Source organism: Benincasa hispida, chromosome 10, assembly GCF_027475165.1.
Source record: "Benincasa hispida cultivar pf3 chromosome 10, pf3_genome.v1.1, whole genome shotgun sequence".
Lineage (NCBI taxonomy): Eukaryota > Viridiplantae > Streptophyta > Magnoliopsida > Cucurbitales > Cucurbitaceae > Benincasa > Benincasa hispida.
In genome coordinates this window covers 10,729,208-10,801,296 of record NC_143487.1, presented here as the reverse complement: position 1 = coordinate 10,801,296, position 72,089 = coordinate 10,729,208, and the positions used below count along the sequence as shown (strand labels likewise).

At 33.3% G+C, this 72,089-nt stretch overlaps 2 protein-coding genes, 1 long non-coding RNA gene and 1 pseudogene across 4 annotated transcripts; 2 read left to right on the top strand and 2 right to left on the bottom strand.

Moving 5' to 3' along the window:
• Positions 1 to 39,383: 39,383 nt before the first annotated feature.
• Positions 39,384 to 40,151, bottom strand: LOC120089464 (kiwellin-like). The gene has a single exon (XM_039046945.2). It carries the CDS (start codon positions 40,128 to 40,130, stop codon positions 39,477 to 39,479), a length of 654 nt encoding a protein of 217 aa, XP_038902873.1. The 5' UTR covers positions 40,131 to 40,151; the 3' UTR covers positions 39,384 to 39,476.
• A 13,391-nt stretch (positions 40,152 to 53,542) lies between these two features.
• LOC120089348 (kiwellin pseudogene) lies at positions 53,543 to 54,480 on the bottom strand (annotated as a pseudogene).
• A 3,555-nt stretch (positions 54,481 to 58,035) lies between these two features.
• LOC120087592 (uncharacterized) lies at positions 58,036 to 60,220 on the top strand. 2 transcript variants are annotated; one of them, XR_005484626.2, is made up of 3 exons: positions 58,036 to 58,194; positions 59,135 to 59,285; positions 59,974 to 60,220. It is a non-coding gene; the product is annotated as an uncharacterized LOC120087592 (long non-coding RNA). The 2 variants fall into 2 exon arrangements; XR_005484627.2 differs by having other exon boundaries at positions 59,124 to 59,285.
• Positions 60,221 to 67,184: 6,964 nt separating this feature from the next.
• Positions 67,185 to 67,583, top strand: LOC120088924 (uncharacterized). Its single transcript, XM_039046362.1, has one exon. The coding sequence runs from the start codon at positions 67,185 to 67,187 to the stop codon at positions 67,581 to 67,583; it is 399 nt and encodes a 132-aa protein (XP_038902290.1).
• Positions 67,584 to 72,089: the final 4,506 nt, after the last annotated feature.

Genomic DNA, 72,089 nt, shown 5'->3' with positions numbered 1-72,089 from the left:
AACCTTTGTCTTTATTTCATGAAGCATGCTGTAATTTATGATTTAATGCATATTCTGTTAAGTATGACTGTGAATGTATGAGTTCTTTCACAATGAAGTTTGGACGATCCGCTTCCGCTCATAGGCCATATTTACTTAAAGTTCCTTCATTGACATCACGTTTTCCCATGCAGTGCACACTTGACAACATTTTCTTCATAAAATCTGCACACTTTTTTTGACCACCATGTCACATTCCAAATCATAGGACTTTTCCATGACATCTTCATGTCATTCTCTTATTGACTCATCGAACTAACATTATGTAAAATTTGGCCTCAAAGTTATTTGTCAATTCTTGTGAATTTGCTAGGTTTTGAAGATATAGTATGAATGCCTCTTGAATCTTCTTTGTCTTGCTTCTTGTAATTGATCGTTTAGGTACATGCAATGGTTCAGTGGTTGAATTCATATAATTGATATGTTGTTGACTATGTTGAGTTGCATGTATTGGGGAGATGGGCCCTGTTCTGGATGGGTTACATTGTTCGACAAGTGTTTCGTGAACTAATCATGGATATTGGGTCAAGTGTGAGGTAAGTAATATGTAAATTATTTTCATTTCATATATCCATTAACTAATTTTTTGAAATTATGGTACTAAAAAAAATGTTGATCGAGATTGTAGGTACTCGGAACCATACAACAATTTCTATGTAGGAAGTTTAGATCGCGACCCAGAGATATGTATACATAGATTCACCGTTTTCCCATTTGCATACACCATATGTATAATTTGGCTACTGCACGACATGTCCTTATATGAATACTATTTTTATATTATTTTATCATGCACATATTATCACTTAAACTTCTACACCAGTTTTGTTCAAGTCTATATTTCGGTGGAGTTTGGTGGATGCAGAAAAGGTATGGGAACGCGAGGAATCGCTGATCGATATGGTGTTGGGTAAAAATGAAGCATCACCTGCATGGGGCAGATATTAGCTTTGTATACACGTCGTACAATTTTTGTGAACATTGGATACTGGTTGTGAAAGATGTGAATATCGGCTAATACTGTACGACTCATTACCATCGTACATTTCACATATTGATCTTCAACTCATTTTTACATCACTGACCCACACATTGCCATCCCTATGAAATTACTACGGTCATATTGATAAGAAACCTAGTCTACAACTTGGTCCATAGATGATGTACCATGCAGACACTGGTAAAATCCAAGGCAAAAATACGTTAGACTGTGACATCTTCTATATGATATTCTTCGAGTATTTAGTCACGGGGACCTCGACCAAATATTCACTCGTATAATTGAAGATCATAGATTTTTGGCTCAAATATATGCTAGTTGTGGGCTGATAGATTCTCTTCTTAGTCCATTGTATAATTTAATGTTCATAAATGTAATTGTGAAATAGTAAATGTTCTCCAATGCATGGAATTAGAGTGGATTTAGAGATGAACGTGAGTGATAATCAGTATTGATGCAAATTATTAACGACATAATTACTAAAATGCAAGAATTAATGAAGGGATACAATTACAAGAGAAGCCAATACTTTAACGTCTAAAAAATTTATAAAAACAAGTTTAGGATCAGGATTGAGCACCATCATCGAGGATCGGCATCAAGCTTCATCATCAAGGATTGAGAACGAGCACCATCATCAAGAATTGTGATCCTTGATTGAGAATGTTACTGAAATAAAATTACTTCGCAATTCACATAACTCGCAGATTTATTTTCTAAACTAAATAACAATTCATTGAGTATTTTCTTGTCCCACTACTATATTGCAATTCGTGATAATTAATTGTTCATTAAAAGTTTTTTTTGTTATGCCTCGTGCCACTAGAACATTGGCATTTCTTGGCTCTATGGTGTTCTTTAATGGATGGAATTCGTTGCACCTGATAGCGGCTCACTCTAACAAACCTTATTGGTGAAAGAATCTTAATCTCGAAATAATCTGCCAGTTTCTTCCATTCACAAACATGGTCGAGTGGAGTTACTGATTCTGCGTATACAAGTACAAGAGACTCAACGCTATAAAGTCGGCTACAAAGAGTGAATGAGTTGGTCTTTCGCTCTCCGTCTGTTGCAATAACATGCGACCACAGAATTTTTAGATAATCAAACTGTCTACAACTACATTCCAATGTGTTGAGATTAACAACACCATCCAACCCGCCGTTCTTCACATGGAACTGATCAAAATAAATTCTTTTGACCTTGTACCGTCTCACTTTTGCACATTAAATTAACATTATCGTCTCTACATAATTTGATTATGTCGATGAACTAGCTGACCAATGGTTCCGCCATCGTAGAACCAATCTCAGATAAATTCTCTAATGAATTCAAGAAAAGAAACAATCGGCAACTTCCTTCCTTTGACAGCAAGTGAATTGAAACATTCAGCGACATTGCTAGTCATGGTATCATATCAACTCCCATCTTGATAACATCAACACCATCGTTCAATGCCAACTTCTTCCAGATATCATCCAAGGATATCATCTTTATAGTCCATTATTTGGTCCCAATATATTTTGAATTCTGACTCCCATAATGCTTTGGCCTCTTTATCAAACAAGTTACTCACCCCCGCGTCTTTGAAATTTGTATCGACATCAACAACATGGGTTAAAGTACACAACCCGAGAAATGCGTTTTAAAATACAACATTAACAACATGGGTTAAAGTATGGTGACGATCTGAAACGAATACCGAATTGGGACAATCTCCAAGTTAATTTTTGAAATACATCATAAGCCACTTCCACGATTAGTTAGTCTCATTATCTATAACAACATAAGCCATAGGGTAAATTGATTATTGTCGTCCATAGCAATACCGACCAACATCGTATCTTTATACTTACCGTTCAAATGCGTGCCATCTACAACTATCACTTGATGAAAATTCTTATATCCTCGCAACCAGCATGTACTTGAAGTATTTGTCATCTTCAAGCTTCATGCGAAAATGGTCTCGAGATTTTCTATCTTTAACACTTCCCTATAAACATGCAATAAAGCGTACGATTCTTCAAATGTCTCCTTCGTAAGACGAAAAGAAGTTTCCCTTGCACACCATGCCTTATCGTAGCTTATATTCACCTCATACTCTTGTCGTATGTCTTTAATTATATTGCGTGATTTCTCGGCACGAACAACCCTAAACTTGTCCTTAATTAATTGACCTACAAAAAAGGCACTAGCCTGCCAGTGGTCATGATACAGAACTTCAATGGAAAACATGTTCATAGCCATAACTTTTATAATCTTGGATATGTCACATCTCTCCATCTTCACTGCACAGATTTTCACTTACATGTATTGTGGATACATCGCACAAAATATAGTTTTTTATTTGATTTTCGAACACACATCTCAAAATTCTCCTGAACTGTTGACAACCATATATTTACATCATTCTTGGAGAAGAATATTTGCCCTAGATCTACATTCATACTAGATGAAGATTGTGACTACATGACCAATTCACTACTAACGTTGCTCTCAGGTGTTTACCTCTTGAAAAGCCACACTCAGCTTCTATATCAAGCTTTCGTGGCATATTGCCAAGAAAATGACTAAAATTATTACGAAGGACTTGAGTTTCTTGTGGTGTATCCAAATTAGTAGGTTGGCTTGGAGTTCAATGTGGTTCACTTGCCGAATTATTCTCACACTAATTAACAAAATTTTCGGTTCCAATTTCATTTCCAAAATCCTCGTCGGTGTCTTGACAATCATTCTCCACAACTACTTCAAACACATGATTATGAACCCGCTTTTGGCCAACATACTGGTGTGTCATTTGTGAATCCCATGGGTTGAAGTCGTCATTTTTCGTAGATATAACATACGAAAATATTACGGGCCCAACACCATCTATGTCAAACAAAGGTTAGTGTTTTGTCTCAATGTCATACACGTTTCTATCTTCGTATATCTTCTTAACACTAACAAATGTTTGAGGTCATTACAATTTAGCTCAAGAAATAGACACTTAACATCGTCGTTGTCCATTAAACATATCACTGGACCATGTGAGTCTAGCTTATATTGAACCCTCATTATAATGTTGAACTCGGTGTTTTTATGTGTATGTGTACATACATGTGTGTGCGTGTGCTTGTGCATGTAGGCTTGTGCATTTATGTATGTGTGTACGCGCTATATTATAGTAGAAGTAGCTTGATTTTTAGAAAGAGCGAAACTTTACGTTAATAAATATGAAAAAACAAGTATCTTAATCTTATAGTCAATAGATATATCATGGAGATCTAGTTGACTTATCTGGGGGATTAAAATACCATACATCCCACTCGACACAAGAAGATAAATCTAACTAGGTAGGAACTCTAATATATTGTCATATATTTATGAAACTAAATTTCTTTATATATTGGCTATTCTGAATTTAAGTTAACTATTGATTCTTCTTTTTGAATTTGTGATTAGTGATGTCGTGTTGATGGTAGAGTTGGAATAGTTAAGGAGTAGTTTCAAAGTTTATGTTTTAACTAGGTTGTTATTATTCATTTATTTGTAGATGGTGGATAAGGTAAAAGTAAACTTAAGATAGTTTTGATTGCTTTCATTATTTTTAGTTGTAACGTTCTTTGAGTTGAATTATTATATTGAGTTTGAGATTAAAGTTTTGAGGGGAGGTGAAGGATAGTTTGATTGTAGGGAGTAGTTTCTAAGTTTAGTTGAATCTATTAATGTTTTCACGTTGAAGTTGAAGATCTATGTTGAATTAGAGATTGATGTAAGGGTAAAATTGTAATTATGCCTAAGTTTGAATTGAATTTTAAGTTTTGATGTTGAATTGACGTATTTGTAGACGTTGTTCTAACTATAGAAGGGAAATGAGAAAAATAGGAAGTGTGTTTATTTCATTTTAGAAAACTCCATATAAATACATATCTTAAGTCTAAAAATAGATTCCATAATGTTAACAACCAATCCCATAACTCCACAAGAATAGGAACTTAGACTTGACTACAACTAAAAATAACTTCAACTATTTCCTAGAAACTAGGAATTGACTAGACCAACTCAAAAACTAATTTGCAGTTTTGAGTTACTAACATTCTCATCCTAACTCAAATATTGCAAACACCTAACTTGATCCTAAGAGCTTGAAAACGACTCATAAAAAACCCAGTTTCAACAAGTGATCATCCATCTTGCTATACCATGCCCTAGGAGCTTGCTTCAACCCATAGAGAGCCTTTTTCAACAAATAAACCTTATGCTTTTGTCCTCGTATTATGAATTCGTCTGGTTGCTCAACATAGATCTCTTCTTCTAACACTCTATTTAGGAATGCTGACTTCACATCTAGTTGATACACCTTCCATCCATGCTAGGCTGACATAGCCAGTAACAACCTGATTTTGTCCATTCTTGCAATTGATGCAAAAGTCTCAGAAAATCAATTCCCCATACGTGTACATACCCTTTTTAATGAAAATGCCCCAACCTTTTGTGCCATAACTCAGTGTCATTTACTTGACACTTGAAAGCTACCTGCTCCTTCTCGAGTGGATCCAACTAGAAGCTCTAATGCTGCATCTTTATTTTGAACAACTCATTCCCATTGGAATCAGAAATAAGGCATTTTCCTTCTTCAAACAACACTTTGAATCCCTTCTCTACTAATTGACCAACGCTTAACAAGTTTTGATTAATTTCAGGGACAAACAACATTTCAGTAATCAACTTGGTTCCAACACAACTCTTTATTGACACTGTGCACTTCCCCTTTACTTCTAGATACTCACCGTTTCGTATCTTCACCCTTGAATTGAATGACTTATTAAGATCCTTGAACAACTCTTTGTCACTTGTCATGTGATTAGTACACTCACTATCAACCAACCAACCACCACATTGAGTGACTGATGAGAAACAAGTAGCCACAAAGAGTTGATCTTCTTCTTGCTGTACTACAACATGTGCTTCTCCTTGCTATTGAGTTTTTGTTTCCTTACAGAATCCTTCAATGTGCCCCAATAAATGACATCTTCTATACTTCATATATGGCCTTCTCTAGCATCTGAAATGTGGATGATTCTGCTTCCCACATTGCTTGCATGTACTACCAGTGTCCTTTGCCGCAGACTCTGAGCTACTGCTGCCACTTCTCTTCTTCTCTCTTCCACCTTCTCCCTGTTACACTCTAGCTTTAAATGCCCCCTCAATGCTTCCTTCTTGTCTCATCAACCTCCTCTGCTCTTGTGCTTTCAAGCACTAACCACTTCTATCACCTTAAGTTTGGAGAGGTCTTTAGTATTTTCTAAGGATGCAATGGTTGCTTCATATCTCTCAGGTACTGAAACTAGAATGTTCTGAATCAATCTATTGTCAGAAAAATTGGTTTCTAATGCTTTTGCCTTGTTAGAAATCCCAATTAACTTATCTGAGTACTCTTTAATGGACTCAGAATCCTTCATTTGCATTCTCTCGAATTTTCGAACTAAGTTCAACACTTTCATGCCTTTAATCATCTCATCACCTTCATACTCACTTTTGAGGAACTCCCAAATCTCCTTTGTCGACTTCAAGGGCATAATTCTGTTGAATATGGCGGGAGACACAGCTGCATATAGGAAAGCTCGAGCTTTTGCCTTCCTGGTGACCCTCTCCTTGTGAGTCTCAATCTGATGTATTGTTGGGTTATCAGGAAGTGGAACAATCTGACAGTCTTGCTCAATTGCTTCCCTATAATCACAACCCTCCACGTGGGCTTGCATTCTAATAGCCCATGCCTGATAGTTTTCACCATCAAACACAGGTGGAGCCAATGAAGAAAGATTGTTTGATCCTAATTCCATTTCTAACAACTCTCACGGGTATATCACTCGGTTTCTCTCCGAGATATTTAACTGATTCTCACTCACAGATCCCTTAAGAATTGAGGGCTTTGATACTGCTGTTGTGCTAACTAATGAGAGGGAAATGAGAAAAATGGGAAGTGTGTTTATTTCATTCTAGAAAACTCCTTATAAATACATATCTTAAGTCTAAAAATAGATTCCATAATGTTAACAACCAATCCCATAACTCCACAAGAATAGGAACTTAGACTTGACTACAACTAAAAATAACTTCAACTATTTCCTAGAAACTAGGAATTGACTAGACCAACTCAAAAACTAATTTGCAGTTTTGAGTTACTAACATTCTCATCCTAACTCAAATATTGCAAACACCTAACTTGATCCTAAGAGCTTGAAAACGACTCATAAAAAACCTAGTTTCAACAAGTGATCATCCATCTTGCTGTACCATGCCCTAGGAGCTTGCTTCAACCCATAGAGAGCCTTTTTCAACAAATAAACCTTATGCTCTTTTCCTCGTATGATGAATTCGTCTGGTTGCTCAACATAGATCTCTTCTTCTAACACTCTATTTAGGAATGCTGACTTCACATCTAGTTGATACACCTTCCATCCATGCTAGGCTGACATAGCCAGTAACAACCTGATTTTATCCATTCTTGCAATTGATGCAAAAGTCTCAGAAAATCAATTCCCCATACGTGTACATACCCTTTTTAATGAAAATGCCCCAACCTTTTGTGCCATAACTCAGTGTCATTTACTTGACACTTGAAAGCTACCTGCTCCTTCTCGAGTGGATCCAACTAGAAGCTCTAATGCTGCATCTTTATTTTGAACAACTCATTCCCATTGGAATCAGAAATAAGGCATTTTCCTTCTTCAAACAACACTTTGAATCCCTTCTCTACTAATTGACCAACGCTTAACAAGTTTTGATTAATTTCAGGGACAAACAACATTTCAGTAATCAACTTGGTTCCAACACAACTCTTTATTGACACTGTGCACTTCCCCTTTACTTCTAGATACTCACCGTTTCGTATCTTCACCCTTGAATTGAATGACTTATTAAGATCCTTGAACAACTCTTTGTCACTTGTCATGTGATTAGTACACTCACTATCAACCAACCAACCACCACATTGAGTGACTGATGAGAAACAAGTAGCCACAAAGAGTTGATCTTCTTCTTGCTGTACTACAACATGTGCTTCTCCTTGCTATTGAGTTTTTGTTTCCTTACAGAATCCTTCAATGTGCCCCAATAAATGACATCTTCTATACTTCATATATGGCCTTCTCTAGCATCTGAAATGTGGATGATTCTGCTTCCCACATTGCTTGCATGTACTACCAGTGTCCTTTGCCGCAGACTCTGAGCTACTGCTGCCACTTCTCTTCTTCTCTCTTCCACCTTCTCCCTGTTACACTCTAGCTTTAAATGCCCCCTCAATGCTTCCTTCTTGTCTCATCAACCTCCTCTGCTCTTGTGCTTTCAAGCACTAACCACTTCTATCACCTTAAGTTTGGAGAGGTCTTTAGTATTTTCTAAGGATGCAATGGTTGCTTCATATCTCTCAGGTACTGAAACTAGAATGTTCTGAATCAATCTATTGTCAGAAAAATTGGTTTCTAATGCTTTTGCCTTGTTAGAAATCCCAATTAACTTATCTGAGTACTCTTTAATGGACTCAGAATCCTTCATTTGCATTCTCTCGAATTTTCGAACTAAGTTCAACACTTTCATGCCTTTAATCATCTCATCACCTTCATACTCACTTTTGAGGAACTCCCAAATCTCCTTTGTCGACTTCAAGGGCATAATTCTGTTGAATATGGCGGGAGACACAGCTGCATATAGGAAAGCTCGAGCTTTTGCCTTCCTGGTGACCCTCTCCTTGTGAGTCTCAATCTGATGTATTGTTGGGTTATCAGGAAGTGGAACAATCTGACAGTCTTGCTCAATTGCTTCCCTATAATCACAACCCTCCACGTGGGCTTGCATTCTAATAGCCCATGCCTGATAGTTTTCACCATCAAACACAGGTGGAGCCAATGAAGAAAGATTGTTTGATCCTAATTCCATTTCTAACAACTCTCACGGGTATATCACTCGGTTTCTCTCCGAGATATTTAACTGATTCTCACTCACAGATCCCTTAAGAATTGAGGGCTTTGATACTGCTGTTGTGCTAACTAATGAGAGGGAAATGAGAAAAATGGGAAGTGTGTTTATTTCATTCTAGAAAACTCCTTATAAATACATATCTTAAGTCTAAAAATAGATTCCATAATGTTAGCAACTAATCCCACTAACTCCACAAGAATAGGAACTTAGACTTGACTACAACTAAAAATAACTTCAACTATTTACTAAAAACTAGGAATTGACTAGACCAACTCAAAAATCAATTTGCAGTTTTGAGTTACTAACAGTAGAATATAGTTTCTAAGTTCAAGCTGTATTTAAGTGGTATAAGTGAGACAATAGTTAAACTGATTCGTTTATAAGCTTTCCTATTTTTTTAATATTTTGAAAAGTTTTATACATTTAGTTGTAATAATGATATAAGTTACTTTAATTTTGATAATAATTATTTGTTTATACTTTTAAATTATTTAATAGAATTGAAACTATTTCAATTTTTTTAAAATTTTATTCCAAAGTTTGTGTTCAAGCAAAGAAGTAGAGATGAGTCTAGATGCATCTTTTTACTGACCAAGTTTTGTTACTTTTGGTTGTTATGTAATTTTAAGTGAACTTTCTAAAAAGATTTGATGCTACTTTTAATTTTGTTACTTTAAGTTGTTGATTGTAGTTTGTTCACAGGATAAATATAGGGTAGTTTGTAGAAATATTTGCAAAAAAACAAGTAAGCTGAAAATTATTTGCATAAATAGGACAGTTTTTTGTCCTTACTTATTTAAAGCTTTTGGAAAGACCGAATTTCCCATGCACATATCACGTGGACAGCCTTAATTCACTTACTCTTTTTTTTAACCCATCTCAACGTTTTTTCTTTTTTAATCTCTCCCTTAATATACAATTACCTTGTTAAGGTTCCATTTCGAATTACGTTTGCAACGTAAAATTTTGTAAAAAAAACTTAACGATAAATTAAATTATTAATTAATATATGAGAATCACCTTTTGAATTCTAACTAATGTGTAAAACCTCACAACATTAGCTTTAGATTCATTTTTTTTCTAAAAATCTTCTTCTTTCTTAACCTAATGCATTATATTAATATTCTTCCATATTAATATATTTTTTACATATATTTTTAAATTAATTGATTCAATTTTTATATAACAATTATTTTTCTTACATTTTTATCAAAAAATTTAAATTAAATAAATTTAGTTGAAATTCAAATATAAATTTTTAAATAATATATAGTATAATAAATTATAATCTAATTATCGTAAAAATAATTAAAATAATAAGCCTACTTTAGTTCATATAATTAAATTACACCAATGTTGTATTCGTTTATGTAACACTATAACTTGTTTTTTTTACTAATTTAAAATTAAAAATTTATGAAACACTATTACACTTCCTTTCATAGCTTATTTTTAAGAAACTAGAGCTAACAACAATTATTTAAAAGCTATAGCAATTCTAAATTAAGTCTAACTCTTCCAACACTAATTTTTTTTTAACTCTCATCTCAAACTATCGTTGTCAGTTTTTTTTTTTTTTTTTTTTTTTAGTTTTTTTTAGATTTATTTAAGAATATAATTTCTTGGCAAAAACATATTGGACATTGTGTATAATCTTAGAAATGTTTTAAAATGTGTTTTGAATAATCTTATTAGATTTTTGATTTAGTGCATGTATAATTGTTTTTAATTTATATTTAGAGCTTAGATTTTGAAACTCAATATGGTTAAATTAAAGGAAATTTTAAGAAAAAGATCCTTTGAACGGAAGCAAAGATCGTCCAAAATTCAATTTTGATTGAATATAAAGTTTTATAATAAAACAACAACAAAATTTGTATTTATATGATTACAACATGCTTTAAATCAAATACTTAGGGATCTCTATCTCCACACGGATCTCCTTCAAACAAGAATGGACAGAGAATCCACTATATTTTCTTGAGATAAAGGATTCAAGCAAGAGTTGTGAGCTTTACTTGAATTCTTGGAAGAGGGAAAGGAGATGGAGAGGAGGAGAAAGAAGTTTCTACATTGAACTTTTCTCTTGGAGAGAACTTTCTCACAGAGCCAATCCAAGAAGTAGAATCATTTACAACCAACTTAATCCCATGTACAGTAATTGAGAGAATGAGGGAAAGAAGTTGTAACTGCTTCCCTTTAATTAATTTCAATTAAATTAATAAAATAAAACAATATATATATATATATATATAATAACGACTTTATTATATATATATACACTATATGTTATAAAAAATATAACATGTAGTCTATAGTTTTATATTGCATCAAATACAACATAAACTATAAACTTTATTTTCTCTCAACAATACATGATAATTTTAATATAAATCACATTTATATTAAATTTACTTCTATGAATCTCATCCATATAATTGATATTTGGATCATGTCCAAATATTTAATTCCTCTCAATATAAATCATATTTATATTTAATTACATGAATCTCATTCATATAATTGGTATTTGAATCTATGAAGCACAAACACAGATATGGCTACACGATACGGATACGATCGGATACGGCGATTCGTCAATTTCTAAAAAACTAAGATATGGATACGTCTAAAGATGCGTAATTTTTTTTTATATATTTTTAATATATATATTTCTAAAAACGAGAATACTGATACATTGAAGATACATTTTCTTTTTCTTTAAAAAAATCTAGGATATAGATAAATTTAGCATACAAGTTAATAACAATAGCACAAAATAGAATACAAATGCTGAAATACAATACAAAAAAAAAAAAAAAATATCTAAGATGTTGAAGTATAGTTAATAAAATGCAATAAAAAAGTGACTCATATTGCAAAAAAACAGAAGAAGATTAGAGGGAGAAGTATGAAGATAAACGAAGAACTTATTGTCGAAGATATCTAAATAGTTTATATTTTGGTAGACTTTGTGGGGACTCGAATGTGAAGATGAAGATTAAATGATTCTAGTATAGGGTTTGGTACTTTTTTTTTCTTTTAATTTTGGACTTGAGTAGTAATTTTTTTAAATAGGTTGCCTAATTTTAGATTGAGAAAGATTAGATGAGTACTTGTTTTTTTCTTAAAAAAAAAAAAGCATAGAAAAATATATTCGTCAAATCGCATGTCAGATACGTATATGAAAAATATATGAAAGTATAGATATGTCAAATCGCATGTCAGATACGTATCTGGGAAGTATCTTGAAGAATCAATATCCGATACATGTTTGATACTGATTCTTTGTCTTACATGAAGTATCTTTCTTCATAGATTTGAATCATATTCAAATTCCTCTCATATTACCTTAAATTATAATGTATCAAATATATTATATTAATTATATCACATGTATAATCAATTTAATTAATTATAATTAATTTCCTCAATTAATTTGAACACTTTAAATTAATCCTCAATTAAATCCCTGTTGCTATAGAGAGGACATTATGGACTTGTAGATTGAAGCTCCCACGGTACTCGAATAATTAATTAAACTCTTTAATTAAATTACCAACATCCGTAAACTTCCGGTCACTCTACTAAAGACCAATAGCTGCACTCTTTGCACTACAAATAAATTTCGGTGTCAATTGGATATAACCAATCAACAATATAATGACTCTTTACAAATTGCTCGTAAGTATAGTTGAGCAAAATATCGTTTTGCTCCTGTAGTTACATCTAACTCCTTAAGTACCATTGATTCCTCTAATGAACAATAAGTCATAGTCCCACTATGACCAAGTCTCTCTCGGACTAGGAGAAAGTGTGACCACTATGTTCAAGACCCGAAAACAGCTCTTAAGGGAGCAATTTATCTACTTGCCTCTGTATCGAGGAAGGAGTAAATTCTGTCTTGTGTAGCTACGTTCTTAGCTCCTCAGTTAGACGAATCCCTAAAATGGTAGGCTTGTTGAGTTGGCAATCTGGCCACTCTCACCCATACAAATCAAATGACCGCCTTTATGAGCATGAGTTCACAACTCACTCAGGATTCAAGTCATGTCACCTATGGTCATCCTAGTGAAATGTAAGTCTCTATTATTAACGGCGTTATATAAAGAGTAATCATTTCGTGGTCCGATCTTATACAAACTCTTTGTATAACATACCCCTGCTCACATGTCTCCATATGAATGATCAGGATCATTTCATTTGTAGCACTTTACAACACTTATAACATCTACAAAGCGGACCGTATCCATAGTGTCATAAGAATAAGGTACCCAGCCTTATCCATATACTACAAACCGTTTTGGTTATTATTTAAATAAGATCCAATTGTATGTCTCTGCATACTTATTTAAATTAAATGAAATAACCTCGGATCTTAGTTTATTGGATTGAGTATATGTTTATAAAACATCATTTATTTTATTAGCAAAATAATATATTTATACAAGATTTACAAACTACGAGATTACAAAGAGATTTAGGACACTAATCCTAACATAAATATGATTGATTTAGGGTTTAGATTTTGTTTTTTTTTTTTTTTTTTTTTTTTTTTTTTTTTTTTTTTTTTTTTTTTTTTTTTTTAAGATTTACAGCTTATATTTTAATGTTACATTCATTGAACTCATTTCCCATCATACTTCAAGTATAAAAAAAATTAGTGATCTTTTAATTATTTTATTTAAGATTAATTGGAATGAACATAAATTATGAAGCAAATAAATAAAATTTGTCAACCAACATCATTGACTTCTGATGGATTAAGAGAGGACAACAATATATAAACGTGAGATATTCACAAAAAGATTAAATAAATTTTGTGTGAGCTTAAAATTAATTTTAAAAATTGTAAAGAATTTCAAAATGAATATTGAAATAATTAAAAGATCACCAATATTATTTTATGCAGTTCGATGAATGTAACATTGAAATTGAAATCTAAGCAGCGAATCTAAAAAAAATGAAATTAAACTCTAAATCTAATATATTTAACCATATTAAGTTTCAAATTATAAGCTTTAAATATATAAAAAAAAAATTGTACATGCATTGAATCTTAAAAAATCTACTAAAATCATTCAAAACATGTTTGAGATTTGTTTATAAAAAAGTTATGTTCCTAGAAAAATGTTAAAAAAAATTAAAAATGAGAGTTTGAGATGAGAGGTTAAAAAATTATGTGGGAAGAATTATGTTCCGTTTTGAATTGCATTTGCAATCATAAAAAGTAATTATAATAAATACTTAACTGCCTACCTTGTTTGTTAAAATAAATTATTTATTAATACAAAATTACTTCCTAATTTTAACTAACAGGTAAAAGCTAATAGAAACTAGCTTTTAAATTTAGCTTACTTGAAAATTTGTTAACATTTTAATCGTTTAACTAAATATATTATAATAATATCCTTTTATATTAATGTATTTTGTTATATATATTTTTAAATGTTAATTAATTCATTTTTATAAGAATTATTTTTTTAATCATTTACTCAAAAAAGATATATTTTGTAAACTTTTATCAAATTATTTAGATCAAATAAAATTAGTTGGAATTTAAATCATGGACATTTTAAAATAAATTAAAAATTAATTATCTAGACAAAAATAATTGAAATAATAACTCTAGTTTGATTCATATAACTAAATTATATAAGTTTAGTATTAATTCACCAAATACCATAGCTAGTTTTTTCTAATTTAAATTAAAATTTATCGAACACTATTTTACTTTCTTTCACCATTGATACTTCTAAAAGCACGACTATCAACAATTATTTAAAAAACTACAATAATTCTAAACGGAATCTTAATAAAGTAGCCATTACAAGAATTTTAGGCTTTAATGTCGGAAAAAGTGAAACCGGATGTATAATGTCGGGTTAAAAAAAACGAATCTTTAATGCCGGTTTTAAATCGACATTGAAGATAGGCTTTAATGTTGGTTTTAAACCGACATTAAAGGTCTAATTATTTTTTTCTTACTTTATTAAAAAAAAAACCCTTTCTTATATTTCGACACTCACACGCGCGGCCCCCTTCCATTTCTCTCTTACCCAAACCGTAACTCTCCTTGGCCGTGCGAATTGTCCATCCGTCCATTGTTGTCCGCCGTTCATCCGCCGGTCTTCGTCAGTCTCCATCACGTTTGCCGCCCGTCCATCAGTCTCCATCGCATCAGTGTTTAGATCTGTAGCCATGGGTCGTCTCTGCCAGTGGGTCGTGGGTCATCTTTGCCAGTGGGTTGTATGCCGTGGGTCATCTCTGCCGCGTTGCTCATCAAATCAAATACTCTGTTGATATTATAAGATTTACACGGGTCCTTAGTCTTCTAAGAGGTATTCATTTAAACATGAACTGGTTTTAACTTACAACAGAGTATTTGATTTGTGTTTTCTGAACTCCGAAAGGTTAATGTAGGTCTTTCTTCCTTGATGGATGTTCGCATAGCATATCTAGATATCATGAGACCGTTTGCTGAATTTGTGAATTATTGACAAATACCATCATGATATATAAATCTGTGAAAAAATAAAGGTTATGGATTCTTATATGCAGGTTCATGACAAGCAAATTATCCTCAAGCCCTCCATTATTGGGCAAACATTACATGATAGTATAAATTCTTAGACTTTCTTTTTAGGATTGTTGATTCATTGTTTGCATATGTTAAATTGAGATAAGAATTAAACTATTTCAGAGTAAGGTTCTTTTGGAAAGTAGTTGAATTAGAATCTTTGAGCAACTCATTTGAGCAATAATGAAATGATTTTGAGTGAAGTTTTTCATTTGTTAGGTTCAAGTTTGACGTGTAAGGCTAAATTTTGATTCTTGGGGATTTGGAAGGAAGATATGAAGATTGCATTGGACATGTTTTAAGAAGGTTGACAAGTGGAGAAGGTGCACCCAACACAAAAAGGACTTCATAACAACATTAATAACAAGTACAAGGTAATATTTATAAGATGCTTATCTTAAAAGTCTATTTGTTCTATTTGTTCTAAATTTGTTGATGTTGCATATTTTACAATCATAATTTTATGCTTTTAAATTTTCCCTTGTTATTATTATTATTATTATTATTATTATTATTATTTTTGTAGATTAAGTTGCATATTTTACAATCATGGATAAGTCATGGATGAAAATGAATAGAATGTCAGCTAAGTATGGTTTAGGGGTCGAGATGTTTATTAAAAATGGTCTACAACATTCAAATATGCTGAATGTCATGAGTTATCCATGTTTGAAGTGTGTGAATGCAAAGACTCTAAATGTGAACAAAATAAGAGATCACTTACTTTTTAATGGTATAGATCAAAGTTATCAGACATGGATTTTTCACGTTGAATCATTACCGATTAAGAGAAACAATGAAAATGTGTCTACTAGTGAAAGAGACGAAGTTGATGAGGATGGTGTTGATGTTGATGACACAATTGGAATGTTTGAGGCTGCATACAATAACTATTTTAGTGGAAAATCCGATAATTTTGAAGAATTATTAGATGATACGAAGAAACCATTGTACCCAAATTGTAAAAATTTTTCCAAAATATCTACATTGGTAAAGTTATATAATTTGAAAGCTAAATTTGGATGGAGTTAAGAGTTTCACAAAGTTGTTGGAATTAATTCATGACATATTACCTAGTCCTAATGAAATTCCAACTTTTACTTATGAAGCAAAAAAGATGTTGGGTACTCTTGGAATGAAGTACGAGAAGATTCATGCATGTAGAAGCTTCAAAAAAATTTAAACGAAAGGGCTAAGAATATCCCAGCGAAAGTCATGTGGTATTTCCCACCAATTCCAAGATTTGAAAGAATGTTTCGAAGTAAAGAAACAACAAGTTTATTGACATGACATGCTAAAAAAAAAGAAACAGATGGTTTATTAAAACATCCCAAAGATGCCCTATCGTGAAAAAAAATAGACAATTTATGGTCAAAGTTTAGGTCAGAACCTAGAAATCTTTGTCTTGCTCTGTTGATAGATGGGGTAAATCCACATGGAGATCTTAGTAGTAGATATAGTTGTTGGGCAGTGATGTTAGTGATGTGCAATCTACCACCATGGTTGTGCATGAAGCGAAATTTTTTTATGTTGATTGCACTAATATTTGGTCCTAAACAACCGGGAAAGGACATAGATGTTTATTTAGCTTCGTTAGTAGACTTGAAAAAACTTTGGAAAGATGGGGTAGAATGTTACGATGTATATGAAGAACAACGTTTCATACTTAAAGCCATTTTATTCTGGACCATTAATGATTTTCCTGTGTATAGTAACTTGTGTGGTTGTACGGTTAAAGGATATCATGCATGTCCAATTTGTGGAGAGAATACTTCATCCACTTATTTACCAAAAGGGAAGAAGATGGCATATCTCGAGCAACACAAGTTTCTACCTGCCATCATCCATATAGGAAACAAAATAAAGCTTTTAGTGGCGCACAAGAATTAAAATTTGTCCCAGAACCATTGAATAGGGAAGAAATTCTTGCAGAAACAAGTAAGTATCAATATTTATTTGGTAAGAAAACTATCAAGGAAAAGAACAGTGGAGATAGCACTTCAACTTATTGGAAGAAAAAATCTTTTCTTTTCGAGTTAGAATAGTGGAAGTATCTTGACGTGTGACATTGTTTTGACGTGATGCACATTGAAAAGAATGTATGTGCAAATCTTATTGGTACATTGCTTGATATTCCTGGTAAAATGAATGATGGAATAAAAACTCGATTAGATTTGGTGGAACTGAACATTAGATCAGAGTTAGCCCCTCAAGTAGGAGAGAAAAAAGTCTTTTTAACTTTCGCATGTCATACATTAACACGAGCTGAGAAATTGAGCTTTTGTAAGGTACTATCAGAAATTAAAGTACCTGAAGGCTATTCATCGAACATTCAAAGTTTAGTGTCACTCACAGATTTGAAACTTTACGGACTTAAGTCACATGACCATCACGTTCTTATGCAACAATTATTACCGGTAGCCATTCATGATAATTTACCCAGACATGTAAGACTTGAAATTACTCGCCTATGCTTCTTTTTTAATGCTATATGTTGTAAGTGAAGGATCTCATACTGAGAGTTCTATGAGTGGGCTTAGATCGCTTCGATTTCACAGTGACCGAAAAATAAACGACATACATTCCATACATATATACAGTTATGCATATTAAACTCATTACCGGCATGCTTAGAATACAAAAATTAATAAGGAAAAAAGGTTCATACCAAATGAAGACTGTTTTCATATGTCTGAACCCTTAGCAGCGGAAAACCTCCTACCGATCTACCGGCACCCGACGAGTATGTCAACCACAACAGCACGGTCCGAACGTACACGAACAATGCTGCAGGGACGACACCACGACAAGAGAAACCCAGGTATCCTCGGTGTCAAAATCCCAAAGAGTGGGCTCTGGTGGGTTTGGTAGAGGACAAAGGAGAAGACGTCGTGTAGACGATAAGCAAGTGGGAGATGAACTCTGCTATTGTATAGCGGAAATGCTTATCGTATAGTAGAGCTACACGATCGTTTAGAAAAAATTGAACGATCGTTTAGAAAAGATGTATACGATTGTTTAGAGAACTATGAAGTAGACGAACAAGCTTCTATCGTATAGGCTCTAACGATCGATCTTTCACGAATTGTTTTGGACGTGGGCTCCGAATGTACGAATGAATGAAAATGATCAAATGAGAACTATTTTCTTGCTTTAACCTGCCGGTTACCATAACCTTCGCAGTCCCACTTCCCACGTCCGAACGTGGATCAATCGGTTAATTATCAAATAATTAATCAATTAATTTAATTAATAAATTTAATCATATTATATTTATATCCTATAGTTTGATATCATATATCCACTATAGTATTTTTTCCTCTACTTGATATAAATCATATTTATATCTAATTTCCTCCAAAATAATGTATCTCATATATTTAGCCATTTATATCATATATAATTAAGCAGTCCAATTATATCATATATAATTGAAGTTCCTCTTGTCAATTTGAACATTTCAAATTAACCCAAATATTGGTTCTCGACTTTATCCAAGCTACCCAGGTGACCTAATGGACCTATGACTCGAAGCTCCAATGGTACGTGAATAACTTACTAAACTCTTTAGCCACGAGTTCCACCATCTGTTAACTGTCAGTCATTCTACTAAAGACCAACAGCTGAAATCTTCTTACCACAGGTATATTTCTGTGTCCATCGGATATAACCAATCATGAGTACGATGACCCTTCACAGATGCTCGTAAGTACAATTGGGCCGATTTAACGTTTTTCCCTTGTAGTTACATTTCACTTCTTAAGTACCATTGATTCCTCTAATGAACAATACAACATAGTCCAACTATGTGTGAACACTTCTCGGGCCAAGAGAAGGTTTGTGGTACTACATTGTTCAAGCCCTGGAATCAGCCCTTAAAAGAGCCATCTATCTACTTACCCCTGCCTCAGGGAAGAAGTGAATTCCATCTTGTATAGCTGAGTTCCTAGCTCCCAAATCAAACGAATCTTCAAAAGGGTAGGTTTGAATCGGCGACCTGGCCACTCGCAGCCATACAAATCAAAGGACTGCTCTCAATGGCAGGAGTTCCCAAATCCCTCAGGATTGAGGTCATGTTACCTATGGTTATCCTAGTGAAGTGATGTCTCTTTCATGAACGGTGTTATATAACAAGACATTAACACTTCGTGGTCAGGTCTTATACAAACTCTTTATATAGTACGACCCCGCTCGCATGTCTCCAACACAAATGATCAGGATTAGATCATCTGTGGCAAGTCACGACACTTGTGACCATTCCACAAAGCGGGCCGCATTCGTAGCGTTACCACGATAAGGTTTCCCTCCTATATCCATATACTACAGACTATTATGATCCACTTGTATGTCACCACATACATGTTTGAGTCACATACAGATAACCAGGAATTATACGTTTATTGGTTTGTGGTAAAGCAAATAAAACAAAGAATTGAGCAAATCAACAAGATGTGAAGTAAATATCATATATTAACAATCACTGTATTCGTATATACTATTTACAAACCACAGGACACCATACTTTAAGGCATCAACCCCAACAATCTCAAACTTGTCCTAAAGCGAAGTGGGGTGTACAAAAAAAAACAAAAAAAAATATACTAGGGCATATAAAAGCCCTATACAATAAAATCTCCCACTTTCCCTAGTTCAGCCGCGGGCGATCCTATAGACCCATGCTCCGTAGGTGACCCTCAAACACTGTAGCCGTGAGAGCCTTTGTAAACAAGTCAACAACATTGTGCTTCGAATTGATCTGTGTGACGATCACGTCCCCTCGATAAACTATCTCGCGGATCAGATGATACTTCCAATCTATGTGTTCGCCATTGCCCCACTATTATCGCAATAGAGGGTAATGGGCCTAGACTTATCTAGAACAACTTCCAGGTTTGTCAAGAAATTTCTGAACCAGACGGCTTCCTTAGCAGCTTTGCAAGCCGCTACGTACTCCGCCTCCATAGTGGAGTCGGTGATGCACCTGCTTAGTGCTTCGCAACACTACATCTCATCCGTTAAGAGTAAAGACTGACCCTAATGTGGAATTGCGAGAGTCTTTATCAGTCTGAAAGTCAGAATCCGTGTATCCTCTAAGGATCAAATCCCTCGAACCATACCTAAGCATGTAGTCCCTCGTTCTTCGAACATACTTGAGGATGTTCTTCATTGCGGTCTAGTGACCCTGGCCTGGGTTAAACTGATACCTGATGATTATGCCCACAACGTAGCAGATGTCTGGACGAGTACAGAGCATTGTGTATATCAAACCGCCAATGACAGATGCATATGGGACCTGTCTCATCTCCTCAACCCCTTGAGGCGTCTGAGGACACCTTTCCTTAGACAAAGTGACTCCATGCTTGAACGACAGTAGGCCTCTTTTAGAGTCCTACATCGAGTACTTGAGCTACATCTTGTTAATGTACGATGCCTGAGACAGTGTTAGTACTTTGTTCTTGCGATCCTGAAAGATCTGTATACCTAGAACAAACTGAGCCTCTCCCAAATCTTTCATTTGGAATTGAGTCGCTAGCCAGTTCTTAACTGCAGATAGTAGACCTACATCATTCCCAATGAGTAGGATATCGTCTATATACTAAGAAGACTATTGAAGCGTTGATGACCTTCTTGTAGACACAAGGTTCATCAACGTTTTGGTCAAAGCCATACGACTTGATCGCAGCATCAAATTGTATATTCCAAGATCGAGACGCCTATTTCAGTCCATAAATGGATCGATTCAGTTTGCAAACCTTTTGCTCTTAACCTTGGACAGTGAATCCCTCGGGCTGCATCATATAAATGGTCTCCTCAAGATTGCCATTCAGAAAAGTTGTCTTGACGTCCATTTGCCATATCTCATAGTTATAATAAGCTGCAATGGACAGGAGGATACAAATCGACTTTAACATGGCAACAGGCGAGAAAGTCTCCCCATAGTCGACTCCCTCTACCTGGGTATAACCCTTTGCCACAAGTCGAGCCTTGAAAGGTCTGTACCTTCCCATCAGCACCCTGTTTGTGCTTATAGATCTATTTACAATCTATAGGGCGAACCCCATCAGGCAGATCTACAAGATCCCATACTGAAGTTAAGTACATCAACTCTATCTTGAGATCCATGGGTTTGACCCATTCATCCCGGCCAACATCCTCCATTACCTTCTTATAAGACAACGGATCCTTAACGTCCCTATCTGCTACCATACCAATGATTTTCGTGAAACCCAGATAGCGAACGAGTGGGTTCGCAACCCTGCCACTACGTCAAGGTTCCCTCAACTCTTGAGGTGGAACCGACCTACTGGATTAACTCCCATCAACAACTCTTATTAATGTAGCATGCTCTTCAACAAATCTTGTTGAAGTTTTAGAAGTTTCATTGGAAAGTTCACGCAATACGACTTTGCTTCGTGGACTATGCTCCTTTATATGATCCTCCTCCAGGAAAGTAGCGTTTGATGAAACAAACACCTTATTTTCTGTTAGATCATAAAAACAACCCCTTTGTGTACCTTTGGGGTAGCTTACAAAGAGGCATAACCTCGACCGTGGTTCTAACTTCTTGGGATTAGCCTCAAACATATGTGCAGGACAACCCTAAATCCGAAAATGACGTAAACTAGCTTTGTGCCCATTCCACAACTCTAGAGGTGCTTTTGCAACACTCTTGGAGGGAACACAGTTGAGGATGTACATCGTAGTCTCCACTGCGAAACCTCAAAACGAGTCCGGTAAGGAAGCGCAACTCATGATCGAGCGAACCATGTCTAACAAGGTTCTATTTCTCCTCTCCGTTACACCATTCTGCCGAGGTGTACCCGACGCTGAGAGTTGATGTTCTATCAAATAGTCCTGGAATTCAGAGTCCAAAAACTCTCGATCTCGATTTGATTGAAGTGTTTTAATCCGTCTATCTAATGCGTTTTCAACTTCAGCCTTGAACTCTTTGAACTTTTCAAAGGATTCAGACTTCCGTTGCAAAAGATAAACATACCCGTACTTAGAGTAATCATCCGTAAAATTGATAAAATACTCATAGCCACATCGGGCTCGCACATCCATAGGTCCACAAAGGTCAGAATGTACTAACTCAAGAGGCTCCTTGGCTCTAAAACCTTTTCCAGTAAAAGATCATTTAGTCATCTTACACTTAAGGCAAGATTCACACACGGGTAAAGAATTTTCTTCTAACTCATTTAGAAGTCTATTCTTCACCAATCTCTCAATCCTATTGAGATTTATGTGCCCTAAACATAGTTGGGAATTTTCTTTTGGAGAAATTCGTTGACGTTTTGATTGAGTTACAACAGTTCTGAAAATTTTAGTATTATGGAGGGAATTAATGAATAACGGCCTTAGCACGTATAAATTCGATTCTAGATTTTCTGTGCAAATAAAGACACTCAAATTAAAAGAAACAGTGTATTTACATTGCAATTAGCACTTCACAGAAATAAGGTTCCTTTTTAGTTCAGGAACAATATATACATCATTTAAAATTAGAAACCTATTCTGTAAAGTCAACTAGAGTCCTCCCACTGCCATAGCTGAGACGACGTGCCCGGTAACTACTCGTATCATCATCTCACCAGCCTCTAGCTTTTGCCAATATCTAATCACCTGAAAAAAAGAACAAACATGGTTAGTAGCGCCTGAATCAATTATCCAGGTTGAATCATTATTCTCCACTAAACAAGTTCGAGCACAAGTAGATCACATTTACATTTATCTGCCTTGGCCTTAGCCTTGGCTGCTTTCTTCTCCTTCAGATACCGAGGACAGTTCCTCTTCCAATGTCCATTGGTTGCAATGGAAACACTTTCCCTTAGCAATTGGTAGATTCCTTCTCGGGGTGACAGGCGGTGGGTTAGAAGGTGCCTTCCTTTTTCCCTTACCACCATTCTTCTTCTTCCCTTTTGCAGAGTTAGAAGTAGAAGGTTCAGACTTCATTCTCGAGGTCGAACCTCTATGGAACGTCCTTGAGAATGAAGCAACATTTGCCTCACCCTTCCGGTTCTTCTTACTTTTCAGTAAAGATTGGTATGTCTACAACTCGTTGAGGAGATTTGTAAGGTTATATTTCATTTTGTTAAGAATCACATTGCCAACAAAGTGGAGGAAGCTCTCCGGCAAAGAATGCAGGATTATGCTAGACTGGCTGCCCTCATCGATGGTAGACCCATTCAACACCGCCACATTAAAGTAGACCATCATGTTTAACACATGTTCAAGAACAGAGGTGCGTTTTTTCATTTTGGAGTTGAATATGTATTTAAGAGCCTCATGCTTGAGCTGTTCAGACGGTTACCAAACATCCCCCGCAGGGACTCCATGATCTCATGGGTTGAGACCATAGGCTCATGCTTCTTAGCCAAGACATCAAAAAGACTTGCCAAGGTATAGGCTTGGGCCTTCTCATTCGTCCTTGTCCATCGCTCGTATGCCTCTCAAAAATTTCGAGCGGCATTTGGAGCTGGAATAGGAGGACAAGCCTCCGTGAGAGCGAACATGAGATCCTTGATAATTAGGATCGTTGTGATCATGTTTTTCCATGTTGAAAAATTGTCGCTAGTTAATTTTACGACGCTTAACAATGATAAGGTGGCTGTAGCCATTTGAAAAAGTTGTTGAAAATACGACCAAATCTTGATTAGATTTTGCTAAACCACTTTTAAACCAATTTGTTTTGCAAAACAGTTTCAAGTACCCTAAGTTACAGACTTCTATTTTGCAATGATGCCTAGTGAGTCAGAATAAACACCACTGGTAGGGTGATCAGTTTCCTCTTCACTGGGATGAGACATTCTTAACCATTAGGCAGAACCAACTCTTGGAATGGAACCTATCAGCCACCATTTTTCGATCCATAATCGTTAACCTTTACTTATTCGATGTAACTATAACCCTCGTTTTCAGTGCCAGAGTCCTGCCCTGATGCGCTTATCGTACAAAAAAGACAGATTAGGACAAGAGACTAGGTTAACTTATCCTCTTACAGGAGATCAAATAAAGAAACATGCAAAACTGCCATCCTTTAGGGGGACACTCTCAGGGTGCCTCGAGGCGATGCGCAAAAGCTTTATTTAACCTAACAAGGGAGACCGAGGGATATGCTGTCGGGGGATATGCGCAGAAACTATTCTCGCTCCCACTTACTATGAACATTCTCTCCATCCACCTGGATATTGACCTACCCAAACACCATCCGTTGGGGGAGACACGCCAAAGGTGCTGCGAGGCTGAGGATAAATATCACGGTGTGGACTTTAGAAGAAAAGTGAAAGGTTGAAGTGAAGCATGTTATGCCTCAAGTACCTCCCACTGAATGTTCTACCTAAGGATTCATTAACCTAGACAATCCGGCTACTGATTTTAGTCTAAGTGGTCTTTTTATACTCTGCTCATAAACAACGTTTATTTATGAAATATAAACAAGTTTAAGTAGTCATATTTAAACATTTTAATGGACTATCCTTAACTTGCATGCATGCATCAAATCTATTTAATTCACCTTTCAAGGTAAGTTCCCAGGTAGGGGTATTACGTTTCCGTCAACTTAAATACCCCAGCCTTGACAAAACCCGCCTTAGACAAAAGGTCCCTTATAGATAGATTTGATACACTTTAACCTTTTATTAACCAATTTAATCCTATTAAATTGATTAAAATATTAAAGCCTGAGGGTTGCTAATCATATTGAACCATGATCTTAGGTCTATGTGATCCAAGTTTTAAACATTTTAAAACATGAATTAAACCTAAGTGAGCATGCATGTCTTTCTTATTTCTTTTAGTTCTAATTTCTCTTTAACTCTTAAAAAGAAACAACTAAAAAACATTGCACCTAACGAGGCATTTATAACAATTATAAAGTAACCTATGTGTCATGCTTTATGCAATGTCCGGTCATTACTATATAAATTTTATATAACGCGTAATAACCAAGCAAACATGCTATCATTCACCATTATACTATAATAATTATAATATAAAGATGATGCATGTCAATGTTTTTTATGCATGCATAAATATAACTCTTATATTATATGATGCATGAGCATGCTCTTACATAGATAAAATCATGCTTCTTTAAAATATAACAATTACAATAAAAAGAAGATGCATGATCAATGCATAACCTAAGATGGGATTAACTATATGTGCATACCATATGACATATAAAACATACATCGCATGTATTAAACAAATAGATTAATGGACCGGGATGAGCCTTTAAACCAAAAAAAAAAAAAAAAAAAGGAATAAAAACCCTATCTATTACATTTTTAATTGAGCAAATCGGTTCACAGGTAAACCGGGACTTGAATCACCAGGAGGTCTCCATCGTGTAGCAATCTTCCGCAGGTAGACGATCGTTCAGCGCGCACTAGACGATAGGAACTTTAGCAAATGATCGTGTAGACGACGACGAGGCTACGAAGCCTAATCGTCCAAACGATCGTGTAACGCGATGATAGGTAAACGATTTATCGTGAGTTACTAAATGATCGTTTAGTCAGTTACTAAGTGATGAAGTTTGGTGACCTAAATGATTTACCTTGTGATGCTAAGCGATCATTTAGTCAGTTACTAAGCGATGAAGCTTGCTGACCTAAACGATCGTCTATCTCACGCGCGCATTAAACAATACTCAGCGATCGCATGCCCGATCGTCAATTTGATACGACCAACTCTTGATCGCATACCCCATCGTTCAACTGATGCATTCAACTGCAATTGCATAGTTCTTCATCTTCACGATGCGATGGACAGCGATCACATAGAACGTCTTTTAAACGATGCGATCAACCCTAGATCATCTCCTTCCTCGAAGAGCCGTAACCTTTGCCCAAAACTTCGACAAACGACTCAAGACTTCAAACATTTTGAATACAGCAAGGCAATCGATTCATCTCAGTTAAAGGGTATGCAAGAGGATATCGTTGTCACTCTATGCCTCTTAGAAAAGTATTTTTCACCATCATTCTTCACAATAATAGTACACCTTGTAGTTCATCTCGTAAGAGAGTTTAGTTTTATGGACCTGTTTATTTGAGGTGGATGTATCCTTTTGAACGATACATGAAAGTGTTGAAAACTTATGTACGAAATAGAAATCGACCAGAAGGATGTGTTGGAGAAAATTATATTGTTGAAGAGACTATAGAGTTTTGTTCTGAATTCTATCTGGTGTTAATTCTATTGGGCTAAACTCATCAACAAAGAAAGCGAATTCAAACATTGATAGAGCATTGTCAGCTGCTTCTTTTATCAGATCGAGTAAGGATGAGTTGGATCAAGCTCATCTTTATGTCCTTCAAAATGTAAATGATGTGCTTCCTTACGTCGAGTATGTAGATCTTCATCTTATTCTTGTTTTAGGTTACTTGATTATTCAATAATCTACTAACTTTGTCATTTATAATAGGCAACATATGGATATTTTGTCTAAGCTCAATTCTGGTAAAAATAAAAGTAGAAAGTGGCTTCAAGAAGAGCATAATCGTACATTCAGTCGGTGGTTGTCCACACGGATAATCTCTAGAGACCTACTATTTGATGTATAATTAAATGTTAACTACTAAAATATTATGAAATATATTGTAGGTTGCACTAGCTCTCGAAGTACCCAAAAATTCATATCGCCTTCTTTGAGATGGATAGCTAATGGACCTTGTCCAACTGTGGCAAAATATTCTTGTTATGTGGTCAATGGTTACTACTATCACACAAAGAATCGCGATGATGTTAGGAGGGTTCAAAATAGTGGAGTTAGTATAACGGCTACAACAATGCAAGTCTCTAGTGCTAAGGACAAAAGGTCCGTCATGTCAGATATGACCTTTTATGGTGTAATACAAGAAATATGGGAGCTTGACTATCATAGATTATCATTTATTTTATTCAAATGTAATTGGGTTGAGAATAAACTGGAGTCAAAACAGACGAGTTTGGGTTTACTATTATGGACCTCAATCGTATTGGACATAAATCAGACCCATTTATTTTAGCCTCTCAAGCAAAACAAGTGTTCTATGTAAAAGACCCCGCAAATTCGGGTTGGTCAATTGTTTTAACATCTCCACAACGAACAATTGAGGATGATTTTTATGAAGATGAAATAGGAGATATGCTACAAGAGTGTGGTTATGGAGGTATGCAAAGAATGTCCAATGTTGATACATCTATTGAGATTGATGATACAACATCCACATACATTAGAAATGATTGTGAGGGTAGATGGGTTGATAAATAATGTATTAAACATGGTATGTCATTTACTATGGTTATATGTATTTAAATATTAAGATTATATGTTTTTTGTGTGAGTAATGTTTTTTTTTTTTTTTTTTTTGCAGATTGACATGGAAACTTCAACAAGTAGCAGCGAGGATGATAGAAATATGATCCCACAAAAACATAGCAGAATAAGTATACCACGTGGCCTAACTACAATGTCTGAGTTGGCACAAATAAGGAACATCTGGGCAACGGTTGACCATTGATTATAATGAACATGGACAACCGGTTGGATCTGGAGCAAAGAAGATGCAAAGTTATATAGGAGTTTGTGTTCGACAACAAATTCAACGTATGATTCTTGGAAAAAAGTTCCAAACCATTTAAAAGACAAACTTTTTGATTGTGTAGCGGTATGTTTTCTAAACTTTTAATTCATGTGCATAGTAGTTTATTAGTTTATTGTTTAACTACTTTTTTCATTGTGCAGATGTCGTTTGATGTGGACTCTAAGTCAAACATTGTATACTAATGTCTGCATCTAGGAAGTTTCAGACTTTCAAGACAACATTGACTCAAAAGTTCATACTTCCATTTAAGGATGAACCCTCGGTCTTGCAATTTCCTCCCAACAATATTCTCATATAGAGCAAGATCATTGGACATCGTTCGTCAATGAACGATTGAGTGAAGAATGGGAGGTAAGTCATTCACAATAAATTACATGTCAACATTATCATTGTTTTGATAGGTAACTTCAACTAGATTTGTTGTACAGAAAATCAGTCATCTTAAAAAAGAAAGACGTGCGAAATGTGTATATAATCACCACATTTCTCGGAAGGGCTATGCGAATCTTGCCCAAGAATTAGTGAGTTATTCGACTTAAATTAAATATTTTATTCTAATATGTTTATGCTAATTAAATATGTATGTTCATATAGAACCTATCGAATGACCCTTCTTATCGGACGATTTTATGGAAAGAAGCAAGAAAAGGAAAAAATAATGTATACTTTGATGAAGTTACTCGAGAATGTGCCAATCGGATTGTAAGTATATATTGTGCAAAGTTTAAGATGGCATATATATAATGTTTGGAACTTGTAATGATATAAATATTGTGTGAAAATTGTAATATGTTTTACAGGATAAATTGGCTGAAGTCTATGAAGGTGAAGATGTTCTCACCAAAGCATTGGGTACAGAAGAACATTGGGGACGTGTTAGAGGAATGGGTGATTTTGTTTCCCATTCTCAATATTTCAAATTAGTAAAACCAATGTCCTCAATGAGCCAAGAAATTGAAGGAGGCTCTAGTGAAAAAAGTGTTCGACATGGTAAAGTGTCAAGAGAAAGAACTCACAGCAGATAATCTCAGTCCAAATCATCTATTGGAAGTGTTGCACTAAGTGCATCTGAAGAAGAAAATACTGAAAGGATGTATAAAGAAGATTTGGAGGTAATTTATTTGTTGTGACTTTTAAATTTTAATCATATTGTAGGTGCTTAACCATGTATGACATAAGTTCTTTTAAATTTGTTAAGGGGACACCATGTCACTTGGCTATAAGAACTGTAGATAATATTGTTGCAGTAGCCACAACATTTGATGATGATGTGTCATGCTTAACTGTTAAAGTTCTGATTGATATTGTCATTGGAGAAGATTTTCCTATACCAATTCCTATGAAGGGTAAAATAGAGTCCTTAAATCAAGCAATGGGCAATTTTGTAAAATGGTCTCGTGAACTTATAGTTATGGTTGACGAGAAAAAGTATGTATCTTTTTCAGTATATGAGTTTGGTTATTTATTATTTTTCCTACTTTGAATTTTTGTAACTTTGGTTATGGTAGGACCATTCAACAATTAAGAGCTTCAGCCAATCCTCCAAATATTCTGACGCCAATGGTACCATCAAACTATTGAACGGACATGTCATGCATAACATGAACGATGTAGACATGATCTGTATCACTTTGGACAAGCATATATTTGGAAGAGACAAATTTATTTATTTAGGCCACGATGATCTGATCCAATATTGCAATATGGTTGAAATAGGCTACATGTATATTTTGACATACATTGCATAAGTATTACTCATCTACATTCGCTCATGTATACTTTGTTTCATGTTTAAATAATAAATTTTATCTTGTTTAGGTATCTTCGGGATGAATGTGGTCGTGATATTACGAAGAATTTTTTTTATAATTGATCAAGCAAGAATATCGTCACACGTGAAGTCTCAAGATATTCGATCCAGAAATTTAGCCAATCAACTAGAATTGGCTAATTTAGACCAATTAGTCTTTATTCCATATAAAACAGGGTAAGTAGATACAAGTTCTTAAGTTATTTTTAATTTGCATTATACACGTACTAATATTTCAAAATTGTTGCTTATTATAGTTATCATTGGATATTGATTGTAATCAATCTACAAGAAAATTGTGTTTATGGTTTGGACTCTCTTCGAAGTAAGGTTCAAGAGGATTTTCATGGAGTTATAAATATGTAAGTGTAATTGAACTTTCTTAGCTCTTAATTGAAGTATTTATGTTTAACTAATGTTTTCAAACTATTTAGTGGATTGAAAACATGGCAAGCCAAGCGATCTCCAACACCATCGGTCTTCTCCAAAATAGAAACCTATAAAGGTAAATTTGCATTCATTTTTTAACAATTTATGTTCATTCGAACATAAGAATAATTGTTTTCAACTTCTTTATATGCAATGCCCTCGTCAATTAGATTCTGTAGGATGCGAATACTATGTGCAAAAGTATATACACGAAATAGTGCATAATCCTACTACTCCCATTACTAGCCTCGTACATAAATTATTTATTTTTCATATAGTACTAGTTTTATTTAATAAATGGACATAAACTTATGTTGAATTTATCTTTTTTTTTCCTCTTTGTAGTTCAATACAAAAAATGCATATACCCAATGAGAGATTGACGTAATTCGAACTCAATAGGCAAGTTTTGTTGGCCGATTTGTGTAAGGATGTAATTCTTGTTTTTTGTCTTAATAGAATGTAAATGCTAGCTTAGAATGAATGCAAATTTATCTAACCATGATATTTGTGAATGAAATTAATACTAATTGATATTTGTGAATGAGAAATGATGGCTTAGTGTAAGTATTCTATGAAAGTCTGGTATTGTTATGCAAATGTTGGTGATTAGTGTGTTTATTTCATATTTTGATGAGTATATGTAATGGATTGGAAATATTGATTCTTGTTTGTGGATAAATTCATAGGTGGAAGACAAATATTGATGAGCTTGCCATGCAAATTTTTTTATACTTTTTAATATAAAATAATGACGGACATTTTCTGACCCAACATGAGACATATAATGTTGTTTTTAACTTATTGATCAAAAAAATGGATTCGGCAACGAAATTTTTTAAAAAATGGATAGATTTTGGGCTTCAATGTCGGTTAAGAATTTTTAAAAAATAACACAGGCTTTAATGTCGGTTGCAACCGACATTGAAGCCCTGTAATGTCGGTTGGAAATTTCACTGAAGATCTTTAATATCGGTTGTAAACGACATTGAAGGCTGTGTTATTAAAGTTCTTTAATGTCAGTTTAAAGCCCAAAATTCTTCTAGTGAACTTTGAAATGGGAAAAAAATTTGTGTTATATTAAGAGGTGAGATAAAAAAAAAAACGCTGAAATTGGTAAAACAAACAATCAATGAGTGAGGGCTGCGAGGCATGTGAAATTCAGTCTTTACAAATAATTTTCACCCTACATTTTTTTTTTTTGAAAATATGTCTACAAACTATCCTATATTTATCCTTAATCCTGTTTGACATGAATGTTATATTAAAAATTAATTAAATATATTAATTTGGCTCTAAATTTTAAACAAGTTTGACTTTTTATCTTAGAGAAAAAAAAAAAGTTTGAATTATAAGTATCGAAAAGAATATATATTTTGTGATTTTTTTTTAAAACGGCCACATGTTCGGTTGGTTCATATTATTTTTGTGATCTTATGAAAAATATTACTGTACTACATCATATTCTCATCATCATAATCAAATGCAAGGTAATTATCCTATGTACAATTTCAATTTCAAATATACTATCCATATTATATAAAAATAAACTGTATGATATATGAAATAATAATGTTGAGTTAGCAAGATTCAATACATATACATACAATATACCAATTAGTAATTAGGATAATTACTTTCAATATATATACATACATTCCATATATATACATACAATATACAATATACCAAATAATTGAGCAAGAATATGAAATGTATTTTGTTAGTATGTTTGAAAATTAATCAACAATTGCAAAGCATAAAACTAAAAAATAAAAGAATGAAATAAAAAAAAAACAGAAAAAAATAGAACTAATCTCATTCACAAAAAACTGCATCAGATCCCCAACTCAATTCAACTTAACTCTGCACAACAAGCACAGATAATAATTATCAACTCAACTCAACTCTGCAAACAAACACAGATAATTTTACTCTCCAGATATTAATTACCAACTCAACTCAACTCAACTCTCTACTTTTATCACGCACCAAACATTCCCATAATAATTTTGGTACTCTCTCTCGATACCATATCAATATAGCATTGAGGGGCCATCTCCCAAGGACATTAGTGTCATATTGGCCTAGGCAATTCCTTTAAATTGAAATCAATTAAACTCAAAATTTATTGATTAAAAATGTTGATTTTGTGATCTAGGACCAAATAAAAATTAGACAAAAAAAGATATATAGGAATAAAAAAATAATTTTTCCTTTGAAATTTACTATTTATTGAAACCAGATTGTTGGGATGTACATGGTTGAGTTGAGGGCATAATTTGGACTAACCTAAAAAATCAGATTTGTTGGATTGCCAGTGTTATTTTGTTATTTATTTATTTTTTCTTTTCTTTTTTATTAACTTAAAATACATAAATTTATGTACAATACATACTAATAATTAAAATTTTATAAACCTCAAAGGTTAATATCAAAATTCAAGATATCTATTACAAACTTCATAAAAACATCATAAAAATATATATGAATTATAATATTTATAAACTATGATATATATATATATATATTTAATAATATTAGAAATTTCGGATTGGATTGGGTCAACCCAAATTTTTAAAAGTGTAACCCGAACCCAATCTCACTAAAAAACAAAAAAAATTCAACCTAATCTAACCCAAAATTGAAGCTAACCCCACTCAATCCTTACACTAGTTGAGTAGTCCGGGTTGTTCGAGTTGTAAGTCATTTAAACCATCCTAACAGATTGGCTAAATTTAAGATTTATTGAAATGACTAAATAGATGAAACAAGAAGTGTAAAAACAAATTTAAATTTTTTATAAAACTTTTAACATTAATATTAAAAATCATATTAGGGGTTTCAAACTTATTTCTGTAAGGACTAAAATCAAACTAAATAAATTTATTGGTAAAAATTCAGGAATTTAAAAAAATAATCAACTTTTATTATTTAATATGGTCCTTGCATGGTCGATGTATCTTAGAGGGAATCTTTTGGTCACAATAATAAAACAAAGTTGATAGAATAAAATATTTTTTAGTTAAGATTCACATAGTAAAAACAGTTGGAATTAAAAAATAATATTATTAACATAGGGTGAGAAAGATTGAGGGTTGAAAATTGAAATCACCCAAATTGGAAATTACGAGTTTAACCATAATAAAATAAACAATGAGGGGTCCAATTAATAATCTATGCTGAGATGGCATTGGTCGAAACTGTCCAATATTAATTATTACAATATGATGTTGCCAATCCGTTTTAATATTTCTATGGATTAATATGAATATGCCTTAAAACTTAAAATAGGCTGTTGGAAAACGACTTTCATGTTAGGGAGGAGACACAATTACGTAGGGTAGATTCATTTAATTGCTTTCATGATCTTCACTATATATGTTTAATAAATGAGGTTAAAAACTTATAAAGTTAATTTAATTATCAAACTATATCTTAATGTATAAAAGTTAAATTTACCGGATTCAATCCCATTAATATTATTTGTAAATCATGCATGCATACATAGAGATATATAAATGCTTAATTAATGTAATTGTCAACATCAACCAACCTCAATTGATTAGTGCATATCACCTTAAACAAAGGTTAAGAATATTTTTAAATTATGACGGTAAAAGAAAAGGTAATGGCTATAATTATAATAAATCATCTAAATTAATATATCGTAAAATCAAAGCTAAGATTATCGTCGCAAATACAAAAAAGAAAAAAACTTGCAAAAACTATCCCTTAAAGGAAAATTGTTTAAAATAGAAAAACGTTGAAAATATTTTTTAATATAACAAAATGTTATAGTCTATCAGTGATAGATAATGATAGATGCTATTACACATCTATCAGTGTCTATCGGTGATATTTTATTGTATTTGTAAATATTTTTACTCATTTTACTATATTGGAAAATAGCCTTAAAGTATATGCAACAATTGTATAAATTTGAGAATTCAATTTTTATCAATTAATAGTCTAATTTTTACCATTATTGTAAGTGTGAGTATCTAATTTTAATACTTATAGAAGTTTGAGGGACTCAATTCTTACAATTGAAAATTTGAGGGTGTAATTATAACTATACCATGATTTTGGGGTCTTTTTGCAATTTAGAGATGAACCTTATGGAGCTTTTAAAACAATGAAAAAAAAATTAGCCAATAAAAATATGAAAAAAATTAAGTAAATAAAAATGACTTAGAAGAACCCAGATTCTAAATGAATGAAAACATGACATAGTAATTGACTAAATAGTTGGGATCTTAGCTAATATGAATAATGAATCTAATTTTTATTTTCAATTTTTTCTTAAAAAACTTTTGGCATAACAAAAGGTAACGGAAGGATGAAAGACTAAAATTGTATGTAGTGATTCAAAATTATTAATCATATTTAGGAGAATAATTACAAAGATCAAACAGTCACATTTCTAAGATAAAAAAATCAAGTTTGAGTTTATTAAAAAAAAAAAAAAAAAGGCAAATATTATGGAACTTTCAATAATTAATTTATACATTTTTTAATACTAGAATTTGAACCACAGCCAAAATTATTTCGAGGTTGTTAACTAATTTTGATTTCAGCTCGTTATTTACTCTTATTTATATTTGGAAGAACAACCCCAATTTATGGGGGTTTTGCAAATGATAAACAAATTTCTTTGCTCATATTGAATTTGATTTGTGGTAGCGTGAAAATTAGATTAATTGTCTGTCTTCACCTAATTTTAAACTTTATTCACACTACAAAAAATCTAGGCGTGATGTCGGTTGAAAAAAATTAAAAATGGATGTACAATATCAATTTCTTAAAAAAAAAAAAAAGATTTTTATTGTCGGTTTTAAACTGACATTGTAGGTGTACCTATAATGTCGGTTTAAAACTGACATTGTAAGTGCCCATCTCTCTTGAATCCCAAAACAATCTTTTAATCTTGATTTTTGGTTTCCCTCCCTTCCCCATCAAGATTTCCCTTTCCCTTTATTCCCTCCTCTTACCAATTAATGGTGTTTCTCTTTCCCTCCTCCCTCTTCTTCTTACCCTTTCAGCCCTTCCTCCATTGTCCTTCATCTTCTGCTTCTTTTTGATCAATGCCCATATCTCATCAACCTTGTCGTGTATGTCTTGAGTTCCACCGAGCTCACGTTCATTAAATCTATATAGATCTCATCAGTTCCGTTTGTCAGGTCTGTCGTGGGTTTTTATCTGTTCGTTCCCCGTGAGTTTCGTCACTCCAACTTCGTCGTGCGTTCCGCTGTTTGCTCCACCACTCAAATTTGTTCTCGATCCACCATTTTTCCAACTCTATCAGCATATTTTGCACATAGTTCATCAGATCCATTCACGTTGTGGGTTCTATCGAGCTCGTCGTTTTTCCAACTTCGACCTGTGCTTAGATCTGTCCACGATCTATTCGATCTTCGAATGACCTGTCTCTCTCTCCCTCTTCCTCTTTATCTCTAGATTCCCATGAGCATCTTTCTCTGAAGAGCTTTTTATTTTGGTATCTCAAAAACCCTAGGTTCGTTTTCATTTTCTTTTCTTTTCTTACTTTGATTGAATTAGATTCATTCATTGCTCCAAGTTACGTTCTTTGATCCTCCCTCCCCCCTCCCATTTCTCTGAAGAGTTTTAGTTATGGACATTCTGTTGTCATACAAATTGATCGGTTTTGTTACATTCTGTACAATTAACTTGAGGCAAACAATATTTAGGAGGATTTGGCTGATAATTTCTTTGGTTATTCGAACTGGTTTTTTCTCTGCAGACTTTTCGGATTATCGAATAACTTTGACTTTATATTGCTTTTATATTATTTGATAAACTAACTAATGGTTTGTTATCTTTATGATATCTAGTTTTGAAGCTCTTTTAGGATTTATATCTAATGAAATAGTAACATTTCAGCCCCACATTCAGTTGAACACATCTCATAAGTTTTGTTGAGTTGAGAAAAAAAAAATTAACTTTTACACATCGTCTTACCTTCCTGGATTATAGGACAAACCACATATTAATGATCGGATTTTCTTTTTAAAGAGGGCTTGAAAACAAAAGAGAGAAACAGGTTCTTCCCTTTGGCATCTTCAGAAAGTTATATTTATGATGGACTAGTTTACGTTATATTGTTCTCTTTTAGACGAATTAGTATTTATTATCTTGATGACTAAGGTCAACTGGTTTCAAGTTTGGTTCATTTATAGTTTTATAGGATTTTGGGTAAATTCAAACATGAAAAAAACTTTATTTTGATTGTGTATTGGTATATTTATCTTAGTGCGATACCAAGAGGCATACTCTTACTCATATTTTGCAGGCCAATTATGAAAGAGCACAAGAAGTATATCATTGAGCTTGCAGAAGAGATTGGAAAGTTGATAAAAGTGAAGACTAACTCAAGTATCAGAAGTTAAGAGTATAATGTTGTAGAATCTTGACAATGCAAAAATACAATCAACATAGGTTTGAAACGTTGTGGATTTGTTTTAATTTGCATCTCTCTAATCATTTTCACATGATTTCTTCTATTTGTTATGTTATGTAATTGATATTGTGGAGTCAGACATTATATAACATTCAACTCATTCACCCCATCCCTCAAGCCGTGTACTTTTCCAATATTGTGTATTACTGATATTTCAACTTCGTTTTTATGTGTTGTTTTATCTTTGTGCTTTCTTTGTATTTGTTGAGTTATAATCGTGGTCCAATATTGTGTATTTTTTCTATTTGTTGATTCTTTGTTTTCTTTTTCCTTTCCACAACAGTTATATGACTTGAAGTAGACAAGCATATCACTGACAGCCAAATTCTTTTGGTGGGAGAGATATGCCCATTTTCACAGTAAAAACAAAACTTTCATACCATTTATATTTTGATTTTTCAAAAATATGATAATATTAATATTTAAAACATAAAAGTGAAGATTCTTCTTCATCTTTAAAAGAGTCTTTCATCATATGTGGAGATGAGTTTAGCATATATTTGAACAAATTTTCCAGTTTTGTTTCATGAAGGTTTCAAGGAGACGAGTCTTTAAAAGATACCCACTATTCTTTCAACTTCAAACCAGATTACCCATATCTTGAAGAGGTTGGATTTACCCATTTCGAATACTACTTGAATTTTTTAATTAGGTTTGGAACTCAATTCTAATATTGGGACTTTAGTTTTATTATTTCAGAAGCCTTTTGATTATTTTTAAAGCGCTTTTTAGGTAAATAGAATTCTAGACTATCTAACGCATTTTAAGGTATTTTTGGAATACTTTAATTCATACTTTTCTTATACGTGTTTATAGGAAATATTTTCATATAAAAACAATACTTGTAAGTCAACTTAAACTCATTCGTAATTACTCTAAGGCTTACTTGTATTTTATATACTTAAATTACATGAGATTTCAATATTTATTTTACATTATCATCATCGTTTTATGTTTGACAAGCTTGCATTTTTTTGTTATCTCACTAGTTTTTTTTATTACTTTTCACTGAGGGTAATGTTATGTTTTGTTTTTTTTACTTATTTGTTCAAATTGGGTGGGAGAATAGTCTCTAGGTTCCAAAAATTGAAATCAAAGAAACTTGAGAAGACATCGTTGAATAAAACTCTTCATTTATCTTCAACTTATTTTTAGTCATTTTAACCATTTTGTAATTCATATATTTCGAATTCTATTCTTGTGTGCAACTTAGCATGTATATTCTACTTGTTTAGTGTAGAATATAAATGTATACTTCATGGTTGATACATAGGGATTTGCCGTCAAAACCATATAGAGTTGATTTGGATGAAAAATATCTTTTATCTTGGTTTTGGAGTAAAATTATCATCCAATTTTTCTTTTGTGACATATTGAGAATTTGTAAAAGCAATTAAGATTTTATTTTTGTGCATGTACAGGTAAAAGAGAAATATTATTGATTTGCATGTGTGTAACAACAAATATATATATTAATTTCAATGACAAAACCGTGATGAACATTTAATATCGGACAATTATTGATAAAAAAGTAGGTGAAAAACCGATATTGAAGATAATGTTCAATGTCGGTTGAAAAGTGATATTGAAAATAGATTTAATGTTGGTTGAAACCTGACATTGAAGATAATTGACATTAACATCTTGATCATCTATAATGTCGGTTTACAACCGACATTAACGACAATTGACATTAAAGACCTTTTACAACATGATCTTCGATGTCAGTTTTCAACCGACATTGTACCTCTATAATGTTAGTTTTAAACCGACCTTAAAGCCCAATTTTGAAGTAGTGTCAATTTTAGTTTAAAGGAACTTCAAAAATTGAGGTGAACAAAACTATTTCATGCTTTTGAAACTTTGATATCCTCTCATAATCATTATTTAATATGAAATGATCTCTTTCTAGATAGTATTCACCCTATCATTCTTATGAGAAGGTTAAGTTGTAATTTCTCTTCATGCTTATATTAGCCTAAAAAAAATTTCAAAATTACATAAACTTTTTATTCAACCATTGAAAAAATAAATTCAACTATTTAATTTTAAGATTATAATTAGTATATTATCAAGTTAATTAATTCGATTAATGATAAAAACCGATTAACTTGCCTTTAATCTTTTGAGACATTTTTTTTTTATACATATAAGATAATCTTTTAAGACTATCAATCTCTCTTTTTCTTGAATCTCATATTGGTACCGAAAAGCATATTTTTGTGAATGCTTTCTTTAAGGAAATGGTCAAAATTAATCTCAAAAGGAGTGGATATAGATCTCCTAACACAACCTTAATTATATTGAAAAATAACTCATAAAAAAGTATAAGTTTATCCAAGAAATAAAATAAAATAAAACTTTTATTGAAAAACATAACATCACACGAGAGATGATAAGTCACAATCCTTTAACTTATTCATCTCCTTACAAAGGATCAAATACCTTCTCACAAATTTTAAAGTAGAGGTTCATATTTCATTGTTTTGACGGACTTTATTATTACTACGTTGTAATCGCATGCACGCAAATGTGTGTTTATATATATATATATATATATATATGCAGACATATGCAAAATTCTAAGCATCAGACCAGGTAACAGGTATTTCGCCCACATCTATATCAAGTTCCAAAGCATGCCATACAGCATCTGAGCCATCCACAATATTATTGTGACACGGTGGCAAATGAGCATGCGCTTTGTCGCATCCATTCACGGAATCACACTCATCCACCACCTTAGCCAACACCGACCTTCCATTTTGAGCCGTAATCTGGATCATTTTCCCACATCTCGAACCCCCATTGTACCAACCTGTGGACAACGCCACTATTGGGTCAGAGTTATCATGGAACTTCCCATCGCACTCTGACGGGTCCCCTCCACTCCCACCTTTGGTAAAGTCGTTATTTGTCAGCACGGCTCGAGTAGAAGATGTCACTGGAGGCGAGCATTTGAATTGGGGAAAGGATTTTCCCTTGCAGTTCAAGTTTCCAATTGAATGACAACCGTTGCCGGAAGATGGTGGACCTGATCCTCCTCCTCCGCCGGAACAAATGTGTGTGCCAAGGTTAGGATCATCCTGGCATATTCCATTTATGCAAATCAATTTTCCTTGACAATCGTTTAGAGTGTGACATGGCCCATTGCAAGAAGAGATTGCGCCACAAAGATGAAAAATAGAAATGACAGATAGAATAACAAAAAATAGTTGCGATCTTAAATTTGTCATGATGAAGAAGAAGATGCTTGTTTCTTTTCAAGTGATTTGAATCTAAGTGACCATTTGTTGCCTTTATATATATAAGAACCCAAAATTCAGCCGCCTGTGGATTCTTTTTAATCGTATATGGGACCAATGGTGTTGACTTGTCATTCTATATGATTATATGTGAATAAATAATTATGTGCGTGAAAATTGACATAAATATCGACATCTTAATTTTATGACAATGTTGATGAAATTGTTGATATTAATAGACATTTTTAAAAATTTATATATATACGCATGCAAAGAAAATTTTATGATTTCATTATTATTATTATATTTATATGATTAATGATTAAATGACCTAAGCTACATCTAGTCCCATGCTCTCATTTACTTTACGTTATTTAAAAAACACTTAGATCCATCCCAAGTAGCATCTATCTCCACGCATTCTATTAAATTGTCAAATTATAATTTATCATATGAAAATTTCTTCTTATTTCCTTTTTAAATATTTTAATTACTTTTGTATGTGAATGATGAGAGAGGATGTGGATGTACCCAAGTATTACTACAAAATATTGTGGCACGATAATTTTCTATGGAATAACTACTTGAGCTGCATAAAAAAAAGCGTATAAAGATAGATGTAGTCTAGACAGCACTATTAGTATATTATACTGCTTATTTTTTATATTGTATAGATTTTTCTATGAAATAACAAAAGCGTCGAATTCATAGAAACATAGGAAATATTGAGATGTCTACGAAAATTTAATAGTACAGTGTGAACATGCCGATTGGCCGTCGAATATACTGATGGACGAATAATCGCGTTAATTAAGATCTGCGTATTACACATCATGGACGGAAATACTCAATGTTTTGGTGTTTTCTTTGTCTTACTTTCATTTCTTTAATGGAATTTGGAGAATTATGGGAGTTGGATTCCCTTTTTCTCATAGGAATCTAAATTCCAATCCCATCTCTACGACAAGGTTGTCCATTTTTTCCCCCTTTTTTCTTCTTGAGGATAACTTTCTTTGGTCTAGTCTCTTGTTATATATATATATAGCATAACTTTAGGTGTATTTTAAATAGTCCATTCCAATCTATTGTTTGGTAAACGGCTTAAGTTCTACAAAAAAAATGGATATTCTGCCAAAAATCCACAAGAAAATTTGATATTCTATTAAAAACCAAATCCCTAAATATAGTTCTTTTATGTTATTAGATTTTGGGTTTATAGGAGAGAATAGCTACATATATCCAATAGTATTAGGCGTTTCAAGTGAACCAAAACAAAAATCATAAGAGTTTATGTATCGACATATCATATCATATTGTTATGGGGATAGTTGTCCTAATGATATCTACTTTAACTAATATTTAAAAAAAATATATATATGATTACAATTTTAATCTTTGAATAATTTTGAGATGTTTGATTAGTAATCGACCAAACCCGTGTGAATGATAAAATGAGAATAAATATGGTCTAAGTACAAACATAAACTATCGATAAAGTAGTAAATCTGGTAGTTTTTCAAGAGTCGAATCCCACAAAACTATTTATGCAATTCAATTTTTCTAAGAAAATTTTTTTGAGGCAAACTAAGGGGTAACTAGTAAATAAGTGATTTTGAGGTTGAATGTTAATAAAAGCAGTAACAAGAGTGTTAAACAGGGACACAATTATATTTCAACCAAAAGGGTAATGTGACCCTATCATACCAGTGAAGGAGTTAGATAACATGCAACGAAAGGATTCAGAATCAATAAGCACTCTAACTACTTTTAATTTGAGATTTAAACATGTTACTCATAACAAGTTTACAAGAGGGTTTGAGTTACACATTACCTTTGAAGAAACCTCCACGAATTCAACAAGATATCTACTAATTTAAGCTTGAATCTTCAAGTAGACCACTACTAAGATCTTCTCTACCAATCTCAAGTGAGGATTGTGTAGTGGAAACACTCAAATTGAGCTGGATTTAGATGAATTTGAGAGAGGGAAGAAGGTTTCACTTCAACAAAACTTTGGTTCAAAATCACATAATGAATGCCCATTTCTCAACCTTAAGCTTCAATTTATAGGCTCAAATGATGCATGGATATAGTGTTTGCATGGAGGCCAGCTTCAGCTTCACCAATTTAATGAACTGAAAATGGATTTTGGTGATTAACCACTCAAATGAGATACTGGATTTTTCCAAAAATTGGAAAAAACCATTGAAACTCATTTGATCATTTTTTTAATCAAAATGTTAAAAAAATGATTTTCTATTTAAATAAACTATTTTATTTAAATATTTAGTTTTATAAAATTAATTCAAATTAATTAATTTAAATAAAACTAATTTTAATTTTAATTAAATTATTAATTTAATATTTTAATATTAAATTAATAGAACACCAATTCCAATAATGTGAATCAATTTCGTATAATTAATATTTTAATCATAATTTAAATATTAATATATTCTTCTATTTCATTTAATTTCGATTAAATTAAACGTCTCAAATTGAGTATTAATGGATGGAATTTGGAATTAAGGTTATGAATTTGAAACGTTCAAATTCAATTTAGGGTTTCAATTAACTGTATACGATCCAATTTACAAGCTAGTAGATGAACTTAATGGACCTACAGATCATGAGCTCCAACGATTTGTAATTAATTGGTTAAACACTTTAAATCGAATTAATTATTATTCGTTAACTATTAAGGCACACCACTATAGCTTGATAGTTGCACTCTCTTCACTGTATATATATTTTATCCATTTAACTATAATTGGTAAGTCGATCCTTCACAGGTCGTTCGTATTTACAGTTGGATCAAAATTACCGTTTTATCCTTGTAAATGCATCTTGTTCTTCAAGCTCCCACTGACCCTCTATTGAACAACTTATTCATAATACCACTTATGAATCATGTCCTTTTTTACCAAGAGAGTGCGGGCCCCGTTGTTCAAGATCAAGTATCAGCACTTAAGAGAACAACCTATCTGTTAACTCTAAGACGGATAAGAGTGAATTCCATCTTACAAGGCTATGTTCTCAGTTATCTATCCTGTCTTATCTCCAAAATGGGAGGCTTATGAGGAGTGTTGTTGGACTACTCTCACCTATGTAGATCAAAGGATAATCCTAAATAAACAGGAGTTTATAGTTAGCTCAGGATTAAGATCGAGTTACCCTAGGTCATTTTTTTTGTTTGAAATAGTCAGTTTTAACAGTAAATGATTGTCATAAAGAAAAGTGACTATTTCGAGGTCCAGTCTTATGCAAACTCATTGCATTGGATGCCCTCACTCACATGTCTCTACATGAATGATTTGTGGATCACATCATTTGTATCAGCATACAAAATGGGCTGCATCCAATAGTATTACCAAGATGAGATTATCAATTTTATCCATATACTTATAGACCATGTAGGCTATATAATATAACTTGATTCTATTTATGTCACCACATAAAGTTAAAGTATTCATAGGCATAGATTTGTTTATTGGATTTTCATAATAGAATGCAATATCAACAATTTTATGGAATAAAATACTTAATAATATTTTTTTGATAAGTAGAATGTTTAACACGAAATTTACGAATTACAAGTTTTAGGACATTCCCAAGTACTGGGACATTGACTTAACATGGATAGAAAACTTCTCCTATTCTGTCTTGTGTCAGGTTGTTTTAGGGATTCTAAGAAGCTAATGCTTATATTTCTATGGTTAATTGGATCTTAGATTAATTCGCATGCAATTTCTTTATCCTATGGTGTCCTTTATTTCTAAGCCGTAGTGAAAGTCCTATTTCTAGGCTCTTAGTGTCATATTCCTTTGTGATATTAGTTTATATCCTAACCTTCCCAATATTAAGACTCCACTAGATTGCTAAACTAAGTGATTAGTTTAACTTAACAATATTTATTCATAAACTCAATCAAGGAAATGCATAAGTCAAAGAGGTATAAAACATAAGCATTGCCCAAGCCATAAAATCCTAGGGTATTCACATAACTTAACTCCTTAGAGAATTTAGATCATGATTGATAATAAATGAATAAATTTCATTAAATTATAAATCATGTCTACAAGGTAAATTTTCAACAAGAACAAGAACAGGAAAGAAAAGAAATAATAAAAAAGAGCGTAAATAAATAAAAGAAAGTTGGAAATGTAAACAAGTGACTCCCTTCGACTACTCTTGATCTCTTAATTTTTTCCTAGGGTGATTCTCTTCTTTTGATGACAAATCTAATCTCTCTACACGTTTTCACAGGGTGGGAATGACCTAGAGTGCTCAAACCCCATAGGGACTTCCAAATCCTCGAAGCTTGTTGACTGGGGGGGAAGAGATCTCGACCAAGGGATGGCTGAATTTTATAGATGAAGCATGGATGAATTCTATGAAGAGTTAATGCTTGAAATGGGAGGCTTCTTCTCCTTCATATAGACAAAGATGGTTGATAACTGACCTAAAATCATGTTCCGGACGTTCACACATCATTTTAGGCATTGAATAACAATTTTGACCAAGTAAATAGCAACCAGAATAACTGAGCATGAATCTGAAAATTTGGGGCTTTCTGATGCAGCTGCAATTTCTTGGGCAATGTAATTGTAGTGAAGTCAAAATCTACAAAATAGCAAAAAAAAAAAAAAAAAAGTCTAAAGCTCGTATAATCAGTCCAAAACACTAAAAATGCACTTTAGACAATTCAATGACATGTAACTGCTCATTTTATCTAATTTAGGGCATCCCGGGGACAAACTATCACATAAAATGCCTTTTTCTATATATAAAAAATGTATTAAAATAAATGATAAAAACATGCATTTTTTGACATCTATTAATTAGTCCCATGAACATAGATTGTCTACTAATTCTTAAAATTTCATATTTGTGTACGTAGGATTGACATAGAAACCCTAGGAATTGAAAATTAGAAACCCAAATTCTGAATCTCTAATATCAAATTCTAAGAACCCTCAATCAATTTGACAACAATCCCAAAGGGAAAGTAGATTTTGATTACCTTTTGATCGAAGACCAAGAGATAAGGAGAATTAGTTCCTTACTCTAAGTTCGAACACTTCACAAACAAGATGATAAAACTTACTTGAATGCTTGTGGCATGCAACCCTGATTCAAGAATTGCAAAAGTGATGATGAAACTCTGTCATCTGCCAGTGAATTTTCATTCGAAGAAAACCTTAAAACTCCAAAAGCGAAAAGATTATCGTACTGTCTTTTTCTCCCATCCTTTAATCCCATCCTACTTAATTAACGTACTTAAAAAGTCCATTCTACCCCTAACTAAAAAGAACTAAAAACCCAAACAAAACATATATGGATCCAATAATGAAAATACCCAAAAATTAAGGTATGTTTTCAAATTAAAATAAATTCACAAAGTTAGATCGGTTTCATCTTATAGCATCAACTGAAACCAATTATAAACCTTTTGATAAGATATTCCTACATGAACCCCATTAATTACGTTCACCTTATCTTGAATGTGAGAATCCAATGCTAACTGTAGCTTTTTGGCTCTTCAGCGTGTGATTGGTCCCCGAGGTAACACAAGGGGTGTCCTAGTTCATATCATCTTCTCCCCCTTCTGAAGGATTTTTCCTCGAATCAAGTTCATTATCTACATCAAAATGAGTAAGTCAGAAACATTAAAAGTTGAACTCACACCTTATTTACCTTCAAGATCAATTTGATAGGTATTGTCATTGATTTTCTTCAACGGAGGTAATACAAGGATGTCTTGGTTCATATCAAGGATCTTGACTTAATCCACGGTTTTTTAATTAATATATATATATATATATATATAGTCCTACTATAGAGTTTAGGAGCGGTAAATTTTTTATTTTATTTAACATAATTAAAGCTTTAATTATTTACTCTTTGAATCTGATATTATATCAAGTGCCACAAGTTTAAGTTTGCATAAAAAAAAAAGTATTTTTTCCATTTTATTTAACATAATTAAAGATTTACTTTTTCCTAAAAAATATGTATATTTATTCTTTGAATTTGATATATATAGTATAAATCAAAACAAAAGTACCATTTGGAAATAACTAATATATAACAGCTTACGAGTGGTAAAAAAAAAGTAACAATTTACACTTCGTTGGTGAATCATTTGATTTTTTTTTTTTATCTTTATTTTTTAAAATTAAGTCTATTTCATCCACATTTCTTATATGATTTGCATTTTTCTAAAATAAAATGGTTGAATTTTTAGCCAAATTCCAAAACAAAAAACTACTTATTGAAAACTACATTTTTTTAATTCTCAAAATTTGACTTAATTTTTAAAACCATTGTTGATAGGTAAATAATAAAGGAAGAAATTTAGAGGTGGAAGTAATGTCCATAAGTTTAATTTAAAAAATAAAAATAAAAAACAAAATAGTTATCAAACGGCACCCTAGTTTCTATAGTTAAATTTTTTATATCAAAAGTGTCTCATCTAAATTAAGTACCGGATATGTGTATTAGGTAGTTCATTAATTGTTTTTCAGTTTATGAACATATTTGACCCTTCATTGCTTCAGTGAATAATATTATGTATGTTTATATAATTTTTATATTGATCACGTTAAAAAGTTGAGAGACTTCAAAATCTTTAGATAATACGTGAACTACGTGTTCACCTTTTAATTAATTTTGAGGTGAAGCTTCATGTGTTTCTCTAATAAGATATTGGAGTCCGTAAACTCTAATGAATATTCTATCAAAAAAAATTGAAATTCGATCGGCAAAATGTACAATCTTGAAGGTGATCAAGATATATTAATCTAATAAAATTAAATCATTACAAACTAAAATTCATATACCGGAAACGTTATTTCAACCCGTATATAAACAAAGAATGTATATTTCTGTAACATATACTGAAAAAACAATATATTAATTATATTCAAATTTACATGACAAACAACTCCGTCAAAAATTTGAAATTGTATATTTGGGAGATCGAATCCCGACATCAATTCTATAGGCAAGGCTTATCGTCATTGATTAGTATTATTTGATTTGTAACCTATAAATAGATAATAGAAGAATTAGATAAACTCTTTTAAGGGGCTGTTTGGATTGAGGTTTTCTTAATGTCCAGGAATTAAGAATGTCTGGGAATAAAATTAATGGGAATCAAGGATGACTATGTTTGGTTGTGCATGGGAAAACAATGTCTGGGAATAGTATGTGTAGGATTGTATATGGGAATTAAAAAAAAAATTGAGATTGTGAAAACAAGTCCAAACAATCGTTTACAAAATACTATGCATGTTGGGAATGCGACCAAAGTCCCACATGGGTTAGATAAGAGGAGGATCATGGGTATATAAGTGAGAATGACTATTTCCATTGGTATGAGGCCTTGTTAGTGAACCATGTATATCCGTGTGTCGATCTTCTCTATGTTCCCCTTTTTTTGTGTTCTTTAATTGTCGATTTCGTAACTATACGATCGCTTATCAGAAGGAAAATCGTGGTAGGAAGCGGAAGAAGAAATGAAAACCCACACCTCTCAGATATTTAGGAATTCCCATTTCCAAGATAAATAAACAAATCTCACCAACCAAACATGGGCTTTGTAAACCCATTCCCATTCCTAGCCTCTTTTCCCTCCAACCAAATGGCCCCTTAGTGCTTCCAATTTTACTCTCACCATTTAGACTCAACGATAATTACTTGTCACATGATAAACTCTTTTTTTTATATATAATTATTTTTAATATTTTTCTTGTATAATTAGAATGGACTACTGTCAATGGATAGGTGCAACTCAAGACACACCTGGATATATCTCAATAGATAAAATCATCGTATATGTTTTGAATATCTAAACTTTTTTGTTAAAAAAAAAGTATTAGTATAGATTCTGTTGGGCTGAAGACCTTTTACAAGTCTCAAATACTCAAGATCACTGTTGAAGAGATAAAGAAATGACGTAAATCAATTTTGCCAAATCCTCGATACTCAAAAATCGATGCTCGACACCTTGCTACTCAATCCTCGATCAAAATTCCCTTCATTTGACTGGTCTCTGTTAAATCCTCGATACAACTCGATGAGAACAGAGTTAATACTCGATTGTACTCGCCGGTTCTTGAACGATGCTTGGTGCAACTTGGAGGTGAAAACGGTGTACTCGGGCCTACTCGATAGCAATAATTCAATGCAGATTGACTCGATAACTTGATACTCGATGCAATTTGTAATGTAAACGATTGACGCGTGATTTGCAATGAAGTATTATTTGATTGAAAACAAGAAAAATAAGGAAGAAGAAAGAGACATAGTGATTTACATTGTTCGACAAGGTTGCCTATGTCCACGGGAAGATCTAAAAATTATTACTAACTGAAGATTGCTTACAGATTTTAGTTTGCAAGAAAACTAAGAAAAGATGATAACTCTCTATTTTTTTTTTTTAATTTGAAATTAGTGGTATTTATAATGATATACCAGCTGACCATTACAAAAAGTTAGTTATAAACAAACTGAAAATCTGAGGTATTTGAGTCAAACTTCTTCAAATTCTCCACATTGACTCCAACGCCTGCAATCTTCATGTTTTTCTCTATTCTAACTGGTTTGTCTACCCCGTGTCTATAAGCTTAAAATCAATCTATTCTAAACATTTAAACAATTTAAGCTTTATAACAGGTTTAGTTAGCATATCAGCTGCATTATCAAAAGTATGGACTTTTAAGATTTCTATCTCCCTGGACTTTTAAGATTTCTATCTCCCCTGTCTTAATTTTATCTCTAATGAAGTGATATTTGATATCAATGTGCTTTGTTCTAGTAAGGAATTGTGGATTTGGGGACAAATGGATAGCACTTTGGTTATCACAGTAGAGTTTCACTACTGTTTGATCTATTTAAAAGTTTTTCAGCAGTCCCTTAAACCACAAAGCCTTTTTGATTGCTTCAGTTAAAGCCATATATTTAGCTTCAGTCATAGATAAGGCTACTACAGGCAGAGGAGATGCTTTCCAGCTGACTACATTAAGACCAAATAGGAAAAGGTTGCCTGTTAAGGACCTTATTTTGTCCAAATCACTAGTATAGTCAGCATTAACATATCCATAAAGCTATAATTTTGGTTCATCTAACCTTTGATAAACTAACTTAGAGTTTTTAGACCAAACTAGATACCTTAGGATCCATTTAGTAGCTTTTCAGTGTCTCTTACCAAGATTAAACATATATCTACTAACTAAGCTTGTTGAATATGAGAGATTAGGTCTAGTAGAAATCATTAAATACATAAGGCTTCCAACAACTTGACTATAGGGTATGACAACCATCTGTTTCAGGTGTTCTTGGTTAGAATCCTTAGGAGTGTTAGCTGAGGAAAGCTTAAAGTGCTGGGCAATGGGTAAACTCACAGGTTTGGTATTAATCATGTTAAACCTTTTAAGGATTTTCTCACAATAGTTGGACTAACTGATGTTTAGAATAGACTCCTCTTTATTCCTATAGATCTCTATTCCTAGGACCTTGCTTGATTCTCTTAAGTCCTACATATCAAACTCTCTTTTTAAGAGGTTTTTAACATGGGTTAGATCTTCTTTAGACCTACCTGCCAGTAACATATCATCTATATATATGAGTAGGTAAACTTTGTCCTTGTAAGAACCTATGTTTACATAAGCACATATGTCAAATGAGCTTCTTTTGAATCCAATGCTAGAAATATAGTCATTGAATCTCTTATACCAGTATCTAGGTGACAGTTTTAACGCATATATAGACTTGTTGAGTAAGCAGAAGAGATTTTCTTTTCCTTTAACTTCAAATCCTTTAGATTGCGTTATATAGATTGTTTCTACTAGATATCCATGAAGAAAAGCAGTTTTGACATCTAGTTGATACAATTCTAGATTATTTTAAGCAACTAAGGATAGAAGAAATCTTATTGAAGTTTTTTTTACAACAGGAGAGAAAATCTCAACATAGTCTATTCCTTCCCTTTGAGTGAACCCCTTAGCAACCAATCTAGCTTTAAACCTAGTCTTTTGATCACAGGATGCTCCTTCTTTAAGTTTAAAAATCCATTTAGAAGCAACAAGTTTATACATTTTTGGTAGAATAACCAAGGACCAAGTGTCATTCACTTTTAGTGAATGCATCTTCTGATTCATTGCCTCAATCCAATCCTTTGCATTAGCACAACTTGTTATTTCCTCAAAGGTATTTCGTTCTTAGTTAGTAGAAGCTACTAAAGCATTTGAAACCAAATTCATGTAATTCATTTCAGTATATCTAGCTGGAGGTGTGATAGCTCTTCTTTGTCTATCCCTAGCTAAGACATATTGACTTAAATCAGGTTGTTCACATACTGTCTCCTCATGTTCCTCTACATTTTCCTCTGTTTCCTCTGTGTTACTAGGCTGGCTAGATTCATTTGGCTACTCGGATGGTAACTCCACCTCAAAACCGGTATTGGATGACTCTTCTTCATCCTCTACCTTTTTCTCCTTTTGCATAAACATCTTCTCTTTCTAAAGGTGATGTCTCTACTCACTAGGAACTTTCTCTCAATAAGATGCCACATTTTGTATCTCTTGATACCCTCTGTAAAGCCTATAAACATACATTTAACTGCTCTGGCCTTTAAATTTCCCTTATTTTGGTGTACAAACCCTAAACAACCAAATACCTTGAGATTATCTAGGTTAGAGGGATGTTTAGTCCACTTTTCCTCAGGTGTAAGTAAATCTAAAGATATGTGAGGGCACCTATTTAAGGTATACACAATATATGATGCAGCTTCTACCCAAAAACTTTCCCCTAAGATAGCATCAGAGAGCAAACACTTAACCATTTCCATTTTGGTTCTATTTAACCTCTCAACAACCACATTTTGTTAAGGTGTATACCTCACTGTCCCATACCTAATTATACCATTCTCACTACAAAATTTATCAAAGTGTTCATTACAAAATTCAAGCCCGTTATCGGTTCTAAAGTATTTTAACCTTTTAGATGTTTGAATTTCTATCATGGTTTTCCATTCTTTAAACTTCTCAAAAACTTGGTCCTTAGTTTTAAGAAAGTATATCCAGCTTTTCCTAGAAAAATCATAAATAAAGGTTAGAAAATACCTTGAGCCATTAAGGCTTGGTGTAGGAGATGTGGACATAGTTCAATACTCCTTTAGTGGTGTGCTGAGATTTTGTGAAGCTTTGCCTGGTCGCTTTACCTAAAATGCAATACTCACAAAAGGAAAGGTGCTCACTGATACCTTTGGGAAGGATTCCTTGCTTGGATAGACCTTGCATCCCTTTCTTACTAATATGGGAGAGTCTTTTATGCCTCGGGTTAATCTCTATCAAGTTTGATGTTGAAGCTGTGTAGGCACTTGTCATCATCTCTACTCCTCTCACAGTGTAAACTTTGGAATCTTTGATCACTTCCAGAACTCCACCTTTTCCTCAGCATTCATACCCAACAGAGTCCAACATGCCCAAAGATATCAAGTTGCTCTTGAGCAAAGGTACATGTCTAACATTTCTTAGAAGTTTGATTGGTCCGTCCTTTAGCTTCAAGGATACTAAACCAACCCCCTTTATCTTATAGGTTTCATTGTTGCCCATGTACATTGATTCTCCATCGATTTCCTTGTAAGTATTAAACTAAGGTCCAAAAGGTGTCATGTGATAGGTGCATTCGGAGTCTAGCACCCAATCATGCTTCCCAAGAGGACTGGTTTGTTAGTTTGATTTCTGGTGAGGCTAAAGCATCAGAGTAAAAGTAGAAACCTTCAATCACAAATGCTTCTGGTTGTTTCCCCTTCTGATCCTTCTCCTTTTTCTTGGTTTTTTCTTTTTAGACTATAGCAATCTCTCATTAGGTGACCTTTCTTCTTGCAGTAATTGCATCTCAACTTGTTCTTTGGCTTGTGCTCTTTACCTGACTGGTTTTTGTTTCCCTTAGACTGGTTTTTCTTATTCTTCCCCTTGGCAAACAACCCCTATGCATTAGGCTGGTCTTTCTTAACTGACTGAAGCTCTAGCTCTCTTGTTCGTAATGTTGAGATGATGGCATCGGTTGTGACTGATTCTCTGCCATACTTCAGAGCATTCTTCACCATTTTATAGGCTTCGGGTAGAGAGTTTAATAGCACAAAAACCTCATTCTTGTCGCCAATTTTCTCATCAAGACTCTTGAATTCTGAGACTATCCTCTTCAATTCATCCAAATTTTCTGAAAGAGGCTTGGCAGAATCCATCTTGAACTTGAAGAACTTCTCCCTTAGATACATCTTGTTGGGGAGATCCTTTGTAGCAAATAGACCTTCTAGCTTGACCCACATCTTGTAAGCCATGTCTTGATCAATTACTTGCCTCAGAATATTGTCACTAAGATTCAGAACCAGAGTCCCATATGTTGTGAGCTTCATGTCTTCTCTTTCTTGTGCTGATATGGTGGTTAGTAGTATTGATGGGTCCAAAAGGGCCTTATGTACTCTTTACTTTCCAAGAATGGCTTTGATTTTGGCCTTCCATAGGTCGAAATCCCATTTTCCATCAAACTTCTCGATCTCATATCTTGCAACGGCCATTTCTTGATCGAACGAGTATCAAGTCTTGATTTCTTGATAATCTTGAAGCTCCAAGAAAGATGACCTTGATGACCTTTAAGTGCTCTGATACCTATAATTGTTGGGCTGAAGACTCTTTACAAGTCCCAAATACTCAAGATCACTGTTAAAGAGATGAAGAAATGACTTAAATCAATTCTGCCAAATCCTCGATACTCGGAACTCAACGCTCGACACCTTGCTACTCGATCCTCGAACAGAATTCCCTTCTTCGTCTAACTGGTCTTTGTTAAATCCTCGATGCAACTCGATGATAACAGAGTTAATACTCGATCGTACTCGACGGTTCTTGAACGATCCTCGATGAAACTCGAAGGTGAAAACAATCTACTCGGACCTACTCGATAGCAGTAATTCGATGCATGATTGACTCGATAACTTGATACTCGATGTGATTTGTACTGTAAACGATTGGCACGCGATTCGTAGTGAAGTATTACTCGATTAAAAGAAAGAAAGATAAGGAAGAAGAAAGAAACACAATGATTTACGTGATTCGGCAAGGTTGCCTACGTCCACGGGAAGATCTGAAATCTTTTACTAACTGAAGATTGCTTACAGATTTTAGTTTGCAAAAAAACTAAGAAAAGAAGATAACTCTCTATTTTTTGAATTCGAAATCAATGGTATTTACAATGATATACCAGCTGACCGTTAGAAAAAATTAGTTATAAACAAACTAAAAATATAATGTATTTGAGTCAAACATATTCAAATTCATTTATACTAGACGGATATATATTATTCACTGAAATGAAGCCATCCACTTATAATATAGTTTAGCTCAACTAGGAAAACTACAATTATATTGAAAATAACTTATACAAGCTTAATTAATTAAGTTGGTTCGAGACCAACTGTATTCATTGCGAGAGATCAATGATGAAAGACTAGTCGTGTCTTTGCACTCATGATCCTTACAGGATTATAACATTTCTATAAATTCAAGACTACATGCAAAATTAAAATATGATATTATTTTTTTTATCAAGCATCTGACCAGATGACAGGTTCTTCACCTACATCTATATCAAGTCCCAAAGCGTGCCACACTCCATTTGAACCATCCACAATATTGTTCCGACATGGCGGCTGGTGAGCATGTGCCTTGTCGCATCCATTAATAGAATCACATTCGTCCACCACCTTAGCCAAAACTGACCTTCCATTTCTAGCCGTAATTCTGATCTTCTTCCCACATCTAGAGCCCCCATTGTACCAACCCGTGGACAATGCCACTATTTTTTTAGAGTTGTGATGGAACTTGCCATCACATTCAGAAGGGTCTCCACCATCACCACCTCTGCTAAAGTCGTTGTTTGTTAGGATGGCTCGAGTCGAGGAAGTCACTCGAGGCGAGCATTTGAACTGGGGGAACAATTTTCCTTTGCAGTTCAAGTTTCCAAATGCCTCGCAACCATCACTTGAAGATGGTGGAAATTTTGCTCCTCCTCCACCTCCACCTCTACCTCCTCCGCCGCCGTTTGAACAAATGTGAGTTCCAACATCGGGATCATCATTGCATTGACTATTTATACAAATCAATTGACCTTTGCAATCATTCAAGGTTTGACACGGTCCATTACAAGAAGAGATTGCTTGAGAAAAATCTAGAAGAGAAACAACCCAAACGAAAAGAGAAACCAACAAAGCCAATTTTGCCATGGGAAGAACAATACTTTTTAAACTTTCCCAAGTGAGATGAACAGAAGTAAGGGATTGTTTATGCCTTTATATAATGGAACAAACTATTTGTTTGGCCCTTCAAAGTTCAACTTTTTGAGATGTTGCCGTTAGACCCAAGAGGAAAATTTTATCATAAAAGTCTATGCGTTTGGTTCTTCTTGTTTGGCCATCTTGTCGTTACTTTTGTTATTATATTATTTATGATTCAGACGATCAATGGAATCATAATTTAAAAACTAATAACAAACGATAACAATTGGGCCGTGTGAAATGTATTTATCACAAATCTATGTCAACGGTGCACAAATATTCATGTAAACCAAATGGCAAATGAGAAATTTTCACATATTCTATATGTCAAACTATTTATAGAAATAATAAAAATCATATCGATAGACATTGATAGACTTTATCAACGTCTATCATATAGTATCGATGATAAACTTCTATCCGTTTCTATCAATGATAGACACTTATAGACTTTTATTAAAAATATTAAATTTTACTATTTTGTATAAATAGTTTCTCTTATTTTTCTATTTTTGAAAATACTCCTTAAAAATTTAGTCACTAAAATTTCATGATATTTTTTTAGTATGATTTCACTTTTCTATTTTTAAAATTTAGGTTTATTTCTTCTCTAAATTTCAATTATGATTTTCATCTTAAATAAAGAAACACTCAAATTTCTAATTAAATTGTAAAAGTTATAGCAAGTCTAAAAAACTCTTTTTTTTTTACTTAAAAAATTTTGACTTGGTTTTGAAAACATGAATGAAAATGGATAGCAAAACATATAGAAATTTAGAGGTGAAACTTTAAAAGTAGTCACTACAAGAAATTATACTTTTCCGATGGAAAAACTATCAGGAAAAGTCAAAAAAGCATCGGAAAAGCCTTTCTCGATATTTTTTTTTTTTACTGTTGGCAAGATCCCGGTGCAAAAAAGTTCCTTCGTCGGAAAAAGTTGATCTCGCGACGGTTGCAATTGGGAGGAAATATGTCGACGCCAAAATGGTAGCGTCAACATAAAGTCACCTTTCCCCACACCAATATTTGGTTTATCGACGTCGGGATAAATATCCTATGCCGACGTCACTTCTTTGGTGGCAAATGATTGGATATATGGAAAAAAGATCTTTTCCAATGCCATATTCGAAAAATAAACATCGAGAGATGGTATCTTTTCCGATGCTAATTTGGCATCGAAAAAGGCTTAAAAATGTACATATGTTTTTTTTCTATTTTTTCCGACACCTTAAAATTTAGCACTAGGGATGGACTTTTTTATATAATTTTTTAAATTTACTGACCATCAAACCTATTAACTTTTTTAAGCAATAATTGAAAGTGGCTTCAATCTCACAAATGTAAGTAAATAAACTAAAATCAACCGTTTTTACATTTAATTAGTTTTCTTACCTAACATGCAATTAAGTTTCAAAAAAATAATTTACAATTATATGACATCGACGAAACATGAATTTCAAAATACAAAATACAAATCTACAATTACATAATATCCACCAAACATATCTTGATTCTTCTTACTTCTTTCATTGAACATAAATTACAACATACCTGCAAAATACAAATTTAAATAGTTTCAATACTACTAAATAATTAATTTTATGCATCATTAATTTACCCCTTTAATCATAGTAACATTAATACAAAACTTAAGCATAACAATGCATTTATCCATATACTAATTTCAAATTCAATATAAAACCTAAACTTAAACTTAGTAACATAAGTAACTTCAAATAAAATCTAGACATTCGTCCTCACCCACCCACTTCCCCTCTCAGCACACATCAAAACTCAACATTAAAACTTAAAATTCAACTCAATCTAATTTCAAACTCAATACTTTACAAATAGTCAAAACTATACTAATCTCAATATCCCGATATTCATCCCATATACTAATCTCAACCATATAAATATAACAACTAATCTCAAACCTAAGCTTGAAATTAAGAACATTAAAGCTAAAAATAAAGAAAATAATCAATACTAAACTAAAACATAACAACATAAGCTATTCCCTACAATCAAATTAACTCAAACCAAATCTCAACAACCTTACAATTTACAAATTAAATAAAGATTGCTTAAAATCATTATATAAATTAAGTTTGTCATATATTCATATTCAAAAGCCAAAAAAATAAAAGACCACAACATTGTAAATCAATAAAATTGGCAAACAAATAAAATTTTAACCTCATCCAAATCATTTAACTAAAACATAACAATATAAACTACTCCCTACAATCAAACTAACTCAAACTAAACCTCATATGCTAAGAAATAAAACTAACTCAAATCAAATCTAACAACAGACACTTGTGCAAATGAATCTATGTTGCATAAACAAATTACATAAAAATTGCATTAAATCATTGTACAAATTAAGTTTGTTATATCTATTCAAAGCCAAAATAAAAGACCACAAAATTGTAAATCAATAAAATTAGTAAATAAATCAAATTCAGCCTCATCCAAATCATTTTAAATTTTTAAAATAAACAATCTAAACAACATACAGTTCGACCCAAGTTGGCAAATAAGTTACACGGTCTCAGCCACATCAAATTCACATGAAGTAAAAAAGGTCAATAAGATATTTAGGTCCCAAGCATAATATATCCAATGGTCACAAATCACTTTCTAGTTGAATTTAGAAATGTAACCTAAAACATTCAAATCAATATAAAGCACAACATTTGTTGTACATCCTTCAACCTGGTAGGATCTTCATGAGATATGAAACAAAATACTTGGATGGCCAAAAAAACCCGAAGAACAGGGGTTAACAATACGATGAAAGGGTAATGTTTAATAAATACCTGAAACTCACTGATACCAGGATACCTTCATCCCATTCTTTTTGAAAAAGAAGGTAAATCTGGAAAAATAAATGGAGTAGGATCTGATTAATACACCGAATAACAACCACTTACGACAAGCATTACATAAACAGGGACACTCTGAACTGACTCTCATTCTCTCTAGAGCGAATATCTTGTATAAACTGAACCAACTAACCAAAAAATTACTTTTCCAGACTTGAAAGCTTCAATATAAATCAGGGAAGCAGATAAATAGGATGGAACATGCTTAATACATCACAGAATGTTGATACTGGTCAGAAAACTTCATAATACTCCCTTAAAAAAAGTGTACCTTAACCGATGCTTCAGAGAAATGAGAGGGAGTAAATGATGCAAAATAGAACATCCAATAATAACTAGTCCTATTGCATTGGCCTTGGTTTTAGCCTGAGCATTTTCCTCTATAGGTGAATGCGTCATAATTTGGAAGTTGCAACAAATTGCAACTACAGAAAAATCATTTGTTTATATTATAAACGATAGCCTTTTAGCTTAATTGCTGATGATTTAAAAGGAGCCTAATTAAATAAATTTCCTCCCTTAGCTGGGGCAAAACAGAATTGATTTTTTTATGTGCGAAGTACATTGTGCCACGTCGCAAACTTAAGAGAAAAGATGAGTAAAAAAAAGAAAAAAAAAACTTTTGTCTTCCTCTTTTGTTTCAGATGAGAGACATCTTTAGGCTAGGTTCTTATTTTTCTCCCTAACCTCCTTGATGTTCTGTGTAGATTTGAGAGCATAGAACATAAATCGAAGCATGCATGATAGGAAAAGATTGAGGAGAAGAAGATCTACATAATGGTTTAAGTGGTTCGGCCATAAAGACCTACATCCACGGTTAAAGGTATGAAAATTTCTTTATAAAGCTTCTAAGTTGTATTAAAGATCTTTTCTCTCAACTATTTTTTATTTAGTAATGTTTGAGTATTTACACACAGAGATTTCAGTTTACAGAAGTAGTTCGTTTGTTTTGGTTAACTCTTCTAACTGAAATTTTTTATTTGTTTGAGAGGTGAGCTAGCTGAAGTAGCTTCAGTTGGGTCTTGAACTGATTATAGCTAAATTTTTTAGCTTATTTTCATTACAGTTCAATAGAACCAACACCATCTAGAATGTATGAAACTTCAAAGTTTAGAGTAATATTCATTTGATGAAGAAATCAGAATATATATGCCAATCAACCCGCAAACAGAACACAATCAAATGAGAAAAAAAAAAAAAAACAAAAAACAAAACTCATAGGAACATCATAATTCATAACCATTACCTGTATTCCTCCTAGAGAAACCCCTCAATCGGTCCCGAAATAGAAAATGGACACTAAAAAGACAGTCAACTCTAGAAAAGAAACCTGAAGGAATATATAAAATACAGATATGGAAGAGAAAAGTTAGATACAAGGAGAATGATCCAAGAAAGCAAAGAGAAATATAGCAAGGTCGTGGGTTCTCTTAACACCTCGAATTTTGTTCTTAATGTAATTTCAATATTTTCTAGTATTAGAGGACATTTTTGGAATTTTAGAAATTCAAAATGTAATTATTGTGATTTAATTGCTAAGAAAGGGATGTTTCAATTTAATAGTTTAATCAGAAGAAGTTATGGAAATTGGACTGTTAATGTCACATAAATTTAATTTAAAATTAATGTCAAGAATTAATTTCATTTTGGAAGGGGGTTATGTCACACAAATTTAATTTGAAATTAATGTCAAAAATTAATTTCATTGTTGAAGAGGATTAGTTAAATTCTTTGTGAATTGAAAATTTTAAGGAAAAAAATAGGTTAAAAGTTGGAAGCAGGGTTTGATTGAAGGAAGATTTTGGAGATTGGAATCTTGAGGGTGGTTATTGCTCAGGCTTCGTTAGGGAATTGAATTCAAAGATTGATTATTGAAGACTGCCGCTTGGATCGATATCTGAATCTAGTATCGAAGTAAGTAATCTTACTACTGGAACTGCCCACGGGCCAACACTAGATATATGCTAGCATGATAGATGAATATTATGATAGAACGATAGCATGATAGACGGATAGTATAGTATGGCCAATATATGTTCTTGTATAAGGATCTGAAAGATTTATTTGTGCACGTAGATATTTGCATGCTAGTATGAGTTGATACTTGATTCAATGAGGTTGTATTTGATATGAGGATATTGAGACATATGTGCATGTTGTAAAGCCATGATGTTGAGGTGTATATGTATGTTATAGAACCATGTTCTGATAGTTGTGATGTTGAGACTGCGATAGTGTCTTTATTGATTAGTTAGATGCCCACTAGATGTTGTGTTTCCTTCGAGATTCACCAGGGGTTGTGTTTCCCTTGGGATTCACCAGAGATTGTGTTTCCCTCGGAATTCACCAAGGGTTGTAGGTCCTACGAGACTCACCAGATGTTGTGGGTCCTACGGGACTTACTAGAGGTAGTTGGCATACTTAACTACAGTAGGATAAAAATAAGTTTTTCATGTATGTATGTGTCCCATAAGGACGAGAGCAATTTATATGTGTCCCATGAGAACTAGAGCAGTTTATATGTCCCACCAAAGCCTGACCCTAGTAGTGGGGTTACTTACTGAGTATTTTATACTCATCTTTTCTCATGTTGTCGTTTCAGGTAAAGGTAGAGATGCACCGACGAATGACAAGCGGAATCCGTGATCGAGCCATTGGGAACAGTTTTATGCTTCTGCTCATGATATTTAGATTTCTTTTCATGTTTTTCTACTTTCAGTTTTGATGTTTGAAACTTTCTATTAAGATTTGTTTTCAGACTTATTTATTTCCATTTATGACTTATGGGTACCCTATCATTTGATTTTAATATTTGAATTTAATGAAGATCTTTTAAGTTATCTTATTTATTTAGCATTTATTTCATTATAAAAAGGGTGTCATTTTAACTTCCATACATGTATGCGTTTAGTAACAGCCTAGCTTGAGTCCTAGGAAGTCGGGTCGTTACAGTTGGTATCAGAGCCTATGTTTTGGGTTCTGTAGACTGACTTACTAGGTAAGTCCAAATTGTCCCAATGACCCATAAACGGATTTCTCGTCATCGCCAGGTATGTCTTATCAATTTAAAGTTTTATGGTAGTTGTATATTAAAATTTTTGTTTAGCTTAAATGCACTAGCTATATTCTAATGCTAGGTCAGTGACTCATTAGAAATTATTATAAGCGGATTATTCACGTACGACGCTACAAAAAGAGAAAAAAAAATTATGAGGTCATTTGGCACTAGTTTATCTCATGGAAATTCTGTTAGAAACAAACAAATATATACCTCAGTTCAGAGATCTTAAAGGTTGATGAAACTATGTAAAGTTATGAAAATTTAGGAATAAAGGTATTTAAATGTCAAGGAATAAAATTGTCTAGATAAGAATTCATTAAGGACTAGTGTTATTTATTTATTTATTTATTTTTGTTGAGTAGTGCAATTGGTGTTTGGATAAATAAATTCCTTCACAGGCCACATACTCAAGTATAAGGTTAAAAGTTGTTTTATGGATAAGAAGGAGAAAAAAAAAAAGACTATGGATTTATTAAAGGTTCTGAGATATTAAAACCAAACATTTTGAGAAGAATTTTGGAAAGGATTAATAAGTCATAATCACTTTGGTAATACTACGCCTTGATAGACTAGGTAAAGTATGTGCAGTGATATGAAGGATTCTTTCGAAATATCTAGCTAAGTTGATGTCATTAAAGGAAGCAAAAATAGTTGGACATGAGTTTAGACTTAAAGGGGATAAAGCAAAGTGTTATTTGTTTGGGTTGAAGGATTATTTTAGAGTACCTAGATTAATTAAATCCATAGCCTTATTGTGATGAGAAGATCAAAGTTGGACAAATTTGAACAAATGAAGTCTTTTGGAGTTTAAAAGCATGAAAATTGGCAAAGAAGAATTCTACAAGATGAAAATTCTTAGTGAGAGAGATAAGACTTATGGAGGAGTTAAGTAAAATATACTTTAGTAAAGAGATTATGTTCCACTTGAAAAGTGGGGAAAAAAAAAGTATCCAAGAAAGTTTACTCTTTTAGAAAGAGAAATGAATTTAATGTATTCAAAACTCCTAGTTAAGTATGGTTTGGAGATGATATGAAGGGTTACAAGGAATTTTTTTAGTGTAAAAGAAAAATATCTCATTATCATGTGGAACTTTAGGAGAATATGAGTTAGATGGAAAGATAGCTTACATAGGTGATCGATATGGAACTTTGTTTTAACACAAGAATCTATTATCGAAATAAAAGGTTGAGAATTAATAAGCTAAAATGGAGTTACTAGTAACAGTCACTAGAAGAAATTCGAGCTTTAATATCGGTTGGAAAAAGTGAAATCGGATGTATAATGTCGGTTTAAAAAAAACAGAACTTTAATGTCGGTTTTAAACCGACATTGAAGATGGGCTTTAATGTCGGTTTAAAACTGACATTAAAGGTGTAATATTTTTTTTTCTTATTTTATTGAATAATATATCCCTAAATCCCTAAATCCGCCGCCTCTTCAACTTGCACTCCCCTCTCTTCACTCTCGTCATCGAAGAGACCACCGGCATATCCCCAAATCAAATCTTTGAAGCCGTCGAGATCTACCTGTCCACAAAAATCACCTCCGTCTCCGCATGGTTTTTGCCTGCTCATCGATCAGTCAAGGAAATTCTTCTGAGTTATTAGGTGACGCTAGGAGCTCTTGCACGATAGTGTTTTCTGGAAGCTTTAATAAATCGCATTTAGCTGTTATTAGGTAACTGAATTGTCATTTTTCCTCTTCTTCATCTAGCTCTTTCTAATCCTCATTGTATTGATCTTCTATGGATGCGATATGCAGGTTCTAGAGTTAGCCGGAAATGCAACGAGAAACAACAAGAGGAACAGGATCATTCCAAGGCACGTTCTATTGGCGATTAAGAACGATGAAGAACTCGAAAAGTTGCTCGCTGGCGTAACTATTGCTAGCGGCAGTATTCTTCCAAATACCAACCTGATTCTGTTGCCAAAGAAGACAGATAAGGCTACAAAAGAGCCGAAATCTCCATCAAAGGGTGCGAAGTCTCCATCGAAGGCGGCTTTAAGGTTGAATTGCAGAGTTAAGATTGGATGAATCTATAATTTATGATCGTATTTTGAATGTCTCATTCCATCTTTTTTATTTTTTTTTGTTTTTGGTTTTTTTTTTTTTTTGGTTGTTTATGGTTTTTTCAATGCGCTGGTAATCCACACTTTTGGGTCAATAAGGATGGATCGTACCAAAAGGAGGGTCAAAAGAACACCAAAGGGTACATATAGGGGAAGGTACTATCTTGTGTAAATAGACAGTTAATTTTGATTTTAGCGTACATATGTAGCTATAACCGGTCATATACTTGTTTTTAACTTCTTGATTACATTTTAGGCTGGAACGAAGCTTGTCTATACTTTGTTATCACTACCGGTTCCTTCTAAATCTTCAACTTGTTCTGGGGAACCAGACAGCAACCTTGTTTACAGAACTTTTCCTGACTACCTTACTCTTCAAAAGCTCCTTTTAGTTGGTTATGATGGATCTGGGACAAGTACTATATTCAAGCAGGTAGTCTCTAATTGGTCAATTGAGTATATGGTGCATCGTACCAATATCACTAGATTGTCTTTGGATAGTTCCATTGGTGGTTATATTATGAGAAATGATGCTCCATTTATTTTATCTCTGAGATAATGTGTGTACTCTATAGATTTCTTTAGTAATCTCAAATTTGTCTGCATTGCACTCCTTGATTTCAAATCTTTAGTAGTCCAATCAAGTTGGCAATCTCATTTTCTAAATGCTTTTGCAGGCCAAAATTCTATATAAAGATGCACCTTTCTCTAAAGATGAACGTGAAATTATTTAGTTAAAGATCTAGAGCAATGTGTACGGATATCTTGGTATAATTCTTGAAGGCCATGAGCGATTTGTGGAGGACAGTTTGGCTAAAATAAGGAAAAAACTATCTAATGAAGTTGACCCTGCTGGTAAGAGTTATGATTCTTGCCTTAATATCTATTCAAGACATTAGACAAAGTTACCTCTCATGTGCTTGCTAGTTACCTTGAACAGCAATTTTGGATAATGACTTAGGCTTTTTAGATTTAGCATTCAATTGTCCGTCAAATGCACAATTAGTGTTGAATAGTGAGCTTAAATAAGAAAAAATTCGTATGTCTTTTGGGTCTCAGCCTTGGGGGGGGGGGCATGAGTGCCCTTTGGATCAGTGGGAGTGGGCCACCAGTACTGGGTTATCAGGACAAAAAACTGATCACCTTGAGCCTGGAGCCAAGGATATGAAACATTTTACTAAAGACATCAAAACCTCTGGGTTATGTATCGATCTAACTATACATGATTACAGATTACTCTGTCCTCAAAGGCAATATACAGTGCCCTCGTCAGTTAGATTCTGTAGGATGCGGGTACTATGTGCAAAAGTATATACACGAAATAGTGCATAATCCTACTACTCCCATTACTAGCCTCGTATTTAAATTATTTATTTTTTATTTAGTGCTAGTTTTAATTTAATAAATGGACGTAAACTTATGTTGAATTTATCTTTTTTTTTCCTTTTTGTAGTTCAATACAAAAGATGCATATACACAATGAGAGATCGATGTAATTCGGACCCAATGGGCATGAATGTAAATTTATCTAACCATGATCTTTGTGAATGGAATTAGTACTAATATGATATTTGTGAATGAGAGAAATGATGGCCTTGTGTAAGTATTCTATGAAAGTCTGGTTCTGGTATTGTGATTCTTGTTTGTGGATAAATTCATAGGTGGAATACATGATATGTTTATTATTGGAAGTTGTATTCATGGAGTATTTGGTACCCTAAGAATATGTCCAGATAATGAGAGAATATATGTTGAGCAAATGTCCAGTATCCCTGTACAATCAAATGTGTGAAATGTTCAAGAGAGAGCTTGGCATGACACCGAATAAGATATATTTACTTGGCTAAACCTGTTTCATATAATCAGATTATGCATTCATTCTATTGAATGGAGATTACTTTTGCAATCTGACAGAAGTTGGTTATCTTGATTGTGTTACTGTTACATATGAGTTGACACTTCTGTTTTCTGTATCCTGATCACATTATAGCACGTTTCAATGTGCGTGACAAATTGAAGTTTCAATAACATTTGGCCTTTCATATGATTATATAAATGTGATTATGGTTATAATATTAATTTTTCTCCTTGGATCAGATTCTGCCTGAGGTTCATGCAAATGCAGCAGAAACATTATGTTTTATAGCCCGTAATGCCCTATCTGCTCTTGCTGCCAAACTTTATAGCCCTAGGTTGACCAAGAACTACTTCTTTATTTTTCAGTTTTTATGGTAGTATGTAGATAAGTGATCGTTGTTTTGACTTATCAATCACTTCTTATGCAGTTTTGTTGCAAGGATATTTGATCATGCTTTGGAAGATTCACATTCAAAGTCTGGCCTTGTGAATTCACGTTCTATATGCATTTCTTTGTTGGATCCAAAGAGATCATCAGCGTATTCTCCTTTGTTTCACTCTTTCCGAAATCAACATATGTATGAATGTCCAGTTCCTGTTGATCCAGAGACTGTTGGTGCAATGCTCCCTAAACTTGGTTAGTGTATGATGCTAGTTTCATTTATTTGATGGTGCCTTAGTTCACACTTGTGCTCTCTATATTCTCTAAATCAATGGTCTAGATGTATAAAAGAATCCATAGAAGTCATACAACTATCAATATCAGGTCAATAATCATCAAAGTTTCAGAGAAATATTTAATTGTTATTGATCTAATATTGATAGTTGTGTGCACTTTGTGGTTTCTCTTATACATTTAGCCCATTGATTTGGCATGCATGTACATAGTAGGAAAGCAGCATTGTGAGTAGCACTATGAATACAGCAGCATGGTCTCCATAATTGCAAATATTTGATTTACTTGTGGGAAGTAAAATTCTTCTATTAGTTTCTAATAGCACTTGTCTCACAGGTGATTTGTTAAAACTCTTAAACTTGTCATCTGATGATAAAGTATTACCCACAAGATATGGAGAATTACGACCTCCTCTTGGAAAACTTGTCATCTCGCAAATTATTATGGAGAAAATGCAGCTTTGAGGACCCTCCATGCGCCTGGCCGAGGTCTACTGCTAACTTTTACTGTGTGCAATAACTTTACTTGTTAAGTTGAAGTTAAATTCTAAATCTTTCTTCTGTAGTTGCTGGATGAGCTGAAGAAGAAGAATCCTGATAATAACACTATCTTTAATGTGGGTTCCAAACCGACATTAAAGCCCTTTAATGTCAGTTTAAAACCGACATTAAAGCCCGAATTACTTCTAGTGAGTAGATGTTCAAGAACTATTGACATGGTATGTTGAGGCTTAATTAGTTAAGAGGTAAAGCATTGAGGGCATTGGTAAGATTTAAGGGATTTTGACGTAGTGTACAAGTTCGAAACATGAACTAGCAAGACCATCAATTTGATTGAAAATGGAAATCAATCTAGCTCGAGGTAAACAAAAGTGGTATGTGCACAAAAGTACGTAAGTTGGATCTTCCAATATCACCATCTGCATAAGAGATAGACCGGTAAAAAAAGTTGAGTTGATAATAAGAAATTGTTATAGGTGGGTTTGGAGCAGTACAATATAGTATGTTTTTCCCTTGCATGGGGAATGAGTTAATTAGCTCTAGGGAATACAAGTAATTTAAGCTATGACTTATGAATTAAGAAGGTTTTATCGTAAAAACTAACTTCAGGGATCAATTACGATTATTATGAGGTTATGAAAATGTGTTATCAATTGACTGATGCTTTAGCATCAAGGGACTTCAAAACCTCATTTTTAAAGGGAATTTTTTACTCATCCACAACAGGGTCTAAGTAATGATATATGATTGTTTTGAGGCTAAAGGATAATATGAGGATTGGCTCAAGCAAGTTTTATAGCCCATGACAGTAAAGAGCCTCATGATGAGTTTCTCACGAATGTGAGACCTAATTAGACAGAGTTATTCTCAGACATGTAGACCCTAACAGAGACATCACAATCGACGCTTCTAGAGTAAAAGCACTTTTCAGTCATTTGTTCTAGTTCGTATCTTCATATGACGCATTATATAGCATGACCAGTTTCTCCACTACACATATGAAATTTTCCCTGTGACAGAATGATAAGCTCAGATATATGTTTTTAGTGGATAAGACTTTCTTAAGCTCACGACAGTTTTCATAATTTTCAGCTTGAACGTGTTAAAGTATTGTTGCTTTTCAGCATCTTAAGTTTCATAGTTATATATGGAAGGGGTTGTCACACCTTTTTTTATACTAGTTTTAGCTATGTCAAACAGTGACCTTCAGTTTACATCTAGTTTTTAGAAGAGTCTCCAGTTGGTATTGGGTACTCGATTGGATTTTAGTACAGTTTTTCATCCACAGACTGATGGTTAGAAAGAACGTTTGAACCAGACATTGGAGAATATGTTGTGCACTTGTGCATTATAGTTTTTAGGGAGTTGAGACTCTCACCTACATTTGATGGAATTCGCATAATAACAGTTATCCGGCTACAATTGGCATGTCACCGTTTGAATCCCTCTATAGGAAGAGTTGTAGGTCTCCTGTGTGTTGGGATAAGGTAGAAGAGAGAAAATAGCTAGGACCTGAGCTAGTGCAAGCCACGAGTGAGGCAATACAGAAGATTAAGGCTCATATGCAAACGGCCTAAAGCAAACAGAAAAGCTACGCCGATGTAAGATGTAAGGACCTGGAATTTAAGACTTGTGATAAAGTGTTCTTAATGGTGGCACATATGAAGGGTGTTTTGAGGTTTGGAAGGAAAGGGAAGTTGAGCCCGACGTTCGGACCTTTCAAGGTCTTGGATGGAATTGGTCTTGTAGCTTACCGATTGGTATTGCCTCCATCACGTTTTTCAGTTCATAATATATTCCATGTTTCGATGCAAAGAAAGTATGTAACAGATCCGTCCCATGTAGTTGACTTTGAGCCATTATGGTTGAATGGCAACTTGAGTTATGAAGAGAGACCTATGCAGATTCTCACCAGAGAGGTGAAGATGTTACGCAATAAGAAAATAGCACTCGTAAAGATTTCGTGGCAGAATAAGCAGTTCGAAGAGGCCACTTGGGAACGAGAGGATGAGATGAGGACCCAGTACTCAGAACTTTTTCAGGAATGAACTTTTGACGACGAAAGTTCTTTAAGGAAGGAAGAATGTAACACCCCGAATTTTGTTCTTAATGTAATTTCAATATTTTCTAGTATTAGAGGGCATTTTTGGAATTTTAGAAATTCAAAATGTAATTATTGTGATTTAATTGCTAAGAAAATGGTGTTTCAATTTAATGGTTCAATCGGAGGGAAGTTATGGAAATTGGACTGTTAACACAAATTTAATTTGAAATTAATGTCAAGAATTAATTTCATTTTTGAAGGGGGTTATGTCATACAAATTTAATTTGAAATTAATGTCAAAAATTAATTTCATTTTTGAAAGGGATTATGTCACACAAGTTTAATTTGAAATTAATATCAAGAATTAATTTCATTTTGGAAAGGGGTTATGTCACACAAGAATTAATGTCATGAATTAATTTCATTGTTAAAGAGGAATAGTTAAATTCTTTGTAAATTGAAAATTTTAAGGAAAAAAATAAGTTAAAAGTTAGAAGCAGGGTCTGATTGAAGGAAGATTTTGGACATTGGAACCTTGAGGGTGGTTATTGCTCAGGCTTCGTTGGAGAATTGAATACAAAGATTGATTATTGAAGACTGTCGCTTAGATCGATATCTGAATCTAGTATCGAAGTAAGTAATCTTACTTCTGGAACTGCCCACAGGCCAACACTAGATATATACTAGCATGATAGATGAATATTATGATAGAACGATAGCATGATAGACGGATAGTATAGTATGGCCAATATATGTTCTTGTATGAGGATCTGAAAGATTTATTTGTGCACATAGATACTTGCATGCTAGTATGAGTTGATACTTGATTCAATGAGATTGTATTTGATATGAGGATATTGAGACATATATGCATGTTGTAGAGCCATGATGTTGAGGTGTATATGTATGTTATAGAACCATGTTCTATACTTGTGATGTTGAGACTGTGATAGTGTCTTTATTGATTAGTTAGATGCCCACTAGTTGTTGAGTTTCCTTCAGGATTCACCAGAGATTATGTTTCCTTCGGGATTCACCAAAGATTGTATTTCCTTTGGAATTCACTAGGGATTGTGTTTCCTTCGAGATTCACCAGGGGTTGTGTTTCCCTCGGGATTCACTAGGGGTTATGTTTCCATCGGGATTCACTAGGGGTTGTGTTTCCCTCAATATTTACCAGGGGTTGTGTTTCCTTCGTGACCCACCAGACGTTGTGGATCCTACGCGACTCACCAAATGTTGTGGGTCCTACGGGACTTACTAGAGGTAGTGGATATACTTAACCACAATAGGATAGAAATCAGTTTTTCATGTATGTATGTATCCTATGAGGACTAGAGCAGTTCCAATGTTTCACCAGAAGTAGGCATCTAGAGGACATGGATGTCTAGCCTGACCCCAGTAGTGGGTTACTTACTGAGTATTTTATACTCATCCTTTCTCATGTTGTCGTTTCAGGTAAAAGTAGAGATGCGCCAACGAATGATAAGTGAAATTCGTGATCGAGCCATTGGGACCAGTTTTATGCTTCTGCCCATGATATTTAGATTTCTTTTCATGTTTGAAACTTTCAGTTTTGATGTTTGAAACTTTCTATTAAGATTTGTTTTTTGACTTATGTATTTCCATTTATGACTTATGGGTACCTTATCATTTGATTTTAATATTTGAATTTAATGAAGATCTTTTAAGTTACCTTATTTATTTAGCATTTATTTCAATATAAAAAGGGTGTCGTTTTAACTTCCATGCATGCATGCGTTTCGTAACGGCATAGCTTGAGTCCTAGGAAGTTGGATCATTACATTTTCGATCCGGTTGGGGGTGGGTTCGACGTTAGCTCCAGTCAGCTTCAGCAGCAAGTGGCGGCTCAATTTCTTGAAGCACTGGATGTGTTGGGCATGAAGGTAACTCACAACAGATAAGTGTTGGGCATGAAGCATCAGCAGTAGGGACTTGTGAGGAATGAGGGCAGCAACATGAAGCACCAACGGCAGTGGCATAGGTTCTCGGTAATAGCAAGGGTGTGAGTTGTCAATCGGAAACAGTAGGCGCGTTCTTTGTCTATAGAAGAATGAGGGAAAAGAAATTCTTTGGGAGACAGAAGTGAGAAGTGAAAAAAGAATAAGGTAAAACTTAGGGTTTTAAATCACCCTATTCCGACACCTTACATGGCGTCGGGAAAAGTGGGTTCTCCTAATGGTAGTTTAAACTACTGTCGAGAGAGCCTTAAAAAAGTTTACCAAAAATTTTTTAAAATCTCGATGCCTCCCCTCTACCATCGGAATAAATCTCCCAACGCCTAAACCATAGCAGAGAGAAGCCTTAAATTTTTTTTCCCACCTTTTTTATGGCGACTGTCTAGAAAATGGAATCGGGAACACCTTTTTTTCTCGCGCCATTGCAACCACCGTCGGGATATCCTATTTTTTTATGCCAAAAAAAGTGTTGGAAAATTGAGTTTTCCCGACGTTTTTTTTTTTTTTTTGCATCGAGAAAACTTTCGTCGGAAAAAACCTAATTTCTTGTAATGAGTTTTTATAGAATTTATTTTCAAAAACTACAGACTAAAAGCATCTATTGTATTTTTTTTTTTTTTTTTTTGCATCGAGAAAACTTTCGTCGGAAAAAACCTAATTTCTTGTAATGAGTTTTTATAGAATTTATTTTCAAAAACTACAGACTAAAAGCCAAATGGTTATCACACCAGGTACTGGTTTTGGGATAGTTGTATGCATAGCAAAAATAGATATGAAATTGGCACGTGTCCTTACTTTTATTTATTAACAATTTGAATATTTAAAGCATCTATTGTATAGAGCTTGGAACAACGGTTCCAATGAAATTTGAATCACTCAAATCATAGTTGAAAGTAAGAAGATATAGCCAAAACAATCGTAACAGAAAAATCCCTAGTTGATGACGTGGCATATTTTATTCATCGAAGTGGACCAATTGAAAGGTGTCACTTGGAGCAATGAAGAAGTGACACATGGTGGACTTTTGATTTTTGAATTTATTTTTTAATATATATATATATATATGTATGTATGTATATATATATATGTATGTATGTATATATATATATATATGTATATATATATATTACTATTTTATATTATGTTTGTGTCTAACGGATAGTTAAGTTTAAATCTCCACCATTCAATTTTCGTTTACCAGCATCCAATGACACAAATTGAAATTGGTTTTCACCTACTTCCCTTTCTTTTTAACTCTTCATCTTCTTTAAAATTAAAACAATAATTTTATTATTTTCAATCCTCCATAACTCATTAAGCGACCACTGTTGCTCTCTCTCCAAGCTTCAATTTTTTCTATCTTCAATTCATTAAGTGCTAAAATTTGTAAATCTCACTCTTTTAAAGAATTTGTCAAGTGTGTTCTTTATTTTTCCAAAATATTGCAAGGGTTGCTCATGATCCTTGAAAAGAGTTGTAACGGTTTGATCCTCAACCGTGGAAAGGATTGGGTTTGTTCTTGCTCCCGAAAAAAGAACATTGTAACCGTTCGAGTCTTAAACCATGGAAAAAGTCAAGTTTGAGTAATATACTCAAGAGGAGCTTGGGAAGTGGATGTAGGTCAGTTATGTCAAACCACTATAAAATTACCGATGTCAATATTTTTAGTCCTCTCCTATTTAATTTTGTAATTAATTTGTTAATAAATTTCTTTGCATGAAATTAATTGCTACAATTCTTTTTTAAAATTAATTGCTACAATTTGTTCTTGAATTTGTTTATGTCAATTTCTTATCTTTTTTAAGTGAATGTATTTGTATGAAATTTTATTTAAAATAATTTTTAGCTAAAAGGATATCAATTTATTTAATTAGGCCCACTTATTAAAAATTTTGATTAGTTTTAGATAAACCCTACTCACCCCTATAGGGTTTCCATACCGATTCTACAATTGATATTAGAGTCAATTGCTCTTGTTTATAATAAAAAATATTTTTCATAAATCATTTTGGATTGATACTCATTGTTTGAGTTTTTCAGTCCAACAATTAGTATCAGAGTGGTTGCTCTTTTGATTAAAGTAATTTCCAAATATCATTTTTGTACTTTAAGTATCTTATTGATATTTTGAAAAATTATTTGAAAGCCTAATTGCTAGAGCTGTGGCAACTTTAGAAAATCATTGTGTTGATAGACCCCCATTCTATGATGCTAATAGAAATTGTAATGTTTGGAAAAATAGAATGACAACATTTATGCTTGCTATGGATTTTAGTGTTTTGTATGTTTGTGAGCATGATTTGTCAAAATTTGGACTGAATAATGAGTTGCTCACTTTTAATGCTAAAGCCATAAATATCATATATTCATGTGTATTGGATAGACAAATATGTGATAAAATTTTACATTTTGAGTATGCCTATGATATTTGGAATTTTCTTCATAATATGTATAGCTTAGAAAATTCTCCTTGTACTACTAATATTTTATTTGATATGAAGGAGAAATATAATTTTCAAAATCAAGAAAAG

Bases quoted from the DNA above. Each gene is read 5' to 3' on its own strand.
- LOC120089464 (XM_039046945.2), bottom strand. From the start codon at position 40,130: ATGACAAATTTAAGATCGCAACTATTTTTTGTTATTCTATCTGTCATT.
- LOC120088924 (XM_039046362.1), top strand. From the start codon at position 67,185: ATGGTGGCACATATGAAGGGTGTTTTGAGGTTTGGAAGGAAAGGGAAG.